Source organism: Nothobranchius furzeri, chromosome 16 (assembly GCF_043380555.1).
Source record: "Nothobranchius furzeri strain GRZ-AD chromosome 16, NfurGRZ-RIMD1, whole genome shotgun sequence".
NCBI classification, from domain to species: domain Eukaryota; kingdom Metazoa; phylum Chordata; class Actinopteri; order Cyprinodontiformes; family Nothobranchiidae; genus Nothobranchius; species Nothobranchius furzeri.
Window position 1 is genome coordinate 41,776,991 of NC_091756.1, and position 60,948 is coordinate 41,837,938.

Genomic DNA, 60,948 nt, shown 5'->3' on the forward strand with positions numbered 1-60,948 from the left:
GTGAGAACATTACCACTAATAAGCGTCTGCCACGCTACAGAAAGAGACAGGGCCAAACCTGCTGGCTGCTATCGACTGGAAAAGAGAGTGGAACGAACCAGAGCTGTCCATCCAGACCTCGTTTGCTCCGATCAGGAGCACAAGAACATATAGGGTGACGGACGTTGGTTTATCCATCTAAAAATAAAAGAGGAAACAACTTAAGACACAAAAACATCTCTGATTTTACAATTTTGCTCAGATCTTGAAGACAGTTTTTTTTCTGAAAATAATATAAACAATTATTATTACACTTTGTGTAGACAAGGGTTAACCATTCCTGGTCCTGGTGGTCAGCTTTCCAACAAGTTTTATCTGTTTCACTGTCACACACCCACACACACACACACACACACACACACACACACACACACACACACACACACACACACACACACACACACACACACACACACACACACACCTGGTTTTAATCAGTAGGTGGTTTACAGGCTTTTGCAGAGCTTGATGACCCACTGAACAGGTGTTTCAGCCTTTGAGTCATGTGTGTTGGACCAGAGAAACAACTAAAACAAGCTGGATATCGGGATAGGTTATTCTGGGTGTAGGCAACCATCCTCAGTTTGGAATGATAGATTTTAATTTTGAGTTGACTGACAGCATGTTTAAAGCTCTCCTTCGCTCTTATATCAACACATTTAAAGTCCCATAAAGTCCCATAGTCATCATCACACACTGGTGAAATTCATCTCTGCATTTGACCCATCCCTGTGGGGAGAGGTGAGCTGCAGCTGTGGCTAATTGGTGGTTTGATTTGCAGTGGTCTGTAGTCTATGAATGCCTTGCGAGTCGATCTCTGTTGGAAAAAAGTTCTGCTGCTCGTTTTTCAGAAAGTGCAAGCTAACTGGAAGAGAGGTGAGCAGAACACGGCAGGATCTGGAGTCCTGGTGTCATATAATGTGACAATTTGTTTGTCATGTTAGCCATATTTAAATTTTTAGTTTTAAATCTTTCTTAAATTTGACATTTTTTGTTTTTGTGAAGCACCCCGTGATTTTTTTATCTTGAGAGGAGCTATATAAAAGATTGTTCTCTTTCTTTCAGAAAAAAACGGTCGACTGAGTTCGGAAAATGCACAGATTACAGAGATTTGAATACAGTTAACCTACTGGGGCTAGACCGCATCGACCCAGACATGAATGCACCAAGTGGCTTTTTATAACCCGAGCGTTTCCTCGTCTGTTTTCAGTCAGAAGCAAATGCAGTAAACAGGGATATAAGCCAATTTTCACATTCATCCTGCATGGGAAATTTAGTGTGGCTAATTATATTTGAAAAACAACAGGTAAGTCATTTTCTTGTGATCTTGTTTTTTAAGGGAACACAACCCCATACTAGACAGCAGCCCTACTGAAATAACTTAAATGTCAAAAATGTTTTTAAAACTCGTTACTTTTTTGTTAAAATTGCAACACATGGGTTTTTACGTCACATTTTATGGTTATTAACAGGGAACTTGGCAGGGATTTGGTAGAATCTCTGCCTGAGTAAACATATAACATGAAATCGACACCAATGAAACGTTTCATCAAACAACGTGCTCATCATCTGCAGTTTCTGACAATAAAGCTATCACAGGACAATGGCTAATCACCATGGTCTTGGCCCCCTAATAATTTTCTGTTAGCTCATAATCTGGTCAGAATAAAACTACTTCTTCACGCTGACATTGATCATGAGCTGTCTACAAACGGTGAGGTATTATTTTCTCATTATCTTTCTATTGAACCCCATTTAAAAACATATGATTGATCCATTTGGTTCAGTGCAAACAGCCTCACATATGAAAACGTTACTTATCCAGAGGGCAAAAATCCATTAGCATGTCACCTGTTTGTCGTACCTGCTAATTATTTTCATTGGCAGCGGAACATGTGCAAATAAATCATAAGATCAGAATATGATTCCATTCAGCAGCCAATTAGCTCCGAGTGTTACCACATCGTTAATAAAATCGATGGCTAATTCAGAAACCTGATCAATCATGCAGCCATTTGTGAAGATAAAAATGAGTCTGACATTTTCTCTTCAAATAGAATCATGAGAGAAAGTCCCACGGTCTTCTGTCTCTGACTTGACATTTAAAAGGAAACCCAAAGAAAAAGAACCACAGACTTTTTTTCTTCTTTTTACAATCTTTCAATTAAAGCTGAGCCCATATTTTAGGTGTCTGTTTTCATTCACAAAGGGATCGTGATAATGGCCATTCTGGCATTTACGAGGAAACTGCTCCCAGGGTAGGAGCTACGTTTACACACCATCTTGGAGCCTAATTGGGTGAGAAGTGAGGGTCCATTAAATAATATGCCACAATATATTTTATGCCAAGAGCAGACATGAGCTACTTTGACAGAACCAGTCTCGTTTAAATGAGATTTGGATGAAAGCTCATTTCAAGTAATCCTTGTCAATAAAATTCAGATCATATACATTCAGTAATTACACAGAAAGGCTCTTTAAATAAAGAACATGTGGAAATATTAAAAGTGAGGAAACATAAGATACAGTTTTCACAAAGACTGGGGTTTAATTAAATTATAAATACTACAGTGATTAAAAACTAAAACCACAATTGCCTTACATTGAGACCGTCACATCTGCATCTGTCAGCTGCTCCTTCAGCAGTTGTTACATGCTATAATGAGGCTGGGCTGCATGACAACAGGACATTTATTCATCCCAAGGTAATTTACTCCCTGTTCAGCTCAGGTGCTTGTTTTCTCGTAGTTTCCAAACAATAATCCATCCAGAGGCTGCATATTGGCCGTAAACTCACTACTGTAAACGTAGCACCTAAACAGTGTTGGCAACATATGATTCATTTTGGGATTGGAAGATCAATAACCAATTTGAAGATGCCCTGTTGGAAAGGGTCCAGGCTCTGCTTGGATGTGCGACGTAAATCTCGGCTGGTGGATGCGTTTCTGGTCCTGCCACCGCTCTGGCTCCGAGGGAATGATTTATGCCCCCATCCCTGCGACAGGTCAAGTGGTGGTTGGGTTTTTTCTTGAACCGCCTTGGCTAATTTAAGCAGCCTCTGTTAAAAGGGGATTTGCAATGAATGGTGTGGATGGTAAGTGAAAGGATGAGTCCAGAAAATCAGGATTGGATTTGAGGAATGAAATAACCCTCAGACGTCGATGCCCTTTAGATTGTAATCGTTATCACATGCACACCTGCGCTTGCCTAAAGCACGTACGATTCTGATTTGCTGAACAACGTAAACAGAAAAGGAGTCCACGAGTGGAGAGAGTGAAACTCTAGAAAGTAAACGGTTGTGCCAGGCTGACATCTTCAGACCAGGGACTGATGTGACAAACGCTTAAATGCTCTCTTTGGATCAAAGTAACAACCGACCAACCGCCTACACTGCCTCCTTATTCAGCATGAGCTGGTTGCATAAGAGTCAAATGTGACAGGATCTGGAGCGACAGGATGGGAAAAAGTTAGATGGAAAGAGCTCATTAGGAGAGCTACACCACTCCTCGCAAACCCGTCTCAGTAATGTGGGGAAATTTGTGAACTGGCCATGAGTTCTGAGAGATCCTTCATAACGTTTGACAAGTGAGAACCTCCACCAGGCAGCTAATGGCTCTACTGTCATGAGGACAAATAAAAAGGCATGAGTTTGCATGCGTGTAAGCTTTGTGGCTCAGGTCATGTGAAACACAGTTTTGCAAAATGCAATTCTCCCCCTCCCCAAGTTCCAGAGCAGACTTGTTTTGCTGCCAGGCCAGATGTGAAACGGAGGGATTGTGTGTGATACAAAAAGTGGTTGGCTTAAAAAAAGGTGAAAAAAAACATGTGCCTCATTAAGTACTCAGCTCCCAGGTGGGCATTTGTCCCAGCAGTGTTGTCCCTGTGGAGCAGAGCATCATGGTGGAGAGGGAACGAATAGAAGTCGGCATGAGCAGAAGCAGCATCCTTGAGTCCACAGCTGCCAGCAGCACCATCCTCTTCAGGACTCCAGTAACTAAAACCAAACACCATGAAGAACAGTTAGATCCCTGATTCCTGCCAATTACAACAAGCCATTAAGAAGAGCAACAGCAGATGGGAGAGTAGAGGTGTGTTCATTCACTTGCAAGATGACTGAAGAAAAAATTGACTTTTTAGTGTCAAGTCCTATCAAAGCAACCAGAACTTTTATTAACTTTGTTTTAAACTGTTGCAGGTGTGGCTCCCAGATCTCCAGACATGCTCTCTGCGTTGTACCCTTTGTACCCTTTTACCATCAGGTTGTTGGTTCAAGACTCTTACACATACAAAAAGAGCTTGATCCAGCTTCCATCCCCCCTCAGTTTGCCTGTTCAATGCCAAACCTGTCCAAGTGACCATGGCTCAGAATAATTCTAATGTATTTAAATAATTGATTTTAATCAACTGTATGTATTTCTGTATACAGGTGCTGGTCATTAAATAAAAAGATCATGACAAAGTGGATTCATGTTCAAAAAGTGGAACTTTATTAGATTCATTCATCACACACAAACTGATATATTTCAAATGTTTATTTGTTTTAATTTTGATTGTTATAACTGACAACTAATACAAATCCCAAATTCAGTATCTCAGAATATTAGAATATCGATTAAGACCAATGCAACAAAATAATTTTTAGAAATCCTAACACTCAATATTTAGATGGGACTCCTTGGGCCTGGATTACTGCAGCAATGTGGCGTGACACAAGGTCAATCAGTCTGTGGCGTTGCTCAGGTGTTGTGTCTTCAGCTCTTCTGAATTGTTGGGCCCGGCATATTGCATCTTTGTTTTGTTTGTCACTGTACATAAAATGTCAGTAATCAGAATATTATATCACCAAGCAAATGTAATAACAGAAGAACTAGACCACGGACAAGAAGACCATCACATCCATTGAAAGCCTGCTGATAGCCGACATAGGCAATAAATAAAGGAAAAGAATAAATAACAACAAAAAGATAAGACTAAACAAAACAGAACAAAGAACCAAAAAATCAAACCAAAACGAGCAATAACCCTTCCATACATCAAAGGTATAACAGAAAATATGTTAACAACGATGAAAAAACACAACATTAACGCACCAACAAAAACATACATGACAGTTAGAAAAGACTAGTACACCCAGCAGACCATGAGTGCAGAGTCATGTACAAAATACCATGCAAACTCTGCAATAAAACATACATAGGATAAACCAGACGCCAAATCATGAAATTCCTAAAAATAGAACATAAGGAGTGTGAGAAGGAAACAAGTCGAAGACACACAAAAGCAGCAAAACAAGAGGCAGAAAGTACAATAAAGAAATTAGACCACTGTAGAAGAGAAAATCATATAATGGAGTGAGACAGCACATGGATCATAAACACAAAACAACAAATAGAAAAGATGTATCAAAGAAGTGATAGAGATAAAGAGATGTAGACCCAGGACCATGAACAGGGACAAAAGAGTATACGTGCAGAACCACTCATGGGACATGGTGATCAACGGAGAAGGTGTGGGCAGTAGAGGGTGATATTGTCCTCTACTGCCCACAGGTAAACGGAAGTGATGCGATCAACATCGACAGTTGCACTGATGAAGGTGGCTGTAGATGTCAAAACATCGTCGTCGTCGTCTTCCTCCGCTTATCCGGGTCCGATGCCCAACATGTCAAAACATGTCAAGCTTATTTGCTCTGTGCATGATGAACCACAAAAAATTAATTGGATAAAAAGCACAGAACAAGCATAACAGAGGTGCTCAAAACAGGGATGCATTGGTCCTTAAACCAGGTACTGATAGCTTTGGCAGTATGTGCAGGTGCCAAGTCCTGTTGGAAAATGAAATCTGCATCTTCATAAAGTTGGTCAGCAGCAGGAAGCATGAATTGATCTACAAATTATTGGTAGATGACTGTGTTGACCTTGGACCTCAGAAAACACAATGGACCAACACCAGCAGATGACATGACACCCAAACCATCATTGACTGTAGAAACTTCACACTGGACCTCAAGGAGCATGGATTCTGTGCCACTCCTCTCATCCTCCAGACTCTGGGACCTTGATCTCCAAAGAAAAAAATGCTAAATCTACTTTCATCAGAGAACATAACTTTGGACCACTCAGCAAAAGTCCAGTCCTTTTTGTCTTTAGCCCAGGTGAGACGCTTCTGACGCTGTTTCTTGTTCAAGAGTGGCTTGACACAAGGAGTGCGACAGCTGAAACCATGTCTTGCATGCATCTGTACGTAACGGTTCTTGAAGCACTGACTCCAGCTGCAGTCCACTCTTTGTGAATCTCCCCTCATATTTGAATGGGGTTTTTTTTTCACAATCCTTTCCAGGGTGAGGTTAACACTATTGCCTGTACACTTTTTCTACCACACCTTGTTCTTCCCTTGGACATTTTTATTATTGAACAATGTATTATTAATGTGCTTGAACACAGAGCTCTGTGAACAACCAGCCTCAATGGATTTTGGTATCTTGACCTTTTTTTGCAATGGCCTTAATTTATATTCAAATTTTCTGAGATACTGAGTTTGGGATTTTCATTAATTTTCCATTAAAATAATCTAAATTAACCAAACAAACATTTGAAATATATCAGTCAGTGTGTAATAAATGAATATAATATACATGTTTCACTTTTTGAATGGAATTTATGAAATAAATCAACTTTCTCAAAATAAAGTCTGACAATTCTCTGACCTCAACAAGGCATTTGTGCTTACAGAACTGTTTCCCTTTTTTGGACCATAGAGATGGTCGTGCGTGACAATCCCAGAAGATCAGCAGTTTCTGAAATCCTCAGACCAGCCCGTCTGGCACCAACAACCATGCCACGTTCAAAGTCACTTAAGTCACCTTTCTTCCCCATTCTGAAGCTCGATTTGAACAGCAGCGGATCGTCTTGACCATGAGTTTCCACCACGTGATTGGCTGATTAGTAATTTACATTAATCCCATATATATATATATACATATATATATGACTTAGACAACTGACTTGTGATAGACCTTTTCAGACTTTAAGACACTGTTTTTGAATCAAACACAACAAAACATACCCATTTAAATGAGGTGGCTGTATTACAGTATAACTGTATGAGCACAACTTAATACCTCCATCTTTAATTTACAGTTCATGATTAATCTTTGCATTATGTATATAATTAGACTCCAACCACAACTGTTTTCTACATCTTTTCCCTTCAGGTGGAACAATCTTCACAGCTGACACACACACACAGCACCACGGGGAACACAAACGCTGTGATGAAGGAACACATTAGGCTCACAGAGGAATTCCCTGTGATATAAAATGAATCCAAGCACTAAGAGGTAATTAGAAGCATGAGGAAGTTTATGGGCAATGCAGCTGTGACTTAATTTTCCATTGCTTCCATCACAAAACTGCTTTATTTACATCCCCCCCCCCCCCCCCCCCCCCACACACACACACACAGACATATTCCTGAGCTCTTTATATAACACAGGAGACTGTGGATGGAGATGAGGGAGAGCTGTAATGGTTCTGTGTTTAAAACCAAGACGACTCTTCTGCTGGGTCTCTGTCGCAGGGGAAAGTGCTCACCCTAAATCTTTCTCTCATTGCTACGAGCAGAGAGACAATATCTCACTCTGGAGTCTGAACTTCTGCTTTTATGGCTGTTGTGGTAATTGAACGGCATATGAAGAAAAGGGCCTAAAGCACTTATCTGTAAAACAAGTGTATCTAAACCGATTGAATCGATGCAGGGATGGCCTCTGTTGCCTATAACTTTTTGTAATTTTTTTAGCGTGATATGTTCCAGTGTTGTGAGTGTTTGCCACAGGAGCGATGGTCTTATCAAGGCTACATGTGCCCTTGTGTAAATAAGCCTGTCACTTGAGAAGCTAGTTCGTATGTAATGGAGGACAGAGCTGAGGGATGACGGCCCCTCCGCTTTATGGCTCTTGCTGCAACACTTGTCAAGAAAACTGGCACTACAGGACAGTTTAGATGACTATGACCAATGTGCTTTCTTTGTGCAGCTTACAATTATCCAACACAGAGATAACACTTTTTCAATCTTTGAACCGATACGACAAATATCACAACATGAAAAAGTCTGACTTTCATTTCCTCAATCATATTGATTGGAGGCAAAATCAATAAAAGTGATATCAAAGGGTGCTCTTCTGAACACAAGTTTTTCCAGATATGGGAAAAGGGTTGCCTTCAAATGCACTATGACATTCTTTTACCGTTAGGACTTTTAGAAACCACCAACCTGCCACTTTATTAGGTACAACTTACTGGCACCCTTTTGCTTTCAGAGCTGCTTTAATTCTTCTTTGTCATTTCACCAAGGTGCTGAAAACATTCCTCAGAGGTGTGTCTAATAAAGTGGCCAAGAAGTGTAATTTGAAGTTAACGGATGCTAATATATGACAAATGCAAATATTAAGGAATGCTTGAGTCTTTCTCAAACCCCTTAAGTTTTGCTTTTTCTTAAATACCAAGTTCACTGAGAAACAGTTTTTACTTGTTATTTTTCTAAATATGATCAGTCGCTCTGAGTTTAGTTTTTCATACAGACTGAACATGAAAATAGTCTCCTACACCTATCTCCTGCAATAGCTTCTGATAGAAAATAGATGGTGAAACTCTAGGATTAGAAAAGCCTGACAGATCTACATCACACTGTCACTTAACATTCATGGACTCACCCACCTTGACACATGATGAGAAAGGGTGTTGTTTGTTCAGGGTCCAGGAAACAGCAGAGAGTGTCTCAGCCAGTAAAAGCTGGCCATTAGCATTAGCAACTCCACAACATGGCAGAACTCCTCCAGGCTTGAGTTACTGTATTTGTGGAGATAAAACATCAATGTTACAAAATAAAAAGAGTCAGCGGTAGAGTCACATTGCTACCGTCTTCTGCTCCCCTTTCCTATGGCTAACTTCTACTTCCTGACACTAGTTTCTTCCCACAGAGGTCGACTCATAAAGTACTAGAGACCACTGCCAATGTGTTGAAAAAACAATTGAACTTGATTTTTAATACATCACTATGCAACAGCAAATTCTATATTTTTTTTCCAAGACAAGGATTGTTGGATCTTGTGCCGCTGTTCCGAAGGTGACAACTCCCTAACAAGCAGAGCCCTGAGGTTCAAGCTGTCATTGATGCTCTGAAAGACCCTAGAAGCATCTTCCTCTTTATGGACAGGTTTATGAAAGGTTCAGGCCTTAGGATTCTGTGCAGTGCTGCTCCTCAGACACTTCTTTCAAACATACATGTACAGGACACCATATCAAACCTATATATATATATATATATATATATATATATATATATATATATATATATATATATATATATATATATATAAAATATATATATATATATATATATATATATATATATATATATATATATATATATATATATATATATATAGCTTTTGTTTAGCACTTTTCCAAGTTATGGACTTCAAAGCGCTTTACAGTACAATTATTCACACGCTAGCTCTGTTTACATGCACCAAATTTCCCCTATCCGATTCAAATCTTTGTTGATCTGAAATCCCAAATCTCTGCTCATATGGTGTCACAGTGTGGAGGGTAGGTGAAGGAAGAAGAGCGGATCCTTCAGCCAGGTAAATCAACCCAGACAAAACAGCAATGGACATTTGGTTCCTCTTTATTGGTCAGGAGTGCAGACACGACAGGGTAGACAGGTGTAAACACAAACTGACATGTAACGAGTATGAACCGACAAACACACAGACAAGGCTTATATACACACTGGGATGGGTAATCAAGTAACAAGAGGCAGGTGGGCACAGTTAAGGGAAAACCCAAAGCACAGGGGCAAGGGAAGCATCAACGTGACATATGGACGCTAACTGAAATGAGTATACATACATCAAGCATTCCATCAGATTAAACAGGTTGAGCATGTGCAGAGTTGTCTTTCCTGAAAAAAAATTGCAAACAAACGCCATCTTGTCCGCACATCTTTCTCCTCGCATTTTATTTTCTTATTGTAACACTCTGGGTGAGCTGAATGTTACTCCACTCGAGGGTCTTGGGTAGAGAGAGATCGAAGAAACGACATGGGGAAACATCTTCATCAGAGCTGCAGCCCAAACTTTATTCACCCTTTCTTTCTTCTCCTCCTCCTTCTTCCCCCCGCTAACTCTAAAACCGACCGAACAGCGCCCTTTCTCGGGTGTGTCACTCCGCCAGAGACATTCACCAGACACAAACAATATAAAACAATAAATCTCATCCTACATTCTTCCCTCCCTTTAAATGAAATGTCCTCATTTCAGGCTTAGAAGAACCAAAAATAAATCTCATCACAAATTAAATGGAGGATCATAAAATGATATCCAAACAAATCATGCAACCGTGACATCAGAAGTTTTTTTTTTTTAAATCAGTTGATACAAGGGTCACACATCAAACGCTTTGGCCCGCGAACCACACGACCTGAACGAGTCGTGCCTGAGCATTGCTGTGCCGGCACCACAGGAGCGGACTGCGCCTCCGAGGGTCTGCATCGTAAAGGTACAGATGGGCGAGGAGGAGCCACACCTTGCCCTAGGTCAGAATGCCCAAAGTGTAGGGGAAGGGAACCTGACAATGCAGTATACCGTGGAACACTGTCCACAGGTTGTAAACCTTTAGGCCGATCGATGTATGTGTCTGATTCCTCCCAAGTAGATCGGTATGGTTTTAGGCGATCATAGTGAATGACTTTAAGGTCAGGCCCAGGTCGCCTCAAATCCAGTAGCCTGTAAATCTGTCCATCATTGTCTGAGGAAATGACCTGATGAGGCCCAGTCTAGTTAGGTTCCAGTTTCTTTCTCTGTGCTGTAGGATCGTCCATCCACACAAGATCACCACCTTCATATGGCTTGAATCTTGTATCTCTGTCATAATAATACTCATGCCTGAGCCTCTGATCCTCTCGATGAAAGTGAAGGGCCTCAAATGCCGCATCCAGACGACTCACCAGCTCCGCGCCGTAGTTCTGAGGAGTTCGTTGCAAACCCGGTGTAGACAGAGACACAGCAGCAGGTAGACAGGGTTCCTGACCGTGGACAAGAAAATAAGGGGAGTAACCTGTGCTTGAATGAGGCGTGGAATTAAAGGAGAGAACCACAGCTGGCAAGAAGTGATCCCATTCACCACCAAACCGGTGAATGAGTTTCGCTAGCTGTTCCTTCAATGTCCTATTAAACTGCTCAACCATCCCATTTCCACGAGGATGATATGGTGAGGTTCCTTTTTCCTGGATCTGAAGCCTTTGGCAGACTGTCTGCATAATTTCAGATTCAAACTGCCGTCCCTGATCTGAAAACAGCTCTTCCGGAACCCCATGCTCAGGCATGAAACGTTCATACAAGAGCTCTGCAACAGTCTGTGCTCTCTGATCATGCATTGGGAACGCATTCACATATTTTGTAAAATGATCCTGCACAACAAGTCCATATCTGTTCCCCTTCGAGGTGAGGGGCAGTTCCGTGATGTCTGTGCATACAAACTGGAAAGGCCTGTGTGCCTGTATGGACTGTATGGGGGCCCTGTTCTGTGGAACTGGTTTCCTGTAAGCCTCACATGTGGGGCATACTGAGCAAAACTGGTCAATATCAGATCTCATACTTGGCCAATAGCACATACTTAAAGCTTTACTAAGTGTGCGGTCAGTGCTGAAGTGACCAGAAGATGGATTTCCATGTAGCATATGTAAAGTCTCTGTAATAAGCTTTTGGGGTATTAAAACCTGAAGGACAGATGGCTTTCCTGTTGCAGTGTTAGCCTGCTTACAAAGTAACCCATCTGAAATCATAAGTTTAGGAAACGGCCACCATCGCTTTCTTTGTAGCCTTCCCTTAACTTTTCTGAGATAAGGTATTTTGTTCCCCTGTACCCATGTATACACTTCAGCAAGAACTGGATCTGCCGACTGTTCAGCCAAAATGTAACCTCTCTGGCTAGAAAATGTATGCGTCAGAATGTCCCCATCTGCATCCTCAGGTTGAGGAGCAGAACTGTCTGTCAGTGAAGTACAAACTTGAGCTGATGTGTTAATGTCAAACGGAAGCTGTGACTGTGTAACATTTAACCCCTGAGCAGTTTTCAGTTCAAGGTTGACAGAAGCAGGAGGATCTCCTTGAGGGGGTTGTGATTTTTCCTCCGTATCTTCTGGGTTCTGGGTTAGGGTCGGGATACGTGACATAGCATCTGCATTTCCTTGCCTCTGTCCCTCCTTATGTATGATCGTCCACACATATGGATCCAGCTCCAATGACCAACGAGCTCTTTGTCCTGTCGGGTCACGTGTAACATCCATTTTCCTGAGGCTGAGTAGTGGACGATGATCAGTGATGATTGTGAATGGGTTTGAACTTAAGTAGTACTGGAAATGTCTGACTGACCAGACAATGGCCCAGAACTCTTTATCATATGTGGACCATTTCCTTTCTGCACGGGTAAGAACATGGCTGGCATAGGCAATGACTCGTTCCTCCCCATTTTGGACCTGTGACAGCACTGAACCCACAGCATAATTGGAAGCATCAGTACTGAGGATGAATGGCTGATAAAAGTTGGGAAAAGCCATAATAGGAGCACTGGTTAGTGCATCTTTCAATGTTTGGAACGCAGCCGAACATTCATCCGTCCATTCAAATGCCACATCTTTTTGTGTGAGTCTGTGCAAAGGATGAGCAATGAAGGCATAACTGTGTACAAAGCGCCTGTAGTAGGAACAGAGACCAAGGAAAGCTCTGACTTGAGAAGAGGCTGTGGGAACAGGCCATTCACACATGCACTTGATGTTTTCAGGATCTAGTTTCAATCCATCACATGAGACGATGTGACCCATATACTTCACAGCAATCACATTTCTTTGGATTACGCTTCAATCCTGCCTTCCTAAATTGTGTGAGAATGGCAGTCAAGTTTTCCAGGTGATCATCAAAACTGTGGCCCATACAAATGATGTCATCCAAATAAGTCACACACGTTGTCCAATGGAGACCCCTCAGAACAAGCTCCATTAACCGTTGGAATGTTGGTGGTGAATTTTTCAGACCCATGGGCATTAATTTGAATTGATGGAGACCATCACCTGTTGTGAATGCAGTTTTTGGTCTATCGGCAGGTTCCATGTCCACTTGCCAATATCCACTCGACATGTCCATGGTGGAGAAAAACTGAGACCCAGAGAGTGTATCCAAACTGTCATCAACTCTTGGATGAGGATGGGCATCTGTGATAGTCACTGAATTCATGTTCCTGAAATCAACACAAAATCTGTACGTACCATCCTTCTTTTTAACCATCACTACTGGGCTGGCCCAGGGGCTCGTGCTGTCTTCAATCAGGTCCTGAGCTTTCAGCTTCTCCACCTGACGGTGGATTTCAGTTTCCATGGAAGGAGAGGTACAATACGCCATTTGTGAGATTGGCCTGTCACAACTAGTGTGAATTTTTTGAGTAACCAGGTTTGTGCGTCCAAAATCATGGGAGTGCTGGCTAAAAACATCAGAAAACGAGTTCAGTACATTTCTCAGATGATTTTGTTGTGTAGCTGTGGGATCGGGATTTGAGATGTCTTCCTGCTGGAATGAAAGGGGTGTTACTGGCACATCAATGCTAATATTACACACCTCCACTACTGAATATCTGCCCCTTTCACCTTCTGAAACAGCAAGAAAAGTCCCGATATGAGTCCCAGCATGTAACATAACCTCATCTGTGGATGGATTAGCCACCTTAACACTAATGTAACCCTGTTCAGCCTTTGAAACTGTCCATGCACAACCAGTCTCTGATTTAGAAGTGTAGTGTGGCTCAACACACTGACATACACCCATAAGTGATGCATGCAGTTTTGCCTTAATGACTAGTTCCGACATAGATGGAATTGATAAGGTTGAAGAAACAGAAACCTCACTAAGCTTGGGAGCATACAAATGTGGGCTGACTAATGGGAGTACCGTGTCTTCTATTTCAAGATGTTGAGGGTCTGACCTCATGAGGAAATTACTATTCAGTGATTTTCTCCAAAATGACTGTGCTTAAATTGCTCTGAAAAGCAAATAACCACATCAGCGCCAAGAAACTTCATTTCCCATGATGCTTTGCACACGGAAGCATTGGGATGATGTCACCGCCTAATACCAGAAACACGTTCTGCGCATGTGCGGGAGGCCGTGGAGCTTTTCCCGCGAACTAAGACCATAAATCTTCAGCAGAGACAAAGAAACCTCGTTCTTTTGCCCAGGATACCTGGCGGTAAGGACACGCTTGTCGAACGCTCCGACAACTTGAGCACGCGGAAGCTCTAAGTGCCCAAGTTGAGCCACGAAACCGCTACAAAGCCACTCGAACTCCATCAGGACCTGACTGGGAACGAGCGGAGCTCCATCCAGCTCTCAGAGACGCTGTAAGTTGTCAAACTCAGCACAAAAGAAACTTCGTTCTCTTTGTGTCCAGCCCGTGGAGAAACACTCGTGGAGGTAAACAACGGAGAAAGCATCAAACCGACGGATGACGCCAAACTGCGGAGAAACACGGAGAACCGTCAAATTAAAACAGTGAGGGACGCTTCACTGTTCTGGTGATCAGAAAACTCATTTCTCTCTCTCCTTTTCTTCTCCCGTTTCCTCTATAGTCCAGAATAAGCAATAAAACCGCGCTATTGCTTAAAAGTAGCTTCGTGTCTTCCTCTTTCGCTCCCAAAACACGTCCGCCGGGTCATTTTGAATAAATAAACTGCTTATTGATCATTGTTTGGTATCTTTAAATGTTTTCTGCTTGGCCACGTGGTTAAACTAAAAGATATTATTCGTGATTAATCCTTTGTGTTGTTTCATGATCCTTTGAAATGTTTTGAGTGATTTAAGGTTAAGTTACTGATGATTCTAAGTGCCTTGGAAGTTAAAGTGCAAGTTGCCACTCACACTTTAGCCAGACAAAGGGGTCAGCCATCTTGCATACAGACTCCATTTAAGAAACACACACACATACATACACACAAAACACCTTGAACATTATTTTGAATATACATCCTTTTATTATATCACATGGTTATTATTCATCTATGCCACTGTTTATTCATTTGACAAATTGTTAATTAAACGTTATAAAATTCAGATTTTCGTCTCCAGTAGCTTTGTTGTGTCGAAGAGAAGTCTCTGCTCCAAGGATTCTACGAACTTCAAGAAAGACTGATAAGAGTTTTGGATTCAATTTTTCCCCGGTTAAAGGGGAATGGTGCCCCGTATATCTAAGAATATCTTAATTAATTAATAAATCAGTAAATATTCCCATATTTACAGAATTTATTGAAGAATCCAAAAGTAAGTTAAAGCTTACGAATTGTTCGCTCCTAATAACCCCAACACAAGACATTTAGATTTTAGATTTATAACAATACCATTAGCAGCTAGAAAGTCCCAGCCCAAAATCAGGGGTTTCGTATGGTTTCTCACAACCTGGAGGGTAAGTGACATAGGTACGTGTGCAATGCTTAGATTCACAGTGATTGAACCCATAGAGTCAAGAGGTAACCCAGTAACACTGGAAAGGGTGTGAAATCTGTCAGAAGTGGCTTCTTCCAGAGAGCAGAGTTACCATCCTAAAGTCCTCACTGACCAGTGAGATATCAGCACCAGTGTCAATAAATGCATGCACAACAATGCTCTCAATGACGAGTGACACATATCTAGAAGACAAATCAAGGTCCGATACACTCACTGTGTCCTCATCCGTCTGTGATGCACCAGTCTCCTCACTCTGGGCCCAGGTAGGCTCAGCAGCTGGTAACTGGCCCTCATTACCAACTACTGGTAGTTTACCTGGCCAGAAGTGTTGTGCGCAGGAGAGCGGAACCGGACATGTCCAGGACTAGGAGAACGTCTGGGTCGTCCTCTGTCTTCTCTTTGATCAGGTGAGTGAGCCTGGCGCCTGTAGTAGCCAGGTGATGGGCTGGATTTATGTGGGAAGTAGTAAGGTGATCCAGAGTCGGGGCGGGAATAATAATATCAGTTACCGTGCTCTCTGTCGCCTCGGGTCGGTCTGTGGACATCCCTCTGCATAGAAGATCGTTCCTCAGACGTGTTGCTCTGCGACGATCTTGGTGAAGAGAATTGAGAACGTCGTCCCCGCTCATGGTCAGGAGTAAGGCTCCGCTGACGTGGTCTGTGGTCATCTTGGCATTGTGTGTCCCGTTTCTGGCATTGCATTTGCAGTTGTAGCTGCTCCACCTTCTTCGACAGAGAATCCAACGTCTTCTGTATTCTCTGAAAATCTTCTGAAGTTGCAGAATTCACAGTAAGGGGTGCGGCACATCCAGATGGAAAAGAGGGTGAAACATTGCTCTGAGCACAAACTGGCTGAAAATTTGGGGCAGAAAAAACTCTACTCGCCTGGTAAGCATTTTCAATCTGTATGGCAAACTGAAGAGCAGTCTCTAACGTTTTTAAGCCCTGATCATGACACCGGACTTGAAGATATGGCTCACTGCCAGCAATAAACCGCCGGAACTTTTCTCCATCCTTTGCATTTTTCTCGTAGGCGGGAAAAGCTTCCTCCATCAGACGGCTTATTTCTGCAGCAAACACCAGTAATGGTTCCTCTGGCAGACGAGTGCGTGCATTAACAAAACTTTGGAAAGTAGAGAGAAAAGCAGTCTGTCCAAAAATAGCTTTAAGTTTTTCCTTCACAGCTGCAAAGTCAGATTTTGTTTCAGTAGGTAGGCTATCCCAATAGCTAAAAGCAGCACCACCCAGTTTTGTAGGCAACAGCTTAGCTAAACTGTCCTCCTCAAACTGTGGAGCAGCCTCGACAGCCACCTCAAATCTTCTACACCACGTCGAAAATTCCTCTTTGCCACCTCCCATGAAAACCTTTGGAAAATCGCCCTTGTAAAAATTCCACATGGTTAAGGTGTGAGCAGCAGGATGAAATGGCAGTTCATTCCAATCGTTACCCGCTGCAGCCATAACAGTGAGCTGTACCTTGGATGTCTGTCTTGTAGTGCTAGTCCATGCAGTGTATCTCTATACAGCCATGGGCAAAAAACTACACAAACAGCAAGAACGTAGCCGTCACCATGTCTTGTACTAACTCCTTAATATAGTCCACCAGTGGCGTGATACCAAATAAATGTGATCCACTCTAAAACAACAACAACAACAAAAAAAACAGGCAACAGTAGCTTAGCATTAGCTTCCAGCTAAGTGGGTCCGGGTGAGGAGGGAAAACTCGACGGCGCATCCTTAAAGAGTGCCCCGGCAAACTTCACATGTCGTAATCCACACACCCCGCTGCCACCAGTGTAACACTCTGGGTGAGCTGAATGTTACTCCACTCGAGGGTCATGGGTAGAGAGAGATCGAAGAAACGACACAGGGAAACATCTTCATCAGAGCTGCAGCCAAACTTTATTCACCCTTTCTTTCTTCTCCTCCTCCTTCTTCCCCCGCTAACTCTAAAACCGACCGAACAGCGCCCTCTCTCGGGTGTGTCACTCCGCCAGAGACATTCACCAGACACAAACAATATACAACAATAAATCTCATCCTACATTATTGTCTAGCTTTGTCCGTCCAAATATTTAATTGTTATCTAGGTTTGAACTCCTTAAGTCAATGCTTTCTTCATCACTGAAGTCAAACTTGTTTACCTATTCAGCTATCATAATGACTGCTGCCATATGCTGGAAACTAATCATATCCTGAAAATGATCAAGGCTGAAAGCCAGTGAAACACCTCCTTTGAAAAGTCAGAGAAACATCTGTTTCAGACAGAAACACCTGTTTGACGGAAACCTAAAGTACCCTAAAATCAGAGTACACACAGATAAATACATCTCACTTGTGACTCTGCACAGAACACCATTTAATGATTTTAACATTATAAATGGTGCTCTATGTCCCAGAAGAAACTTTTTACCAAACTTTGAAACCTGTGCCATTTATCTTATTTTCTAATTTATGATTGGGCTTGAGAAAGTACTAAACAGATGGTGTTCTCCCAGGGAACAAGTGGGCAATTACAGGTCTGGGCAAAAAGAGAAAAATAAACATAGTTGGCTAAAAACCACAAAATTTATTCATTTTCAAGATGCAGTTAATGTGTTATTTCAGTATATAATGAAATCAAATCTAAAAATATGAAATCATATACTAAAATTTATATTAAAAAAATTCTATATGATCATCATAAACCCTAAATCTTAAATGTATTCTTGGAAAACAAAATCTTATCCTTCTACATCTGGTGATCCAGTTTGGTGTAAATAAACTGCTATAGGTTGCATTCTTAGACAATGTTGGTTTGAAAAAAAGAAGGAAAAACAAATCCTGGATGACCACATGCAATCATCGGGAAAAACATTATTTAATCAAAATAGATTTTCTTTGATACAAAAATGGAGTGTTTGCAATGAGCTGCAAACCAACCATCCATGTGGATCAAGTAAAGGCAAGGCAACTTTATTTATAGAGCACATTTCAAACACAGAGACAATTCAATGTGCTTTACAATTAGCAGGGACAACAAAAAACACAATAGAATTACAGTTTAGAGCTAAAGGAGAGGACAAAGTTGCAGTGCAGATCACAGTGGAGATTACGCAGCATAAGAAACAATTAATTTAATGGCTGATGAGTACATTAGGGTTTTTAGTTTTGATTTAAACAACACTAGGGTTGGTGCACATCTGAGGTCATGGGGTAGTTGTCTCAGTCATCTTCTCCAAGGCAGGGTCAAAGAGACCTTTGGTAGGGTCATATGCTGCATCCATGACATCAGCTTTCTGGGTGTCACCTAGGCCTGACAGGTTTAGCCACAAGGCTCTCTCACTCGAAACCGCCAAACCCATCACACGTCCACAGCCCTGGACTGCTCCTCTAGCGCACAGGATGAGATCATTCACCACACAGATTTCATCCCATAAAGCCGGGTTAGGCACCCCAGAGTCCAGCTGACAACCCATTTCCTCCAGGATTTCTCCTTGATAAGCTGACAAGAGAGTAACCGCGTTGAGGGAACACACAGATTGGCCAGCATATTTGTACATCCTCTGAAAAATGGATGCAGTGAGACGATCAGTTTTAGATGGGAGAGAGATGCTGGATGATGCTGACATGGATCTGTGGTTGGGGTGAGGTGGTATGCCACTGAAGGCACCACCGTTGGGGATTCGGCAAGCCCCAATTTCCCCATTCCATGCACCTCCAGTTTAGAGCATCCCTTGGTGGGGAGTTTGCTCTTAAATGGGCTAGACCAGTAACGGCTCATTTCTCTCATGCATACTGGGACAGCCGGCAAGAGCTGCTTGGGTGGAGCAGAGGATAGTGGGAGCCTCTTACCATCATACAGGTCTCGTACCACCCCTTCTGCCCCTTGGGCTGCAGGCCACTGAATGTTGAGCTTTGCCGCTGCTCGTCTGCAAACCTCATACAGATCGGCGTCCCCCTGTGATGCCACCCCAGTGCCGCTAGACGGCCTAGAGCAGGGATTCCCAAAGTGTGGTGCGCGCACCCCTGGGGGTTCGCGAGCAGCCGCTAGGGGGTGCGCGAGGTGAAAAGTGTAATGGCTGCGGAGCTCAGAGAAGTCTGTCAAAAGTCATCATTAGCGTAGCCAGAAACTCATTTGTGAGTGGGCCTAAGAAAATGTAATTGAAAACAAGTATATTTTGCTTGTGTGTGTGCGTGTGTGTGTCCTCCGCACATGCCCTAGCTCAGAGGTCGGCAATCCGCGGCTCTGGAGACGCATGCGGCTCTTCCATCCATCTGATACGGCTCTCTGTGCTTGTAAAATAATGAATGGATATTTAAATAAAATGCTTTATATTTTACTGCATTAATTTTACATCTGTAAGTTAATTCTAAATGGAAAGATAGTCTGCGTAAACCTGAACAGGTCCAACCCGGTCTACTGTGTGACCGGGTTGACGCGTCACGCTTGTGTGTAATCATATAGGCGCTTTCTGAGCTGAAGAAGATGTGAGATTCTGGGACTCTCCTCAGATGCCACATTGGAGACAGGAACAAGCACAATTCATCCAAAGTTTCATCATCAGGGAACATTTTCTAAGTGACAAGTCTCTCTGAGAGACCGGGTTTGGAAAACTCTCGCTTCAGTGGAAGGAATCTTCCTGCATGCGCTCTGGTTCTGCAACGCACTCCAAGCCCCTCTCCACATCTTCAGCTCGCTGTGCACCTTATGTACACGCTGACAGTGAGCTGCGCTGAGCGGTGTACAGCTCAGATGTTCAGAAGGAAATCTTTTCTTGAGTGATTTAGCTACATCTGCGATTTGCGTAGAATAAAGTGTCAGTTCGTCTGCATGCGTCGGGGTAATTCTTTCTATTCTTTCTCCGTCAAAATAAACGGTCAAATACGGGAACTGTCCGGTCAACACAAGCCCTGCTTTTAACTGTTCTGTTTTCTTGTGACAATTGTTACAAATTTAACTTGATTAACACCGGAGCCAGGCGCATTGCTCCGTTATCTCCGTCGCTGTAAATGAGGGAAAAACAAAATGATCTGATCCTTTTCTGACCTTCCCCACCTACAAAGTTTAATTACAACAATCAAATGTGACAGAGCCTGGATTTGTATTCTGATCAGTCTAAACATGTTTTGAAAAGAAACGTATGACAAAAGTGGCACCTGCTCAGTAAAACCACCAACAGGGTGAAAAATATCTAAATATTGTAGGCAGAGACGGGCTACAGCTTCTGGATCCACTTTATATAAATCGTTTTATTGATTATCTTCTTATGAAAGATAGCTTTGACGTACACGAGCGACCGGTACCGGCTGCTGTCACCTGTTGTGAGCAGCGCTCTGCTGTCTGAGGGTAGGCCCCGCCCACAACACCGCGGCTGCTGCGGTGTTTTCTTTACTGTGGGAAACGGGTAATAATGGCTCTTTGATGGAAACAGGTTGCTGAAGCCTGGTTTAGCGTGACGTCTGATTATATATACAGTATATATATATATATATATATATATATATATATATATATAGCCATGCCCTGATGTGGGGCTGGGGGGTGCGTCAACATGGTCAGGACATAGAAGGGGGTGCACGGCTAAATAAGTTTGGGAACCGCTGGCCTAGAGTGTTGAGCAGGGAAGGTGGAATCCTCTTCCTCCTCTTCCATGTCCAAGTCGAGGAGGTCTGAGTTCGCATCACATCCAGCCTCGTCATCACCTACATCAAGCAGCCCGCTGTCCACCAGCCCCTCAAACAGAGGTGGTAGCGGGGGCTCCTCTTCCATCGTATCTGCCCAGCTTGTGGAGGCTCGTGGCTGATGGTTGTCACCTGTATCTACAGGCGTGCCCGAGCCGCGGCCTGGGTCCCGGCCAATAGCCACTGCCACTCTTAGCCTCCTTTCCCTTATCTTCTCCGGCATGGAGGAGCAGTGAGGGCATGTCTGCGGGTTAGCCAGCGATGCCGGGCATGAGCAGCACCCATGCAAGCTATGCACATAGGATGAGGGTCCCTGCCTGAAATAGAAGCCCCACATGACGTCGGGCACAGGAGGGATGCAGCCTCTTTAGCCTTTGGTTCCGACCCGCCCGTCGGGTTAGGGGTGGAAGCCATAGCTGACAATCTGACTCGTCGTGACACGTTAGCCTGAAAAAGCATTAGCAAGCTAGTTAGCAGGTGTAAGTCTGCAACTAAAGCTATATTTGATATGTAGGGCAACTCGTCGTGAAACGTTAGCTGCAACAAAGTAGAGAATTAGCAAATACATGCTAAATAAGCACATGACAAGCTCACCTCAACGTGTTAGCTTGAGCCACACTCGCTAATACTACTCCGTCAATGACAACCGAGTAGCCGTAGGAGCAGTTCGCTGTGATGCGTTGACTGTTCCTAGTGAAGTGTGACAAGTGATTTAGAAGCACTTACTCAGCTCAAATCCAGACTGCGCTGGGACTGCGTTTGGCGATGTATCCTGGCGGTACGCCTGGGAACAGTTAAGCAGCTAACCAAAGATAGCCTGAAAATCGCTGAGGGAGCTAAGTGTAGTTTCTCACGGGAAGAAAGCGAAAATGAGTAGGAGGGGTTGGTTGGCCGTGTATACACTGGGTGGGCGGAGCCTGGGCATGGCACAACCAGGGACAGACGTGATGTCATTGGAGCTTCCGTAGTTGGTCACGCCAGGGCGATTTCCATAGTGAAACACCGAACGAAGTTATAAAAAGAACCCCACCATGCAAGCCGATGAGTGTGCGCTAGTTCCGGTATTTCATCAGATGTTGCTATCATCATCGTTTCTCCATAAGAAACATGAAAAATAAGGTGGATAGCAACACAAATAGTAAGCAAATGCTGGTGGGAATGAAGCAGGCAAAGTTAAAACAGGATATGCACAATGGTGGAAGGAATGGACAACAACAAGGCTGCAGCACAACTTATTTTGTATGTGCTGTTCTGTTTGATGGTGTTTCGTGTGTTACTTTTATATTATCAGAAGGCTGCTTCCATGGTCTTGTCACTTCCGGAAGTTACCGGAATCAGGTCAACTGAGCCATGCAGATTCCTATCGCATTGTCTGGGTGCTTCAGCACGATTAGAACCAGTTTACCTTCAGCAAGACTAACATGTTTACATGCATAAAAAAACATGAGTCTATTTAGGGCAACAGTTTGCTTTCAAACACGCATTAAAATGAGTATTTTGTGTCTATTTCACTGTAAAATTCTTCTTTATTGCATCTTTAAAGATCAACCTTCGTCCCACTGTTTATTATGTGAAGTGCCTTGAGATGACTCTTGTCGTGATTTGGCACTATATAAATAAAATTGAATTGAATTGAATTCATTCTATTTTTGACTTACTTCTGAGAAATCAGAATCAGAAACTCAAACTCTTCCTCATAAGTAACTAAAACATCTAACATTAAACAGTTTGCAATATCCTGTCAAGTGCACTGCTTTGCGGGCATGTTTTACTCATTTTTAGGGCTCGGCCACTATTTAGAGCTTCAAGTTATTATGGAATTTTTGACTTTTGACCTTTGACCTGTTTTTGTAATCCTTTTAACAGGAACGTTTTCCAACAACCCGCCTTGGTAGTCGGACTACACTACTCCTATGTGCTGGTGGAGATGGCCTTGCTTCATCTTTCATTCAAGCTGAGTCAGTATCAATCAAATGACACTGCAGTGACAGATAGGCAATTATATAACAGGGGCAAAAAATCCCCTCACTTACTCAATCCTTGACCTTACAAAGCCAGCAGTTGGTTAAAAGGTACAGCTTTCATATAAAATGGATTTTTCTTTTGGATCAATTGCAGTGGAAACATTTAAACTAAAACGGCCTCAGAAAGCTGTCCCTAATAAATGATTGCTCTTGTCGTGGATTTATGCATTGCTTCCACTTCCTTTAGCACGGCCAAATCTTTAATGGGAATTTTAGACTGCAGGTTATTTAGCCCAGAATAAAGGATGATGCAAGCAGGTTTCTGGAGCAGTTAGGATACTGCGTTTTGGAGGAGGAAACATGTCAGCATGTGTAGAGCTGGAGGAGAGACACAGTTTGCGTCAAACATGATGTTGCTGATGAATCAGGACACGGAGGAAGTGGGGAAATATTTAGGTTATGCAAAGTTTAAATCTAAATGCAGCCACAGATCAGGAATCTTAATGTCAAATTTGAATTATCAGGAAAATGTGACAAGACAAAGCACACTTCTGTCAGGACTGTTCAAATGTTCTGATGATTTAATATGTGTAATGATGGCTGGGAGAAATGTTCAACTAAATGATGTATTTAATCTCAGAAAGGTGAAGAAATTTTGAATTAAGGCTTAAGAGGCTGAAGAGGACATTGTGTGTGTGTGTTATTTATTTTTTGCTTATATTGCAACAAAATAGCATTTCTGATTTATGTTTGATTAAAAAGGTGATTCATTGTGACAATGAAGACACATCAAGCACCTCGAACACACAATTAATGGACATAATTACTAAAGGGGCAGATGAACACTGGTTAGTCCTGTTGCCTTGCAGCAAGAAGGTCCCAGGTTCAAATCCCAGCCTGGCGTTCTCTTGCATGGAGCCTGCACGTTCCCTGTGCACATATAAATTCTCTGCAGGCACTCGGATTTCATCCCATAGTCAAAAAATGTGACTGGTAGGTGGATTGGCCTCTCTAAATTGTCCCTGTGTGCTTTTGCAATAAAACATCATTTCTACGTGTTAAAATTGTGCTGAAAATATAACAATCCATGATTGATCTCAAAGGTTTGGAACCACATGCATATAAGCAACATCCCACGAGTAATCTCATACCTCAGGTGCACTTGGTTTATGTTGCTCGTGGATGTTTTTCCACGAACGGGAAGAAGCAGAGGAATGAATCAAAATCAACCAGGAAAGAAAGGTCACGTCTTATTTTTGTCTTGTTTTCAACCCAAAAACAAGCCACATGTTCCAGGGTAGCGTATCAATATTCAGACGTTCATACCTTTAATGTGAAGCCAAAAGAACCTTGTGAAACTCCACTATGAAACACTACCAGGAGTTTTCCACTAATGATCAAAATAATAAAGAAACATGAAGTAAAAGCCCTTTAAATAATTCAATTAGGCCTCCCTCTTCATAATAAAGTACCCTACATCAACAGAGAAAACCTTTTGGGTGGAAGCAAAGCTTTTCTGTTCAGAAAATGACTTTTAGGTCTAATATGCTGTTTTAGATTCTTAAAGGCCTTTTGTTCACAGAAAAATGCATGCTAAAGCAAATTATTCTCTTCTGCAGGAAACATCAGTCACATGGTGCTTGGAGAGCCAAGCAAAGAGGTCTGATGATCCTGTAAGCTGGTTTATAAACCTAATTGTATAACAAAACACAGTGTTCATGACTGGAGGACAGGCCTAAAGGTCAAAAACACTGACTGTGGAGGGATCAGTCCCATGGGACACCCCAGCTTGTGTCTATGGTGGATCCCCTTTGGAGATTTGCCACCAGACTGCTTTTTGATCTCAGCAAGCAACAAAGAGCGATGCCCCCCCCCCCCCCCCCCGAAATCCTGCAGATCCTGATTCCACAGACACCGCCATTCATTTATTCACATGAACCCAGAGGTCTGCTCAGTTTTATGCTCAGCCAAATAAGTTTTGTTGAATTTCTACTGACTAAAGAAAGAAGAAACAGAGAACTGGTCAGTCAGGATGTGAGTTGATCGACTGAGAGGAATAAACATCTATATTTGATAACAGGCCAAAGTATTACACCAGAGCCCAACTCCCACATCTGGCTGGCTGATACAATCCTCAGTGTCATTTACAGTTGGGATCAAAGATGCGACCTTATTAAACTTCCAAGTAAAAGGGTAGCTGAGAAAAGATGCATGTAGGAGAAACTGATTTAGCAGTTTTTATAGAACATGAAGCCATCATTCAGAAACATGTTTGAGACGTTTATGGCCGAGTTAAACAATGTTCATTAAGACATACACAGTATTAAAATCAAGACCATTCCATTTATTGAAAATAAAACAAATTTCATTTCAAACCCCATCATTGATCAAGCAATATTTCCGTTTTTATGTAGGATAACAATGAAAAATAGTAAAAAACATTTAGATCAGTGGCTAAGTGGAAAATCAAAGCAAATTAATCACATTCAAGTGCGATTACATAAATGTTCAGTTTGAAAATGTTTTGTAAATAAACTAAACAGTCTGCTCTTTTAATCTAACGCCTTTCTGGGAACTCACAGCACTTTCCAAACACAACTCTTGTTGCTCGTTTCCTTAAACTTTATTTCTGACAGCTAATTCAATCAGGCTGAATAAGTACGGGGATAAAAACAGGCAACATGACAAACTGTGAAGATGGATGGCAACCTTTGCTTCACCATTAAAATGACAATTGCGTCACACTGGAGCTCAGTCTATTGCCTTTTTACCCACAAACAGAGCACCAGACAGGGTCATAACTAACTGCCTGCTACAGTTCAGCTGCTGTTTGAAACAAAACATGTGTATGTTCAGATGTCAGAGGTCAAGATAACATTTTTTTTTTTTTGCATCCACAGTTGAATCTGACAAAAAGATAAATTAAAAAATCCAAAGGCATTGTGAGGACATTTTCAATAACCAAATATTTTATTGTCTTATGATGAAGCAGTGTGACTCATCAGCCACATGGCACCATGAGGGGGTGGTGTGTTGTCTGGCCGAACCTCAGTTGGACTCGTCCGGCGCCTCGTAGGAGCCGACCTGCGAGTAGATGAAGGAGTAGAGGCTGACATCAGGGCGCTGAGTGAGGCTGCTCCTGCACACAGAGCTGTAGTACAGCCCCAGGAGATGGTGCACCTCCCCTGAGACAGACAAGGAGGCTGCATGTTTGTCTTATTACAAGCAAGAAAAATGTAGCTTTCACAATAAGGATCTTAAGGGGTTATGACATTATTAATAAAGATATAAGAGAAATCTAATGCACATTGTGTAAAAAACTCATTCATTATTATACGGTGCTGTGAAAACGTATTTGCCCCCTTACAGATATCTTGTTTCTGCATTTTTGTCACATTTGATGTTTCAGAGCAGCAAAAATATCTCAGCATCAAGGTTAACCAGAAAATGATGGCTTAGAGCAGGGGTGTCAAACTCAAACTCACACGGGGCCGACATGAAACTCTGGGACGGAGTCGAGGGCCAAACTTAATATTTTTTGAAAAAGTGACGGCAAATTTGCACATTTTCTTTATCAACATATATGCAATTTTGAACCTTTTAGTTTGGAAACAAACTTATTTTTGCATTAACACTGAATGTGGAATAACCAAATTACACACGAGCAAGTCAGTTTTAAATAAAAGGCATCAGTGGTATTCATTACTTTTGGTATAATCAGCATTTTTAAAATCTATTCAGGATTTATGTTTTCTTGTTGTTTATTCATTTTTCTTATTTTTTATTCTCCTTTTTTCTCCTGTAATACGTGTCATCGCTGCTGTGACGTCTAGCTTTCCCCACTGAGGAACAATAAAGGGATTTTCTATTCTATTCATCTATCTGCAGCCTTTCCACTTCCTGCTTACTGTAGGTTAAATCTTTTCTCGTGTGCCAACAACAAAATAAAAATATCATTTTACCTTAAATGAAAATGCAACATCTCACCTGTTAACTTTCTTGTTTTGGAGCAGAAAAAGAGCATAAAACCTAAATATTTAAAGCTGTTTGCTCCACTGGTTTACTGTGATGCTTACCTTTTCCAGCCAGATACCTGCATCATGGGGTTGACCTGAGCTGAGGAGGAGACTCCTGTTGTTTTGTTCATCTTCATCATAATAATGACAACATTAGATGACAACAGGTGCTCACATAGGTTTGTGCTGCTGAACATGTCTGAGCAGCTTGACCACGTTGTTGTGTGTCGGAGAGGAAAAACAACGACAGCAACCACAGAGTCATGCTGGTTTGAGCGTGTCACTGCTCGCTGAAGTTATATCAGCTCTGTCTGGACGTTAGTTGGAAAACTTTCTCTTTCAGTTGTGAACACATTACTGAGCGGCTAGAATCTCCATTTCTGGGCTTCAACGTCAGAAAATAGCTGAGTGAACTCGGCGCTGAGTGAGAGGAGTGTTTAGTTTGTCCGAGACAGCGGAGCTGCAGACATCGGCAGCAGACGCTGGAAAAAACACAAAGGAGGGGGCGCGTCGGCTCCGCGCTAACGCCGCAAAGCATCATGGGAGTTGAAGTATTTGCGGTAAAATCGGCCACCGGGCCAGTTTTAATATATTTTTGATATTTATCTCGCGGGCCACATAAAAATGCTCTGCGGGCCGCATCTGGCCTGCGGGCCTTGTGTCTGACATATGTGGTTTAGAGGGAACATATTATACAAAACTCACTTATTGCTTCTTTCTGTGCTGCCATATGGGTTTGTACTGCCTCTATAAAGACGCCATTCATCCATTTTCTTAAGTGTTTGGTTTTAGGAATTATGTGCCTAAAACAAGCCATTTCAAAAAGTCCCCATTTGTGATGTCACAAACGAACTTGGAATAGAACCAACTTTAACATGCCAGAGGGAGCTGTTGCTAGAGGAGCAGTGACTCTACTCCAAGCGCCTGAGCAGATGATGGGTGGGTGTGGCCAGCTTTCTTACTTTACTTTTTCAAATAAGGGCAATCTTTTTTTAATCTTTGGTTCATCTCAAGATTTGTTCCCTGACATGAAACACTTCAATGACAAAATAAGCAGAAACAACAGAAATCTGTAATGAAGAAAACACCGCCCGGCCCCCTGCAGCTTCATTAAAAACACTAAAAGGAGTCTGGATGTCTGCTCGCCTCACCAACACTGATGTTCCTCTGAGTTAGGAACGAGTGCATGTTGTAGACATCTGTCATGAGCTGGCTGTCACCAAAGGTGAAATAAGCAACATCTCGGCCCGCCTCGGCAGCTGCCAGCATCTGGATCAGAGCTGGAGGAGAAACGCTTGTTAAACTTCCAAAGTAACGCAGAAGATGTTTCTGCGCTCAAAAATAGACAATAATTTTGTTTAGAAGGTTTATGAATAATCTATAAGAAACTAATAAGTAATAAAAGTATTTCATCATGTTTCTTTATTTCTAAAAACCTAACAAAAATAATTATTTGAAAAGTTGCTGATGTTTCCATTAGAATTGAACAGCACCTGCCCCCATTAGGCTGTACAGTAAAAGGTAAGTAATCAGGGGAATAGGTCTCACCCCTACTGAGAACTCTGGATCAGTTACAAAGGAAAGCCGGGACTGGCTCCGGAAAGCTGTGAATATTTTAACAGACTGGAAATATGTCTGCTGATTAATTAAAGTTGGAAAACCGCCAACGAAGCAAGCTAAACTGAATCAACATTTTCTGAAGGAGGCTGAGGAGAATCACCAGTATGTTTCAGCACTTTCTCTACCCTGCAGAGTTTGTCCAGCTTTTTAAAAAATATCAATTTGTCCGATTAAAAAAAAAAAAAAGAAGTGGTTGTTAAAGGTGAAACCAGCACCTGAATTATGAAGCTCTTCTGCAGAAGGATGTCATTAAGTACACAGTAGGTGATTGAGCCAATTAAAAGGCTCTATCTTGATATGGTTAACTAATAAATACACACAGATGTATGTACAGAGCTCGGTGTAGACGAGGAAGAGGAGAAATCTCCTGAAGCCCACTGCTCCCTGACGTGGATGCAAACACAGAGCTGGAACAGATTGATGGACTCAAGCAGGCGATCAATTTCACTATTAACGCAACATATTAACTTTGTCATTTGATCAATAGGAGGACGGTAAAAAATAGGCCTTAGGTAAATGAGCACATTCCCAGAAGACAAATGGATGCTCGTACGGATCTGCTGCAGTTTTACAACCTGAAATGTTTTCAGTTATATCCAGTAAAGAAAAAAAAAGCTGAATTAGACTGTCCAGTGTTTAAAATCTACTGACGTCAATGTTACGCCAGTGCTTACCTTTGAGACGTGTGTCACCTCCAAAAACCCCACAGCCCCAGTTTCCTGTTGCCACGGCGGCGAGGGTCGGACTCTTTTCCTCGGGGTGTCTGAAGCCACAGAAGGCCTGAAAAAGACAATAAATAAATAAATAAATACATTAAAGACAAATAATTAGAAAAATGAAGGGTAAAACTGATTAATGTAAAAATCATTAATGATCACTGTGTTATGAATACCTCACAGAAGCTTTCAAATGAAACCATAAACTGAGTATTGAGACATTTACTAAATATATCTCAATTAAAATATTTGTTTTTTTAAGTCGCATGTTCACTTTGACCTTTCGCCAAACCTTTATGACCTTTTATGAGCTGTTTAAAAGCTGCAGGAGGTGCATTTTCACAAAACCCAGCACCCACACAATGCCTCAGAATGCAGGTATTCATTTGAAAAAGGTTTACATGTTAGATGAAGCAATATAAAACAGAATACTATAAATGTATCGATAATGGATGTGTGTCATGGAAATTTAGTTTTTGATGTGGGAATGACCAATCAAGGCTGATTTGTTTAAATGTGTAGGGAATTTAAAAGGTAGCACAAAGATTAAATATTTAAATTGTGCAAATTTTGAATTTTCATGTCACCTTTTAAGTGGATTACTAACAAATCATTGTGAAATTTAAATATGGATAATCTCATTGTTCAACTATAGTTTTAGAAAATTCATTGCTTCCAGGCATGTGATGATTATTAAGTAAATGCAACTAAGTCTGGGAGGTTGTGGCAATGTTGCTGTTGGACTCAGCAGCTTTTGATACTGTTGACCAGCAGATACTTTGAGCAGATCCTTTACTGTGTCCATCAGTTCATCATCAAAAAGCACGTTGATTAGGTGAGGTGTTCCACAGCGTACTGTTCTGGGCCCCTATTGTTTAACATATATTTGCTACCACTCGGAACATTATGGCATCAGCTACCATCTATACACAGATGATCGTTGGCTTTATCTGCCAATCAAGCAGGGCATGTAGGGCTACATTCAATAACTGGTGGACTGCATAAATTATGTCAGAGGTCATTTTTATTTAGTGTGATAGTCACACTCATGGCCTGGACATTTTATCACCATCAACCTTTAAGAAACCAGTGGTGATGGATCTTGGTGTCAGACTGGACTCATCTCTAAAACATGTTGTTGTTGTTTTTTCAAGGGTAAACATGCTTTTGCAGTCTTGGCCCCAAGCCTTTGACACAATTTCTCAAGATCGAGCAGTCTTTATCTCTTCAATGTTTACAGCCAGACTCAAATGTTACTACAGTTCTGTGATGTAGTGTTTTGAATGTTTTTTTCTTGCTGCTTTTATAGTGTTTATCTATTACTCTTAACTTTTTAATGCTGGTTTTATATTGTGCACATCTTTGTGTTTTTATCTTTATGAGCCACTTTGGACACCCTTTGCCGGTGGCAGGAAAGTGCTTTATAAATAAACTATTGATTGAACTAAAATTTAAAGTTATTCTTTGCCATTTATATAAATGATTAAAGCAAACACAAGTTGCACAAAGAGAGAAAGATATTTGGAAAGTAACTACTAACTTCATTTTTAAGAATATAGATTTAACATTTTTAATCGTACATGCCTTAAAGCTTTGCTTATGTACAGTAAAAAAAAAAAGAATTTCAATTTGAATTTCCATTAGGAATGTGGCTACTCTTGCTTTGCCTACTATCTCAGATCCATAAACATAAACGTGTTGTTTACTGTTTGTATCAACATCTGGAAATAACCCAACTGTTAAATTAGACATGAAATATCCCATGAGCTGCAATACACAAATTATTTAGGAGATACTTAAATGAATCTCACAGAATCCTGGCTGCAGCAAGAGGACTATATTAGCTTAAACGAGTCGACTCCTTCAAATCATTTAAATCATCATATTGCTCGAAGTACAGGGCGAGGTGGAGGAGTAGCAACCATTTTTCATTCAGACTTATTAATCAGCCCCTTACCAATTAACAGCTACAGTTCGTTCGAACATCTTATTCTTAGTTTTCCTAATCCAGATTGCAAAACTGTAAAACCACTCTTGTTTGTAGTTTTATATCGTCCACCAGGCCCTTACTCTGAGTTTTTGGATCAGATCTCTGATTTTTTATCTGATTTGGTGCTAAATACTGATAAGGTCATTATAGTGGGGGATTTTAATATTCATGTGGATATTGAAAATGATAGCCTCAATGTAGCCTTTAGTAATATCTTAGACTCCATTGGTTTTATTCAAAGAATTCATAGCTCCACCCACTCCTGCCATCATACATTAGACCTTGTGATGACTTATGGCATAGAGTGTGAGGAAATAATCTTTCCACATAATCCAGTCCTTTCGGACCACTTTCTGATAACCTTTGAGTTTTTTTATAAAGGAGTTCTCGAAATATGAAAGTAAATTTCACTATAGTCTGTCTCTATCTGACAATGCAGTTGCATCTTTTAAATCAACTGTTCCATCTTTACTGTCCTCAGCATCTCAGAGGCATGTAGCAGAAGGCAATATTTTCAGTTCTAGCCCCTCACAAATTGATGCCTTAGTTCATCATGTTAATTCCTATGTGTGGCATTAGATGATGTTGCCCCTTTAAAAAAGAAGGTAATTGGGGACAGGAAGTTGGCTCCCTGGTTTAACTCTCATCTACGAGCCTTAAAACAAAACTCTAGGAAATTGGAGAGAACATGGCGCTCTACGCACCATGAGGAGGCCTACCTATCCTGGAAAAATAGTTTTGTGCTTTATAAAAATAAGCTTCGACAAACTAGAACTGTTTATTTCTCAGCACTAATTGAGGAGAATAAGAATAATCCTAAATTTCTTTTCAGTACAGTTGCTAAACTTACATAGAATCATTGCTCTGAGCCATCTATTCCCTTAGCAGCAAGACTTCATGGGATTTTTTACAAGTAACATTAATTATATTAGAAACTAAATGTTTAGCATCCTCCCTAATGCGATTTCTTCTTCCTCGGTAAGTGAGGCAGCATCAGAGGTGACTGTAGAACCTCATCTGTGCTTGAACCGTTTTGATCCAGTTGAGCTTTCAGAGTTATCAAAAATATTAGCTTCATCTAAACCTTCAACTTGCATTTTGGATCCAATCCCAACCAAATTATTTAAAGAAGTATTTCCTTTGGTTACTGCCCCCATTCTAGATATAATCAATCTATCCTTAGTAAATGGATATGTACCACAGGATTTTAAGGTTGCTGTAATCAAACCTTCACTTAAGAAGCCTTCTCTGGATCCAGATGACCCAATGAATTATAGACCAATATCGAACCTTCCATTTTTATCCAAAGTCCTGGAGAAAATAGTGGCCATCCAAGTATGTGAGCATTTAAACACTAATGCTCTGTTTGAGGAATTTCAGTCTGGTTTTAGAGAGTACCACAGCACTGAAACTGCATTAGTGAGAGTTACAAATGATATTCTCATGGCCTCAGATAAGAATCTTGTGCCTGTTCTAGTCTTGTTAGATCTCAGTGCTGCCTTTGACACAGTTGATCACAATGTTCTTTTAGAAAGACTTGAACATGTAGGGATCAAAGGAACAGCACTAGGCTGGTTTAAATCTTACCTGTCTGACAGATTTCATTTTGCAAATGTACATGACAAATCGTCTTCATACTCCAGGGTTACTTGTGGAGTACCACAGGGTCCAATGCTTGGACAAATTATTTTTACTATATATATGCTCCCAATTGGTAAAATCATTAGACAGCATGGGATAAACTTCCAATGTTATGCTGACGATACTCAGTTATATTTATCCATTAACCCTGATGAACCTAATCGGTTGGGTAGATTAGAGGCTTGTCTTGAGGACATTAAAAATTGGATGACTCTAAACTTTTTGCTTTTAAATCAAGACAAGACGGAAGTTCTCATCTTTGGACCAGAAATCCAGAAAAGGAAATTGCTTAGTCAATCACCTGACCTGAATGGCATTACATTAATCTCCGAGAACAAAGTAAGGAACCTTGGTGTTATCTTTGACCAGGACATGTCATTCAAATCCCAGGTTAAACAGGTTTGCAGGATTTCCTTTTTCCACCTTCGGAATATTGCTAAGATTAGAAGCATCCTTTCCAGGAGTGATGATGAAAAACTAGTTCATGCATTTATTACATCAAGACTGGATTACTGTAATTCATTACTCTCAGGAAGTCCACAGAATGTAGTTAAAAGTCTTCAGCTTGTCCAAAGTAATGTAGCTAGAGTTCTGATGAGAATTAAAAAGAGAGATCATATCTCTCCTGTCTTAGCTTCCCTGCAATGGCTACCTGTTAAATTCGGAATAGATTTTAAGATCCTTCTTCTCACATATAAAGCTCTTAATAATCAAGCTCCATCATACATCAGTGATCTGATTGTTCCATATGTTCCTAACCGAGCACTTCGCTCTCAGACTGCAGGTTTACTGGTGGTTCCCAGAATATCTAAAATTAGGATGGGAGGCAGATCTTTTAGTTATCAGGCTCCTCTCCTGTGGAACCAGCTCCCAGCTTTAGTCCGTGAGGCAGACACTTTGTCTACTTTTAAGACTAGGCTTAAAACATTTTTATTTGATAGGGCCTATGGTTAAAATCTGATGTTAGCCTAGATCTGGACAAGTGGGGGAGTAGAGGGAGGTTGAGTGTACAGTCGGTAAGATGGCTCTCCCTTGCCCTGCCTCCAACATGCCTCCATCTAAATAGGATAGATTATCCAGAGTTATCTCTGTAGTTATGCTATAGAGCTCCGGGAGTTGACGTCACTTTTCCCGGCATGCAACAGTTCAAATCGAAACGGCGCCATATTGGCATGCAGAAGCCGGCAGCTGGACTATTTGTTATTGTCAGAAAACTCAATCAAACGGGAAATATGGTAGATTCCTGTTGTGCCCCAGGATGCAGAACAGACGCAGACGACATAAGGAATGAGCCATCTACAAGATTCCCCAAGATCCGGAGCGCCGCAAACGTTGGATCATTGTAATAAAACGCGCTAGTGACCGGGCAAAAATGAAGCTGTGGGATCCCGAGAGTAAAGGTTTTCACTTATGCAGCGACAGCTTCATATCAGGTACTTAAACCAACGTTTCCTCAACTGTGTGTGGTATTTATTTTAAATGCTTTTATTATGATTCTTAGTGGGTTTCCTAAACTTATTTTGGCGTGGCTTTTTCTGTCTTATTACTCATAGCAACAAGTAAACATCACGTAAAACGTTGCCTCGTGAGTTCTGCGTGCTGCCGTTTCCATGTTTTATGATCACAGCAATTAACCGGCTAAGCTGTATTTAATTTTTAAGCAATGGTTGATCAATTGTCAGATCACACACCGAGACTACTTACGTGTAAATCTGTTATTTGTCCGTCCATCCATCCATTTTTATCCGCGTATCCGGAGTCGGGTTGCGGGGGCAGTAGCGTGACTTCCCTCTCCCCAGCCGCCGGAGCCAGCTCCTCCGGGTAAATCCCAAGGGGTTCCCCGGTCAGGTCCAGTGTTGTGCCGGTAAGAAGCCCGCTCCGACAGCTTCTGGCGTCGGAGCGGGCAGTAGAGTCGAGAGTCCCAGACCTTATCCCCAGCTCCTCCGGCCGGGGGAATCCCAAGGGGTTCCCCCGGCCAGGTCCGGTGTTGTGCCGTAAAGAAGTCCGCTCCGACATCTTCTGGCGTTTTTAAAAAGAATCCCAGGGGCACGGTAAGGGTTGGAGATGTTTAGTCTATTTAATTTCTGACTATATAAAACGATTTCTTCTGTTTTAAAGTGTGAAGTAAACTCCGATGAAGTAAAATCCAAGCGGATCCCGTTCATGTTCATGGTTACATCCGTGTTTGTTTACCTTTTTTGCATGCCAAAATGGCGTCCACTAACTGAGAGTCACGTGGGGTCCGGAGCTCTATAGGCTTAGACTGCTGGAGAATACACTGACCACTTTTCACACTCTACTACTTTCTTCTACAATCTGCTCTTTAACTGTATTATTTTCTGCAATTTCAGCTGTTAACTTTATTTTCTCTCCAAGTGTTTTTCTCCCCAGAAGAAGCTACAATGATGTTCTGCTGAGCTGTGGTGGCCTCATGGAGGGGGCTATTGTCTAGCACACTGCTGCTAACCACTTAAACAATCTCCTTCTCCTGATAACTTTTTGCTTTCCTTGACGTTGGATGTGCTACTGCTAGTTTATCCGTTTAATTATAGATCCAGTAGGATAAATACAATAAAGTTTATCTCTCACCAAAAACAGAATATTTACTAAGAAATCACAATATAACTATAGACACATTACTCTGTCTGTCTGTCTGTCTGTCTGTCTGTCTGTCTGTCTGTCTGTCTGTCTGTCTGTCTGTCTGTCTGTCTGTCTGTCTGTCTGTCTGTCTGTCTGTCTGTCTGTCTGTCTGTCTCTGTGTGTGTGTGTGTGTGTGTGTGTGTGTGTGTGTGTGTGTGTGTGTGTGTGTGTGTGTGTGTGTGTGTGTGTGTGTGTGTGTGTGTGTGTGTGTGTGTGTGTGTGTGTGTGTGTGTGTGTCTGCCTGCTCTGTCTTCTCAATCCCCAGTGAGTCGTGGAGGATGGCTGCTTATACTGAGCCAGGATTCTCTGGAGGTTTCTTCCTGTTAAAAGGGAGTTTTCCTCTCCACTGTCGCTTTATGCTTGCTTAGTATGAGGAATGCTGTAAAGTCACTGACACTAGTCAGTGAGTTGATGCAATTTGCTGGGTTCCTTATATAGGAAACATTATTTCTGATTGGCTTAATGAACTGACCTGAATTGGAATGTTTATTATGTGAAGTACCTTGAGACGACTCTTGTCGTGATTTGGCGCTATATAAATAAAATTGAATTGAATTGAAAGATCTGATGGGGCCCTGCACATTTATTTTCATAAGAGCCCATCCTCCCACTGACCAGTCATAAATTCTTCCCGTGAACGGGCAGATATGACATTTAACTGAACTATATTTGAGGAAGGATTGATCTTTGTGTTTCTGCATTCTTCATACACTTGTCAGAACTGTCAGACGCTTTAATCTCTGACAGCAGACCTGGCAACATCAACATCTTGATTTTCTATTACAAATAGATTTTACTAACCCAGACTCGTACATATAGCATGGCATTTATTAGAAGTTTTGTTGTAAGAAGTATTAGATAAATGCATCAAGTAAATCGCTGTATGCCAGTTAAAATATATTAAGCTAATAAACATCTAACATAACTTCTTTAAACTGATGATCGTGAGATCAAAGCATAAGATAAGTCACCATGTCAGAACAAATGTAGGTTTTAATTTCATCTACAGAGAAAAATTGTTTACTAATGCAGGCCTTCAGAAATAAATTGTCATAAACAAATTAGAAAATAAGAGGAAAAGATTGCCTTATTAAGCTCTCGGTTGATTTTGCTCGGGTGAAACTGTTCCAGAAAGTGCTCGAACTTTAAAGCATCAATAGCCACAATCTCAGTGCACATTCTCTGCCAGGCATCTCTGAAAAAAGAAAGAAAAGTTCAAAATAGTTGCTTCAACTCAGCCAGAATAACATCAAAGGAACAAGTGAATCGGAGAAGTTAACCAGCACCAAACCAGTCATTTAATCAGACAATAGAAAGGAAATGTTTGAAATTAAACTATATTTTCTATCACGACATAACCATACATCTGAGCTTAGCAGCTCCTTTCAACTCACATGTATATTAGAGCTGAGGAAAATAATCAAATAATTGACGCAGCGAGATGCGGACATAAACGATTCTGCATCGGAAGAGTACGCCATAATCAATTATTGTGGAATGTAGTTTTGTTTTTTTAACGGCGGCACCAGCGCAGCATCCAAAGCTGTCAGAGTAAGTGTCCTCCACATCTACCAAGTATTGTTCCGCCTTAATGTGGTACTGCAGGGCTGAGCGCTGGAGTTGTAACCTGAGTCCGAACTGGAACCAAATCAGCCCGACCGGTTCTGTAGGATTTGGGCCGTGAATTATGTTAATTGAGCGGGTGGTCACGCGGCCCGCTCCGCTCGCTCGCACAGCAACTGAGAGAGAGAGAGAGAGAGAGACACTGTCTGCTCACACAAGAGGGAGGATCGGAGGACACTCCTCCAAGCATGCATTATTATTTTCATAATTTCATTATTATTTCTGCTCGAAACGCTCAGTCAGACCGAGTGTTGTGATGCCAGGTGATCCGGTCTTGGGGAGGGGGCGGGGTCAGTGACGGCAGCTGCAGCGTAATCATCGGTCTCTTTTATTTAGGGACACGGAGAAGTTAAAAGGAGAGAGAAATAGAAGATAGAAGTTTTCGTTCCACTTTATTCTTTTGTTTCATGATGATAAACTGATGTTAAATTCAACTTTAAAAACTGTGAAGAAGCTTTGATTCATTTTAGGTTACAGGAGGTCTCGTTTCCTATAAGCTCCTCCAGAGACAGCATGGACATGAGGGTTACATGGTGAGGGTCCCACAGGACAGGTTAGTGGAAAGGTTTGTAGTTAGCTGGTTAGTGAAGGAGATCCATCAACTGGGTAATTTAATCCTAATCCAGCCCACAGCCTTCTGCTGGTGTTATTATCAGAAAGAATAAAACACACATCTTAAATATTACTGGAAGTTAAGAATTTGTTTTATGTTTTATTCTTTTCTGCATCAAACAGAACTTGATTAATGCTCCAACATTTCAGAAACAAACCACTGGGTTCAAATAAAAAAACAAACTAAGTCAAACATTTCATTTGGTGTCATTTCTGACACCCTTGAACTGCCGCATAAATATTTGACTCTAAATCTGCTCAGAGACATTAAACACTCATATATGAACCCATTATGTATTTTATTATTACATTATGTGTCCTGTAGGTTTTCTGTATTTTTTCAGATTTTGTGAGTTTTTGCAAAGCATGTTTTTCTCAGCCTGAGGTGTGGTGTTGAATGAGGAAACGGATGTTTTTACTTTGTTAAATCTTAAATGTTTAAAATGTTTTGTCCAAACCTGCTGTGAATGGAGAGCTTTTGAGGGATGGCAGGTTGTGTCAATTACGTTTTTGATAATAATAAATAAATAAATAACAAAGCTATTATCTGACATCTTCTATTTATCGATGAAAACAAATTAATATGAAATAAATGTGATGCATCGTGATGCATCGGGATATCGAATTGAATTGAATCGTTGTCCCAATAATCGTAATCAAATCGGGAGACAAGTGAAGATTTATATCAGTGACAGAATAACCAACGGACCACATTCAAAGTTACATGCTATATCAGGTTAAGGTTTTTAGAGACAAATCATTTGCTTTGCTGCTTAAAGGCTATGAAAAGAAGGAGTTCTGCTGTGTGGTGGAGTTTTAAATGCTAATGGTTAGCTTTTGCTAGTGGTCTCTGCCATTTCCTGGACGCTAAACCACCAACAACAGTCTTCCCCATCGTGAGCCAAGATGGGCGAGTCCATGAAGGTTAAGTGACAGTGAGACGTAGATCTGTCAGGCTTTTTCCTAGAGTTTCACTATCTATTTTCTTTCAGACGTTAATGCAAGAGGTAGGTGTAGGAGACTATTTTCATGTTCAGCCTGCATGAAAAACTCAAAGTGACTGATTATAATCAGAAATAACTAAAAACTAATTTCAGACAACCACACATTTAAAAAAGATCACCTAAACAGCTGTAAATAAACATTCAATTTATTTTAAAGTACAATCAAAGACTAACATCTCATAGACGAGGTGGTAAACCAGAATAAATGGTTATAAACAACAAGTTAAAATATTTTACAGTCAAGTAAAAAAAAAGTGCACCTAAAAATCGCCTGGAGATTGAAATTGGTCAATATGAATATTGATCGGCCTAACCTGTGATAGGTCAACCTGAAACTAAAAATTTGTTTTTTTATTTTACTGGGAGCTTGTTGACAAACAGTTGTCAAGTTGCAACAAAACAAAGTCCAACATTCCCAGTCAGAAGAAACTACAAAGCATTAATTAATGCTAGCAACATTAGATCCACGTAAAAGTTTTTATTTCATGAATCACAATTCAGTCCTTTAGGAATACATTTGAATCCCTTATAAAAATCTGTATTGGCTCAAGAATCAGGAACCATGATTGGTCAACAAGATCAGAATCAGCGCATCTCTTAAGTTGAGATCATTAAAGTAAGTAGATGCCACACATACCTTGGGGTTTTGTCCTGGAAGCTGCCACTCCACTTGTAGGTCTCATTATAACCGGTGTATTTGCTGAACTGTTGAGTTCCTAATAAACATCAACACCTATTAAACTCCAACACTAAACAAGCAGCTTCACCATTTGAATCATCATATATTTGAAATATAATCAGAACAGAAAACAATATTCAAAAAGGTTAAAGATGCAATGGCACATTTACAAAACAAGCTAGCTTTTAAACACAAAAATGGTCACAGAACTTTCATCCCTCCCATCAGCCATCATCCCTTGGTCTGCATGATATAGGAGCCCGCATTTCCAGAGTAAATGAGAGAGCTCTAAACAACAGTCACCATTTTCTATGTCCAGACCTCTTTTGGGATTCTGGTAGTTTGTCCTAAAGTAGAAGTGGCAGCAGCCGGCTGTTTCTCCTTATCTGATCATATTGAGCGGAGAACCTCTCACACCAGTGGTGTTCTGTTGTAAATGTGCGAGCACAAAATGAGTGGAAGATCCAGATAAACGCAGAGGTAAGAAGAGACAAATAGAAATCAATTCAACAAACGTATACAAATGCTTGTCGATGGTTCAACATTATGAAATGAAACAGCAGCAGCTGCATCCTTCTTCAGCCAATCAGAAGAACATGAAAGATAAATCTCTAATGCTCAATCAGCTCCAAAACCCCTGTTCTTTAAATACTCAAATACCTCTTGTTACTACCCAAAAATAACCTCAATAACACACTACTGAACTATTTATGTAAACATATGAGTAAAAAGCTGGATAAAATTTACTATACGCTAATCATTAAAGACATGATGCATCAAATATGTTTATGTTTATGTATTTAGCAGACGCTTTAGTCCAAAGCGACTTTCAAGTGATAATCGGCATGTTGCCCTTGAGGCTAACAACAACAACAACAACAACAACAACCAATTTCCAGTCAGTCGTAGGTGGCAGTGAAGCAGCATGATGAATTATGGAGAGGAGAGAACAAGGAGTGGACAGTAGAGAGGGAGGCGGGTGCAGGGAGGGTGCCAGTTAAGAAGATGCTCTCTGAAGAGCAGGGTCTTCAGGAGTTTCTTGAAAGTCGAAAAGGAAGCCCCTGTTCTTGTAGTGCATGGTAAATCATTCTACATTTGTGGAACGATGCATGAGAAGAGTCTGGATTGTCCTGAGCGTGGTGTAGGCAATACTAGCTGACAATCCTGTGATGACCGGAGCGGCCGGGCCGAGACGTAAGCCTTTGCAAGAGGATTCAGGTAGATGGGAGCCGTACCGTCTCAGACTTTGTATGCTAGTGTTAGCCATTTGAATTTGATGCGTGCAGCTAGCGGTAGCCAGTGGAGCTCAATGAACAGAGGGGTGATGTGTGCTCTTTTTGGCTGATTGAAAACCAGATGCGCTGCTGCGTTCTGGACCATTTGAAGAGGTCTCACAGTACAGCCTGGAAGACTGGTTAGAAGGGCATTGCAGTAATCGAGGCGGAAGATGACAGTAGATTGCACCAGGAGCTGGGTGGCATGTTGTCTTAGGTATGGTCTGATCTTTCGTATGTTATACAGCGCAAAACGGCATGAACGAGCAACAGAAGCAACATGATCTTTAAAGGTCAGGTGTTCATCAATCACCACACCCAGATTTCGAACTGCCTTTGAAGGAGCCTAAGATAGGAAGTCATTTTGGATTGAGATATTGTGCTGTATGGATGGTTTTGCTGGAATGACGAGTAGTTCAGTTTTAGAGAGGTTGAGTTGAAGATGGTGGGATTTCATCCATTTTGATATGTCAGAGAGACAGTTTGATATTCGTGCAGAGACAGTGTGGTCGTCCGGTGGAAATGACAGAAAGAGATGGGTGTCATCTGCATAGCAGTGGTCGGAGAAGCCATGTGATCGAATTATCTCACCCAGAGAGAAGAGGTCCTAGTACAGAGCCCTGGGGGACTCCTGTGGCAAGAAGGTGCACGGTAGAGAATTGTCCAAGCCAAGATACACTGAATGATCGTCCTGTGACGTACGATTTAAACCAGGTGTGTGCTTTCTCTGTGATGCCCATGCTAGAGAGTGTGGACAAAAGGAAGCCATGGTTGACAGTGTCAAATGCAGCCAATAAGCTGAGCAGTATAAGCACTGAGGATTTGGCAGTAGCTCTAGCTTCTTTTAAGGATTCCGTCACTGCTAACAGAGCAGTTTCTGTGGAGTGGCCCTTTTTGAACCCAGATTGGTAAGGGTCAAGCAGACAGTTTTGTGAGAGGTATTCTGTGATCTGCTTGAAAGCCACCCTTTCAATTATCTTGGACAGAAAAGGGAGGAGAGAGATAGGTCGGTAGTTCTCCACATGATTTGAAGGAAGAGATGTTTTTCTAGCAGCGGTTTAACCTGAGCATGCTTGAGAGAGGTGGGAAATGTACCGGATGTCACTGAATTTATCCAAGTGTGCGACTGAGAGGATCTAGCAGGTCTAGTGGCTAAAGGGCACAAGTTGTTAAGACAAGAGCGGAGTGTGGAGCAGAGTGACTTGGTGGCATCATTTACTTCATAATCAGAGAATGTGCTGGGAGATGGAAGAGTGGAGGCAACAAGAGAGAAGTGGTTGGGTGCCAGATTGCGGAGGTTGCGGCAGAATGAGACCATTGGGGAGGAAGCAGTGGACCTCCCTTGTAGAGTCGTGCTGAAACGAATGAAGTAATGATCGGAAAGATGCAGTGGTGTGACAGAGATTGTGTCTATGGCATAGTTTCTGGTGAAAATGAGGTCAAGTGCTTTTCCAGTTTTGTGAGTCGGAGGACTTTGTACTAGTTTTAGATCAAATGATGTGAATTTTAATCTGAGATAAACTATAATTATTTTCGCTCAATTCATTGTTGATAATGAAGGATTAAAATACACCAAATTTTGACATTTTGACATGTGCAGTGGTCTCTAGTAGAAATTAATGTCTTGTAAGTCATACTCTTGAGAAAAAAGCTCAGATGTGTCTGTCTGAGAATGTAGAGGTCAGCTGGAGTAGAAAGTTGCTTTAGACAGCAGGATTTGGAGTCTTACTTCACTGACATTTGGTAGGGATGTCCTGTTCCAATAGCGTGGCCAGCCAGACTCCTCCTGTGTTTAATTCTGCACAGAGAAAGGGTCTGAGAACTCTCCTTTTCAAATAACCCCACCCCGTGATAATTCTAACCGAACCAATTAGCGCTGAGTAGCGTACGTCACACACAGTAACGCTGAGTTTGTCAAACATGGCGACTGAAGCGGAGTTCGCTGTGACTCTCCTGTGTTCTAAATGACTTGAACATGTCTTTAAAACCACAAGTAGAAGCGCTAAAAGTCTTTCTTCTAAAGAAAGATGTTTGCGTTGTCGCCAGACGCAATTTTTGACTACAGCTCTAAAACTACAGTCACGGACGACACACAGCGACGCTCAGTTTCTCATAAACAATGAAGGCAGTGAAGGAGTTCGCGGCGGCTCTTTCCTCTGTTCTAAATGACTTGAATGCCTTTAAAACCACAACAAGTAGATGCACCAAAAGCATTTCTATTAAAAAATAAAAGATGTTTGTGCTGTTCCCAGACACTTTTTTGACTATAGCTAAAAAAACTACAGCGTTGCGCAGTACAATCGGCATTTCCATCTTTTTTTCTGATTGGTTATTTTTGAACTGGCTAGTCCTGCCCCTCATGTGCCTCTCTGCCTGTGAGTTACCAGACTCTCTCTATGCAGAATTAAAAGGTTCTGGCAGGCCAGGCTACCGTTCCAATATTGATATCTGAAGTAATTCGATATCGGCCCAAAAACATGGTATCGGATTATATCGGACTGCATCAAGTGATCCATTCCGCTTTAATTTTCATTTCAGCAATTCTATCCAGCATGCAAATACCACGTGATCAGAACAGTGCGTGCTAGCAAAGTAGCAAGCCGCAATGTCAACCGTGTAGCAGTATTTTTTGTTAAGGTCCATAAATGACGGTGTGGAATTTGCCATGCACAAGTTTCCCATGGTGGAACAGAACCAGGAAAGTTTAATATATCCATCCTCATTGCACGTTTGAAGCAGCATCACGGAGGATTTTTGCAGCGTGCAAAAATGAAACTTAGGACACTCAACTTGAAGCAGTTGGTAAATATTGTGTTTTTTATGTATTTGCCCTCAGCAGTTCCCACTACTTGCTGACTGCAAAACATAACGTAAGTGATCTTGAATTTGAGAAAACACTGCATATTGTTGAATAGATTTCTATTTGTCTCTTCTTACTCTGCATTTTCCACTCATTTTGCGGGTGAGTCCATGAAAGTTAAGTGACAGTGTGACGTAGTGTTTAGAGTTTCACTGTCTATTTTCTATCACAAGCTAATGTAGGATCTAGGATCTAATGCATCTATATTTACAACCAGTCCTTTTTGAATTTGAAAGGAACGTCTTCACAAAACATAATTTATTATGCTTTTAGTTTATATGCAAACGAACATGTCCTTTAAAAGTTATTTGAAAGGGAAGGGAATCAAATGAGGTTTGAAAAATAGCCCACCTGTTAGGATTATTTCCAAATAGCAGGTGATAAAATCAGCAGGTTTAAAAGACAATGTCCTGAAGGTTGTTTCATTCATGTGTAAATGCATCAAAACATTAAAAATTCACACATTTGTGGTGGACCAGACACTGAAAGGTCAGGAGCATATCTAATTGTTGTGCATTTATTAGAACATTAGGTGTTTCATTTTAAAATATAAAACGACTATTGAAATTAAAATTATTGAACTATTCTATCAAAATAATATAAAAACCATAATTATCCCCATAGCTTTGTCTCTGCTTACATACATTAGGTATGCACTTATTTCCTTGGTTAGTACAGACATCAGTGAGTCACACAACTTCTCCCTGTTGCTATTTATAAATTTGACCCTCACTATGGCAGCCTGATATCTAGCAATCAAGAAAAACTTAATTAGCCAGGGCACTTTTGCAAATTTCAGCGCAGAGGAACAATCCATTAGATTCTGTACTGTACGCCAAGACCTCTCCGAGGGAAATATGATTTACCGCTCGGCCCCACAGCTGCAGTGGCTGGGACTTTTAGACCAGGAGACAAGAGATACAGGCGGGGTTTAATAAAGATGATGGAATGGAAGAGTGCATTAATGGAACGGGTCTTGGGCAGGTCTTCCAGCTCTAATTAATTCTGTGGTCAAGCAATAAAGTTAAGTGGAGGCATGGCAGGAACGGCCAGCAAGAACTCTGAAGGTGACTCTGCTGAACGGGAAGCAGAAGGATGAGTCAGATTAGAAGGAAAATGTGTTGTTTGTTATACCTCACTTCCTGTTTGAAATAATGAAAAAATGTAGATTTCAAAGGGATACTTTCATATTTTTAAATCATTTTCTTGAGCCAGTATGTGCTAAAATGACCCTTTACAGGGTTGTGGCCAGAATATCCCACTTGCAACTTCACAGTTGCCAGTCCGGTCTGTTGGACTAAGAAAAAATTTAGCTATACCTGGCGCCGCAAGAGCACAGCTGATTTGTTTAATTTTGCAATGAATCACCCCTCTAGACACCAATGAAGGCTGGGAGACATTTCAGTTGTTAGATTAAAGTGTTAAATAGGCAAACGCACAGCGATGAGATAGGTTTTGGTTTCAGTTGTACAAACGGACAATGGGGGGGGGTCATTGGCAGTTAATGAGTTAAAAAGTCAAGATCTCAATTTTAGTCAAAACAAATTGTGATTTTCATTTTTGCCATAATCAAGCAGCCCTACTCTGTGTATTAGTGAAGAACCACAAAAGTTAATCAGATAATCAGATAAGGAATACAGAATGAAAGTAACAAAAATTAAACAAAAAGTACACAAAATTTAAAAAAAAGATAATCTGGAGTGAATAATAAAATCACAAGTGGTGCATTTCTGGTGAATTTTCTTTAAAAACCAGTCCTGTTTGGACTAATACCACTGGGCTTTTGTTCGTTTAGTCACTAGGCATCACCAGATCCCACTGATTGCCAAAGCTGTTCATCAAACCCAATCATCCTGCTGCAACAGGTAAGGAAAGATAAATAAAAAAACGAGGAAAAAACAGACAGGTGCCATCAACCTCCTGCAGGGCTCCCTCTAGTCTAGCTCTTGTTACTGAGTGCAAGCTGGGCTCTTGGCAGCCTGGTTTACTGTAAACATGTCAGAATTACTCAGCAGAAGGACCCAACAGAGCAATCAAGGCAGCCAAATCTGTGTCTCCCGACTGAACTCCCTGCGGCCAATCAGAAGCGGACAAGAGACAAAGACAGATAATTTGCCATGAACACTCTTCAGCTCCTGGTTGAATCAGAGGGGGTTAAAGTGAAGTTGTGCAACAGAAGATTCATGTTGCGTTTCACCAGAAAGGCAGAAAATTTTGCTTTTGTTGACTTATAGAAGCCTGAGTATCACAGATCTGATCTGGATGAAACAATTACATCATTCTAAGTCAACTCACTGCATTGAAAGGTGAGGGACAGTTTGTTGAAACTTACCAGTGACAACCAGACATTCATCATCATCCAGGGCTTCAGTGAAGAGCCGAGAAACAATTAGCTCTGGATTAATAAGGAAACGAATTTCCTCCTGCACAAGACCAGCACCGATGACCCCTCCTCCAACAAACTTGTTTGCAAAATCCACCTAAAAAAAAAGAGATCATACAACATGTATGTCTTTGCAGAACTGAATCCACATTTAATCATTCTAAAGGGAAAATATTTCAGTGTTTCAAACTTAAAAAAACAGGGTCCCACCTCATGAAATGGTCTCTGCCCTTTTTTATTTTATTTCTGACAGAGTCAGTGACAAGTTGATTGGGAATGTGGCCTAAGGTGCTGGCATTACTCAGCCACTCTGTCCACAATGACACAATGAGCTGTGAGCTCTTAGCAAAGCAGCGTTTACGTGTGCAGCTGCCAGCAGGAAACACAAATCAAAAGAAAGTGGTCTATATAGCCCAAAGGCTAGATTAATCTCCAGTAATAGAAAGCTAACGTATGCCCGTTTTTACCTACATTTCTCATTTCAGCTCAGACAATTCATTACTATCCAAATGGAACAAAACAATCGTAGGGTTTCAGAGATGACAGCTGCTGCTGATTGGTCTGAGGACAGTCATGACCAAACCTATCACAGGCCAGAGCAAACGATACAAAAGGGTGAGCAGTCATCTGAGGGCAGATTTATAGTGGTCACTCAACACTGGGACAACAAGCAAGACTCCAAAGCCTCCTTTGACAGGTTGTCAGAGGAAACCCCCACCCCCACCACCCCAACAGAGCCTCCGTCAATCTGGGCAACTGAGAGCCCCGGAGCTGATCACATGTCCACATCAACTGTCAGAAAGTGGCAACAAAAGGTGAAAGTCAGAGGGGAGTGTGCTGACAGAGGACAGGAAGCTCGGCCGGCATGGGGAGCAGAGGAGGCCCAGAGGCCTCGACCTCGTTCCCAGCACAAACTCCCTCTGATGCGTCGCAGACTCCTTGCAAAGGCCTATTCAGCAGCGGTAAGCATTCTGGGCGGAAGGCTCTAGAACGAGGCAACACAAGGAATAGCTTCAACGCAAAAGGCTGCTGCATGTATGCCTCCTTCAAACAAAACAAATTACTAGGGATGTGTATTGGTGAAATTATGGCGATACGATACGTATCACGATGCAGGGGAGACGATGTCTTATATCACAATCGGTGATGCTCCGAGTGCTGATCATTGATACCGATCGCATGGATTGGCCATAAATTTTCTATGAAGTTATAGTGAGAGCTACAGACTACATGATCTGGGAATAAAGGAACAATTACTCAGGTAATTCAATCACCTTGAATTGCCTGAGCTGCCTGTTATTATTTTTTAAAGAGAAAAAAAGACTGACCACAACTAAGCCTCCTGCTCAAAACTCAAGGCTTAGAGCTGAAAATGTCTCTTGGATGAGAGGTCAAACATTTCCAAGATAACTAGAAACGTCTAGCTGTTTTCAATTAAATCTCTTAAGATGATCATGTCCAGGATGACTGAGAATCTACACCTACATGCTGTTGCATGTAGCTGCTATCAATAACAATCCAACAAGTTTAAAACAACAAAAGCTCTAAATAGTGCAAAAAAGCTAAAGGAAAAAAACTCAACTGTGTGTTGTGAGATGTAATCATTAACTTTATTATTATTAATGTTATTATTGCAACAGTTTTAAGAGGTAATGATACAAGAGTAATGCTATCTGTTACAGTTTTAATTTGAAGGGAGGTTCAGTGGGTGGAAAGGGTTTTGTTATGGAAATTTTATATTTCATTGCTTTAATCCTGTTATGTTAACAAATGTCCTGAAGCATTCCCACACTCAGACACCCCCCCCACCCCCCACCCCCCCCCACACACACACACACACACACACACACACACACACACACACACACAATGACCTCACTCCCATTCTTATCTATTTGTTTAAATAAACTCTGATCAGATGTTTGGGGTATTTTGCCTCATGCATGTGCCACAGTTATAACTGATTCATTTGTCTGCTCATTTCCCTCTTCACTACAGGAAATGGGTTTATTGATAAACATATTGATAAAATCCCTAACAGGTTTTTTCCGGTTCCGGTCAGCGGCTGAAAGCTGCTCTGTTCTGAACTGTTCTGTGGATAAATGGAGAAGTTGTAAGGCTAAATAAAAGTCTCCTAAACAAGTAAACTGAGACAGTCAGAGTTGTTACGTTAATAGATTTATTTATTTATTAGTTCTAGTGGATGCTAGCTGGCATAACACAGTGTTGTCCACCAAGGCAACAAGCATGATGACTTTAATTACTTTTCAGCTTAGTTGGTCTGGCTTCTCACTGTCACGCTCTTACAGACGAATGTTGGTTAGTGTAGCTGCGTCTAACAGTTGACTTTTCCGACTGTCTTCTATTCATTTCTGCAGGTTAGTAACAAAAACGACCGTCACTCCAAGCAGAGTTTGTTCTTTCATAGTCCTATTAAATCCGCTGTGTTGACACAGTTTAGCGAACTTCCCCCGTGTGTTTACATCACTCACAGATGGAGTAAAACTTTTAACAGTGCGCGCATGCGGGTGAGTGAGACGTGATGCTGCAGCTACACACAGGGTCTCTGTCGGCTGCAGTGACATGTGATCAACTAGTATGATCAGCTCCAAAAGGAGTAGATCGGCAATCAGTCGATCACGCGTTTTTCATGGAAATCTGCCGATTTTGATTGGTGGTCGATCAATCGCAACATCCCCAATCACAATTTGCCATACATTCAGTTGGATGATATTAACGATTTTTTAGACTGAGTATTATATGAAAATTCAATAAACAGTTCAAACTGATACGTAAAATGTTTAACATGAGGAATCAGAATCATAATAGAGGGATTTACATTTCAACGGTGGAAACAAAACCTATTGCACACTGCTGCCAATTAGCGGTCGGCATTGGAATTGCACCAAAAGAAAAGAAAATACACACGCTTGCATGTAAATTCATACAAAAATTTGATACACGGCTTTTGAATATCAGTTTAATATTGCAGGGAAAAAAATCACAATGTACTGCAATATCGAAATTTTCGATACACCGCTTTTGAATATCGATATACCACTGGAAGAAATATCACAATATTTTGCTGTATCAATATTTTCTTACATCTCTACTAGTTACTGTGAATCCATTTCATTTTAATAACCAAACACTACATCTGCAGCTTACCTGAAGCATCCCATAACCATCGTCCTCAATGGTCCCTTCACATGTAATATGGAGCTTTGTTAGTAGTGTCTTTGAGCTGAAGCACAAGGATTGTTTACAGTTATTCACCGGAACTAAAATCATAACCAGATTTATGATGACATACTGGCATCTGCATTCAGAAACATGCCAGACCTTTTCCAGTTGAGTGGTTTTTCCAGTTTTCGTCGACTGAAAGTCACAAGTCCAGTAGGTACTAAGGAACAAAAAGATACAGGTCTAAATGTTTCTTCTGCATCGGGTTTTTAGAATAAAACTGCTATAATTGAGTTTATAACCACTTACTTTGCTGAGTGACCATTTTAAAATAGCACATCAGGGTTTTCAGTTTTTCCATTTTCTTTGAGGAGGAACCTTTAAACAGCCTGGATGCAAAATAAAAATGATAAGAAACTTAGAAAAAAGTTTTTCTGACACGTATTTTCATTTTAAATCTAAAAGCTTGCTTATAGAAGTGCGTTTGACATCCCACCTTACCACCGACTCTTCAAACTAATACAAAATGCTCCCTGCAGAGCCATGACCTCCATTTCAGCCATGTGAGTTCAGTCAGGCTTTAACTTTTGACAGGAATTAGTCCATCTCTCACTAGCTTCCCTTTCAGCCACTAGCCGATTATGGAGAAGCTCCTTTGCGGTTATGACAACACCGCTGCCCCGGGCTGGCCATCACAGAGCAACACTCTTGCAGTGTCCCAGCTCTGAAGCATCAAAGGAAGAGAGAGGGAAGGAAGCCCTGTGTCCCTTTTAACCACCACACTGTCCTCAGGAGGTAAAAGGTCTTAGGACACATGCATGCAGAGCTGCTGGCAGTGAGGTGAAATCTGAATGCACTTTGAGCAGAACCATATAAAGAACTGAGAGGCCCCACAGTAAAAAGAATGATGCTTCATGTGAAGGACATGAAATAATGACAAAAGCTTGGTGCTCTGAGAGCCCTTCAGGGGCAGGAAAACCCATTCACTGAACTCTAGCATTCATTTTCTTTTTCTTTGTTGTCAGAGTGGCCCAAAGAAACAATCATGGCTTTAGAAGTCCTCAGGGTAAATGTCTTACATAAGCTAGCCACTATTGAGAACAACCTTTTAGGAACAAATTATAGGATCTCTAAAGAAAAGAGAATGCACAAGTAAACAACACCAATATACTAAAAACACTACAAACACTTGCATTTACAATGGTTAAATACTCATCTGTGGCAGCTTTTATTTCTATTATTCTGTTTCCATTGCTGTTTTTGGCATGGTTTAACATCCGCTATGATGTGTAAAATACTTGTTTATGTGAGCAGCTGATGAAGCCTTCTGAAACCCAATTACAGGCTGAGATACACCCTGGCATAATAACCAAGAGATATGGCTGATGTGTAGCAAAAACAAAAAAAGTTTAAACCACTTATTCCTTTCATTTTCATGGCGAGTGTGTAACTGTTGGTATTCAAGAGAAAATAAAACATGAGGAGGAAAGAGAATGCAGCAAAAATATCTGTAACGGAAAACCACGGATCCGTCGGATAATTAGCTAAGGAAGAAAATTCCACACGACGACATTTCATTCACACAACATGAGAAGGGGGGGGGGGCTTCAGGCAGAGCAGCAAGAGTAAAGGCTGCTCAATAACATTTTTAACATCATTCATGTTTGACCGGTGCAACTTTGGTAGTTTACATGACAGTTTTTGCAGCCGAATTTTAAAAAATAATTTAGCGTTTCCCTTTGAAATCACCACACATTTATGTGAATGACATTCTTTAGGGTTTGGACTCTTTTACCATCTCCTGCAAAAAAAAAATACCCCGACAGCATTCTGTATTGTCAAAAGCAGCCATCTGAGTCAGTGTTTATCTAATTTCCTCTTCCATTTAGGTAATTACATTGTGATTCCAGCAGATAGCGGGAACATGAGCAGAGATCAGCAGACAGATTTTACATTGCACCACCCTGACCTCCTGTTGGAGGCTGTACCAAAGGAACTGCATCATTTATAAATGTGTATGGCTGAATCACAGATTTATTTTTACAAGTGCTGATAAATCCCAAAGCTTTAACAGTATGTAAATGTATGTGTGTTTTAGCTTTATTTGGAAAAAAAATAGATATATAAAGCATATACAGTAGTGCCCCCTTATGGAGAAGGAGCTAGGTGTCAGTATACTTTATAATCCAGTTACAACATCCACACATTACCTAAAGAAGTTGAAGTCCGGATAGTTGCAGCACTCTCTGATGTCTCTTTGAGGGAAAGTGCAAAAGAAGGCGTTGGCAAGCAGACAGGCCACCTGCTCCTGAGACATGGTGATCGAGTGGCTCACTCCTCTTTTCAGGAGGGGGATCGGCTGGAGGAGAAACAGAGGCTCAACTGAAGAAGGGCTCTATTATTCACTTTGTTTATTTAGCAAGACAACAAAATACGCTGTGGTGATGCAATCTTTAGGACGTGTTGTGTGATGTGTTATATTTATGATGGGGAACAGACCATAAACTGGTACTAGAAGGTGAATACTGAGAAACCATTACATTAAAACAACAAACCAACTGAAAGAGTCAGCAGCCAAAATGCTAGATTCAACAGATTTATTATTTGGCTGCAAATGGTCTTTCTACTTAAACCACTAACCAGTTGTGATAACTATAACACACTAGTAATTTTTGATTGTTCCAAGATAAAATCATACCCCAAAAAAAGAAACCCTGAAAATCTTTGTACAGTTCAAGGTATAACAGATCTGCTAGAAAAGTTTCATTGTTTTTGGGTGACAGTTGAATTTAAATAAAAAGTGAAAAAGAGTTTCATCCAAAGATGCAAAATCTAAATTTTATGGTTGAGCACCCAGCCAAATAATTACATAGAAATGTTTTAAATGAGTTTTTTCCATTGGCTCCAGATACCAAACAATCAGACAATTGGTTATGCGTCTCCTCACTTCTGAATCATTTGACTGCTTATTTATCATATTGGAACCTCAAGGTTGAAAAGAACCACAGCCAGTGGCTGGAGTTACCTTGGTACAGAGCTCAGACACTCTCAGTGCTAACTGCATCATGTCTGGCAGCAGAGAGTCAAACAGATGTTCGACAGCATCAGGATCCAGGACCTTGGAGAGAACAAGAAATCTGTTTATGTTTGTGGCTTTGCCATAAAACTGAGCATTATTGGTCTTTCGGGGTAATTGGTCTGAGGCAGATATAATTAACTGATCTACTCTAAAATTCTGAGTTGTTATTTTATTTAAAATGAACAATCCTAGTGATGGGGAGCATCAAAAAGCTCTTAGAATCTACATTATTTGGTTTATTATTATCAGAATCTTTGTTTTTATTTGAAAAGCTCAAAATTTAAATACGAAATCCAGGACTCTTCTGTTTTAGACAATGGATATTAAACTCTTGTATTTACTCCCATAGCCACTTAAACATCGGTCAAACTGACTAACCAGCCTTCTAGGAAGAGATGCAAATGACCGAGCGTGTGAGATAAAAGGAACCAAGGGCGCCCGGGACAGGAAGACATTTATATGACAGCAAAGGAAGCCTGACTAAACGCAGTCGTAAGTAATGGCCAGGCTGACATCATAAACTGTTCCTATGGGCACAATAAATGAAGCCAGCTGACATGGTGGGGGCAGCAGCTATAGCTGAGGTAATATAATCCAAGCTGTGCAAATCAGCTGAAGACAGAGCAGCAGATCAGCTGACTTAACTGTTTGTATAACTATGTGTCTCTGGACATCACACCAGACCGGTAAAGCAATCAAGCAGAGGTGTGAGAAAAACCCAGCATGAGTAGAATTTGAATAAATAATTATGCTCCCGTACAGATTAATCACAGATTAGAGTTCTCATTCCTCTGGGTCTGAGCTACACAGAGCTCTGCCTGAGTGAGTCCATGAACACGTGAGCATGTAAAAAAAATAAATAAAAAATAAAAATAAGCCATTTTTATGCTCGTAAGTGTAAAAAAAGCAGTGGTGGAGCTGCAGAGGAGGGAACAAACAGAACCGATGCTGTCCGTCAACAGCCCTTCAGCTATTCATAAGGAACTCCTGCAGAGATGAATATTCAATTAGGGCGCCTGGCCCGTCACTCCACGCCATTCATGTGTTTTTCTCTCTGACACTCAAAATCATTCCACCTCAAACTGGCTCATCAGAGGATGGGAAATAGAAATGGACACATTTTATTGTAATGTTTGAGTCATTTCACGCAGAAAATAAAAAAGAAACCTATCAAATGTGTGAATTGATTACTTCTGAAACAATTTCAGTGGCATTCTTACTCTCCTGAATATTTGAGATCGGTGACACAGAGGGGCTCCGGGTTATTATTTTTTTGTTTGAAAGTTGCATTATAGGCTTCATATAACAAGCTTGACTGGTATAAAATCTAGACATCTTATTTAATTTTCATAGGTTCAGGTTCTTCTTTTTAATTATCACTAAAAAGATTTAGCAACTGGAGTCGATATCACACCAGATCAGGCTCTAGTAATAAAACCAAGCCTGTGGCTACGTCCTCTCTCCGTGTTAAGGTTCTGCTTAATGCAATTCCCTCCAAACATAATTTATGGCATGTAGTACATGTGCCACACAATTGATTTAACTGTATGAAATCAGATGAAAGCTTTCCCTGGAATGTAAAGTCAGCTATTTTTATTTCTGATAAGCTTATAAATGTGACATTTTGTTTATCGATTCAATTATTTTCCAAACTCTAGCTTTGCCTTTTAAAGTTAAAAGAGGTTTACGGTAGATTTGAGACTTTGAGCACCTCACCTGAGAGGAAAACCTGAGAGATGAGATTCTGCATAGATGGTATGAGGACACCAGCCAGTATATTACATCTCTCTTCAGCAGACAGTTGTGATACCACAGTTTTAAAATACTCCTGTACCCACAAAAACAACTGCCACCAGTCTGACAGACTGGCTTCTCTTATAATGACATGCTATAACCAATCCAGAGCCACATAAAAATCAGCCTTTCTCTAGACCACTGATAATTTGCTTACTGCGTCAACAAACTGATCAAATCGAACAATGTCATTTATCAAGATTTTCCAGCAAATGGGGATTTTGAAACATTCCTACACGGCGTTTTACCCTTCTGTCGCTTTGCACGACAGCCCTCACTGCAGCATTCCGGAGTTTTTCCCTTTTCAGGCATAACTTTTTTTTTTTAGAAAACCATAAAAGTGATAATCTTATGTAGGGCTGCCACGATTAGTCGACTCGTCACGATGACATAGACAAACAAAATAGTCGACCATTACTTTAATAGTTGATGCATCGTTTATTTCATAAAAAATGTTCATCTCGCCTGCTGCCGCACGTTCAGCAGTTGCTTCCTGCCTCTCTGCTGCTGAGCCGCCACTTCGCACCGAGGCGCATGCACACTAGTGGCCATCCAACTCAGCCTTCATCACCGGAGAAAGAAAACATGGCGAGTCAGCAACAAAGCTCAAAAAGTTTGGGAGCATTATACAGATTCAAAAGAAAGGTCTGTAGTGGAAACTCTACATAGTGACACTCTCCTTTCACAGGAGCACATCGTCGATGCACGAGTGGCTTAAGAGGAAGCGCGTCACGGCGGAGAACAAAGAGTCGTCTCTGTAAGTTCACCTCTTGTCAGCTGCTAACATCAACAGAGAGCTACTTGTATTCATAGGTGTAGCAACACCAGTAGTGATGGTGATGTTATTACCTTCAGAACGCATTTGTATGTCACGTATTTCTGCTCCAATTACAAACACTAATGATTTATTTCATCCCGCTACATTACAGTGTTAATAAAAGCGCTCCTCTTCAATGGACGAGTTTGTTATGTGCACACCTCAGCAAGCTAACGTCCTGACCGAGGCCATTGTGGGCATGTTAGTCAGTAGACTCCTGTCCATGGTCAAGGTTTCAAAGAGATGATTAAGCAGTTCAACCCAGGATAACACGACTACTACCTACCAGACCGATCCCACTTCACCACAGTGATATCAAACAACCTTTAAGGTGTGTGTGTGTGTGCGTGCGTGTGTGTGTGTGTGTGTGTGCGTGCGTGTGTGTGTGTGTGTGTGTGTGTGTGTGTGTGTGTGTGTGTGTGTGTGTGTGTGTGTGTGTGTGTGTGTGTGTGTGTGTGTGTGTGTGTGTGTGTGTGTGTGTGTGTGTGTGCACGCTTGCGCACATCTTTGTCTCTATTTCTCTGGACACAAATAAAACAAACATTAGAATATAATGCATTTTATGATCAAATAAAAATGTTGCTGACTGAACAATCAAGAAACTAACTCTTAGCCTAAATTATCTGATATAACAGAATTATTAATCTGTTAAATAAACTAACTTTAATATCTTAAAGGTAAAGCAGACCCTCAGAGCTGTCGACGATCCCCTGACTGCTGACGTGTGGACCAGCCGTGCAACAGAGGCATATCTTGGAGTGTCCTGCCATTTCTTGAGTTATGACTGGAAGATGAAGCGCTTCAACTTTGCCACCATGCCTCTTGTGAACACAATTTTATTTTGGTTTTAGGTGCCTACCTCCATCTGACTTTAGCATGTGTATTAATGGGTTACAAAGTTAATTAAAAGTTGTTTGATAAGCTACCATCTTGTCTTTATTATTAGATGGCACATAGCTGATCACACTTCAGACTAGAAGCTAATGATGGATATATTAGAGCATCCTGGTGCAATAAGCTAAACTTTTATGAATGACACGACTGTCAACAAAACTGGCGATTAGTTGACTATTAAAATAGTCGTTTAGACCTAGGCTTATGTACTCTGACATAAGCCCTTTTTTATGCTAAGCCCGCTCTCCGTCCAGTACAGTCCCATACAGTTAACTGACCGCCACTCAGAATTAGCCAATAGCGTTAGACATCCACTTACAGACAGACCAAGCCCCCACAACCTTGGGAATTTTATGAAGCCAACACAGAGTGGCAAAAACTGCAGTTCCACCCTCATCCCCTAGGAACAGGCACCAGAAGTGACAGACGTCAACCACAGAGCGTGTACAAGCATTTGCAGAAGAACCTAATCAGATGCCGATTCGGCGACATTTCTTAGGAACAAAAATATCTAAACAACTTGTTTTAGCTCTGTTGGTCAGCTAGAGGTGTGCGTTCATGAACAAGAGGAATTACTTCCAGTTGCAATCCTGAAAATAAGGAGAGGGGCTTAAGGTGCAATTCATTTTTTCCACCTCTAGATGATGGCATCTGACAAAAAAGTAACAGCTTTGATAATAGAATTACAACTAAGGATGTTCCAATCACGTTTTTTTGCTCCAGATTCGATTCCTAGTCATTTGATTTTAAGAATCTGCCGATACCGAGGCCCGATCCGATATTTTAGAAATGCATTTAAAAAAAGGGAGAACGCACTTGATTTGTCCATTAACTTTTTTTTACTCATTTATGCATTTCTTTCTTTCTGTGTTTGTCATTTCTCTAGTTTATCTGCCATAAAACATCACTTGTTTAGGAAGTACATTAATAAGAAACATGATAATGTTGAGAATATGTGTAAAAGTAGCCTTGTCGCTCATATTTCAAATAATTTACTGTGTGTCGCTGTTTTCAGCGACAAGGATGGCACAGCACATAATGGTCAGCAGCAGGGTCACTATATTTTACAAAACACCTGTAGTGCTGCTGTGTCTGTAAAGTTAGGAAGAGAAAGCAGATCATACCGCGACTCAAGGAGACTGCAGAACCCGAAGTATGCAACCACAGACGTTCATCCAGTGTGATAAATATACTGCTATCTTGGCAATTTCGCTGTCCATAGACAATTTGTTTTTTCTTAACATATTTTATTTGTGTCGGCTGGCTTAGCTGAATTGTTGCAGCCAACTCAGCACAGCAGGGAACGCTTTTTTAGGTGGCGCATAAGATTTCTAGTGTTGAACGCAGCCCTACCTTTTCCTCCTCGTTAAACGTGCAGTTTTAACACATTACATGTGTTTATTACACTTCCTTTGCTGTTCATTTAAAAGTACATCAAAATTACAGACATTTTGTCTATCTTGAGGCGACAAGTATCATCTGTGTTAGCCTGTTAGCTAACAGCTAGGTGTTATGGCGTCTGAATTCCCGGGCTACCTTAAACTACGGGGCTCTAATGCGTTGTTGTCTGTGGAACAAAGAACAATGATGCAGAGGAACTTGTTGAATCTAAAACTAAGCCGTTGTTATTCCGTTTGAAAATCTCTTTCTCAGGATGAATTTAAAAAGTAATGTTTGTTGTTTTTGTATGGTTAAATCCGATTTTTCCCACCCAATTCCAATCTGTTCAAAATCAAGTGTTCGGTCATGATTTCTGATCACGTGATCAGATTGGAGCATCCCTTATTACAACATAAAAACAGTATTTGTAAAAACAAAAATACACCCTGCATAGTTATGATTACTTTCTGCGACTAGTAGGAGTTATTACTTGACACCTGATGCAATATATTCTACATTTGTACCAAGTAGTGTTTTCATGGCTGCATGCACAGAAACTTCTTAGCAGATATTCTGTTTCTGAAAAAAATTAAATGTATTCTCTTTATAAAAGTGAATCTGTATTTAGTCATTTTAAAATATAATATTTACCTTAGTGCAATATGAATGCAAAGCTGCTGTGTCCCCGTTTTTGGCTTGGAAAGCAGAATGCTTTAGTATGGCCTTCTGTAAGAAAAGAACATTTAAAATCTCCATGTAAAATAACAATGAGCCATTATAGAAAAACAATGTACACCTGTATAAAACAGCCATCACAAATATCTACATTCGGAGGCTGTGGGCCTTCCTGATTGTTATCTTATGTCGCCACCTTATGGAATTTTCTGGTAACAACAACCACAATTGATTTGTTTCTAGATGGCTATCTACACAACCACAATTTACTTTTTTAAAAAGCATTTAAAGTAAAAAAAAAAAAAAACATACAAATGTGAATAAAATATGTATCTTTAAAAATTTCTAACCGTCAACTCATCTACATTTGTTGGTTTCTTGGTTAAAGTTTTCTTGATCTGCTCCCACTGACTCTTACTTTCCAAATGTTGAGGTTCCTGTAGAAACACACATTGTAACAGTTCAGCAATGAAACAACATGGCTGAGACTGTGCTCTGCATTTGCCCCCGTCCCAACGGTTTTTCTTAACCCTTAAAGCCCTAGGGTCCCCCAGGTGGGGGACACTGTAACATTAGTTTCAATAGGCTTCAAAATAGGCCTAGGGCTTAAAGGGTTAAACACAAATACAATATTACATAATTCCTATAGCTACTGTTTAAAAAATATAATTTCAAATGGAAATATATAAACCACATTAGACTTGCCATGATTATTAGGGATAATGATCATAGATGATTATACAAAGTAAAAATAGGCACTGAAAATGTTTAAGTGGCCAAAATTAAACAAGAAATTGTTTAATTGAAAGCAGTTATGTTATTTTTTCAATACAGCGTACATTTTTCACTAACTAGAGCAACAGATGTAGAAATCACCTGAACAATCACCTGATCTTCAACAGGAATAGTGTTTTTGCTAGAGCATGGCATCTTGACATGGATATTGTCCCAGATATCAATAAACTTAGAAGGATATGGAACAGGAACTTCATCCTTTTTAAGAAGGTCTGTCTGTCAACAAAAATATTCAAAACATTATTGGTACACACATCACTTATGTGAAATCTAAATAATCCTAGAGTCAATAAAGCACACATAAAACAATGTGACTTCATCTGAAACGGAAATTATTATTACTGATGTGATTAAATTAAATTAATAATCCGTGAGGTTATTATTTATCTGTATAAATCTGTAGTTTGATGTGCATAAAGGGGGAAAAAGAAGAGCACAAACCCTTATCAGGACAGTGTGTTGACCAGGAATACCATTCAGTGGAGGAAGGGTTCCACCACATTCTGGTATTCTGTTGAGCTCACTGATGGGTGTCCCCATCCATTTTACATGGGCAGGTTTTATTTTCTTGCCTCGATCTGCTTCCTCTGAAGAAACATCTGGCCAACGCCGCTTGACAGGTAAACGTTGTGACGAGGGCCAAGAAAAGAAGTCTGTTATTTTAATTCTTTTTTTGGCAGAGCCCTCTGAGCTTGAAGCTGCTTGCTTCTCCAACTCTTCTTCATCGTGAGAGTTTTTCTGTGAAAATCCACTAACTGTAGCAGCTGCTGACTGGGGCTGGGGGTGATCCAAGTTCTGTGGTGTTAATGGTTGAGTTTCTTCATCTATATCAGAAATTGACAACTTCTCTGCATCTTTCTCATCCAGAGATAAGGTAGGACTGATTTGAAACCCAACATCGTCAGCCATTCCCACACCCTCCTGGCTTGAGCTCTCTTCTGTGACATTTGAAATTTTTAAAGGCCGAACCAACCATCGTTCAAGAGTATTTGGACACTTCTGTTGTCTGAGGGCGGTTTTTTTGAAGTAACCTTTTGTCCTTTCATCTCTGTTTTTTGGTTGTGCATCCATCTTTGTTTTTGCTTTCTTTTGAGCTGTGATCTGAATACCGTTGGTATGAAAACACAAATACAGACCTAAAGAACAGAAAAGGCTTCATGAATTTGTGGATGTGTGTATTCAGTTTGATTATAACTGTCTGGCCAAAGCACCTTTGTTGATAGATGAAAGCTGTGATGAGATATTTATTACAACATTTTTTCTCTTTGATGATGGTGCACCTATCAGTGCAGTGACTCTGTAAAAGAAAAGTCCAATGGAAATACGGCATACTTATATAAAACAGGAAGATATAAATAAAGGTGTACTTACAGCACAGCTTGAGCAGACCACAAAATCAAAGTGTTGTGTGTGCAGACCTGCTTTTCAGAAAGTTCTTTTCTCAAGAAGCAAGTGAGTCTCCAAAGAAGGTATGAAGCCATAAATGACGCATCCTAAATCATTAAACGACTTAAATAAAACACAGCAAGCGAATTTTGAGCATTATTCTGTAGCGTCACCACTTCACTTGCTAGCTAGCTAACAAGCTTTTGACAACACCGAGATGTTAAAAAATCCCCAAAACAATAATAAAAGGCTAGTAGCTGTGAAATGTCATAAAAAGTGAACGTCTTTGTTGCCAAAGTTTCTAAAACTAAGCGATTAACATCCTGTTCAGATGGTGTTTGTTAAGGAAATGTTCAGCACAAACTTTTCATGCTAGACACCAAAACAACACACCTCGTGACGTCAGAGGTGTTGAAACAACGCGATAAGACAAGCACAAACGAACTGTCAAGTCACGTATTCTTTATTCAGGACTCTTAGTCCAATTGACAGAAGTAGAAAAACATTGTACAGATAAGATAAAACGAAATGAGCACAATGTGACACATCAAAACACAAGAGACAAATAATCATGAAAGCAGAAACAAGAAACTATAATAAAAGTAGTGTGAAAATAAAGTATAAATTATAGTAACTATCCTACCTTATCTAAAAAAGAAAAGACTATTCCAGT

At 40.9% G+C, this 60,948-nt stretch overlaps 1 protein-coding gene across 7 annotated transcripts; it reads right to left on the reverse strand.

Annotated features, from left to right (window-relative positions):
• Positions 1 to 25,537: 25,537 nt before the first annotated feature.
• On the reverse strand, positions 25,538 to 60,702 carry LOC107387805 (poly(ADP-ribose) glycohydrolase). 7 transcript variants are annotated; one of them, XM_070545681.1, is made up of 17 exons: positions 60,261 to 60,702; positions 60,101 to 60,186; positions 59,331 to 60,025; positions 58,983 to 59,105; positions 58,445 to 58,531; positions 58,071 to 58,145; positions 52,481 to 52,573; positions 51,666 to 51,814; positions 49,765 to 49,844; positions 49,615 to 49,675; positions 49,441 to 49,516; positions 46,222 to 46,369; positions 39,714 to 39,792; positions 36,924 to 37,032; positions 29,525 to 29,630; positions 28,382 to 28,510; positions 25,538 to 26,399 (listed from the first exon to the last, which is right to left on the reverse strand). In XM_070545681.1, the coding sequence occupies exons 1-17, from the start codon at positions 60,368 to 60,370 to the stop codon at positions 26,263 to 26,265; spliced, it is 2,343 nt and encodes a 780-aa protein (XP_070401782.1). In that variant the 5' UTR covers positions 60,371 to 60,702; the 3' UTR covers positions 25,538 to 26,262. The 7 variants fall into 7 exon arrangements, 6 of the variants coding, with proteins under 6 accessions (XP_070401782.1, XP_054605219.2, XP_015818481.3 ...); XM_054749244.2 differs by having other exon boundaries at positions 25,538 to 26,298; positions 58,971 to 59,105; XM_015962995.3 differs by having other exon boundaries at positions 58,971 to 59,105; positions 60,261 to 60,701.
• Positions 60,703 to 60,948: the final 246 nt, after the last annotated feature.

Bases quoted from the DNA above. Each gene is read 5' to 3' on its own strand.
- LOC107387805 (XM_015962995.3), bottom strand. From the start codon at position 60,370: ATGGCTTCATACCTTCTTTGGAGACTCACTTGCTTCTTGAGAAAAGAA. The intron at 52,574-58,070 runs GTAAATATTATA...GTTCTCTCCAAG, and splicing joins TGCATTCATATTGCACTAAG to GTCCTGGATCCTGATGCTGT. The intron at 39,793-46,221 runs GTAAGTTTCAAC...GATGTTTATTAG, and splicing joins TGAATGTCTGGTTGTCACTG to GAACTCAACAGTTCAGCAAA.